Source organism: Nicotiana sylvestris, chromosome 2 (genome assembly GCF_000393655.2).
Source record: "Nicotiana sylvestris chromosome 2, ASM39365v2, whole genome shotgun sequence".
NCBI classification, from domain to species: domain Eukaryota; kingdom Viridiplantae; phylum Streptophyta; class Magnoliopsida; order Solanales; family Solanaceae; genus Nicotiana; species Nicotiana sylvestris.
In genome coordinates this window covers 135,468,935-135,540,226 of record NC_091058.1, presented here as the reverse complement: position 1 = coordinate 135,540,226, position 71,292 = coordinate 135,468,935, and the positions used below count along the sequence as shown (strand labels likewise).

At 37.7% G+C, this 71,292-nt stretch overlaps 5 protein-coding genes across 5 annotated transcripts; 2 read left to right on the top strand and 3 right to left on the bottom strand.

The window, feature by feature from the left end:
- The first annotated feature begins 13,395 nt into the window (after window positions 1–13,395).
- On the top strand, window positions 13,396–19,063 carry LOC104224335 (B3 domain-containing protein LOC_Os12g40080-like). Its single transcript, XM_009775956.2, has 5 exons — window positions 13,396–13,629; window positions 13,741–13,919; window positions 14,025–14,408; window positions 14,541–14,732; window positions 18,716–19,063. Exons 2-5 carry the CDS (start codon window positions 13,884–13,886, stop codon window positions 18,797–18,799), a joined length of 696 nt encoding a protein of 231 aa, XP_009774258.2. The 5' UTR covers window positions 13,396–13,629; window positions 13,741–13,883; the 3' UTR covers window positions 18,800–19,063.
- A 10,203-nt stretch (window positions 19,064–29,266) lies between these two features.
- LOC104220979 (protein root UVB sensitive 4) lies at window positions 29,267–35,046 on the top strand. Its single transcript, XM_009771950.2, has 10 exons — window positions 29,267–29,956; window positions 30,862–31,008; window positions 31,470–31,616; window positions 32,453–32,515; window positions 32,618–32,694; window positions 33,442–33,547; window positions 33,783–33,885; window positions 33,982–34,133; window positions 34,236–34,301; window positions 34,530–35,046. The coding sequence occupies exons 1-10, from the start codon at window positions 29,366–29,368 to the stop codon at window positions 34,725–34,727; spliced, it is 1,650 nt and encodes a 549-aa protein (XP_009770252.1). The 5' UTR covers window positions 29,267–29,365; the 3' UTR covers window positions 34,728–35,046.
- A 1,291-nt stretch (window positions 35,047–36,337) lies between these two features.
- On the bottom strand, window positions 36,338–39,504 carry LOC104220978 (uncharacterized). Its single transcript, XM_009771949.2, has 5 exons — window positions 39,322–39,504; window positions 39,174–39,226; window positions 37,037–37,213; window positions 36,871–36,948; window positions 36,338–36,778 (listed from the first exon to the last, which is right to left on the bottom strand). The coding sequence occupies exons 1-5, from the start codon at window positions 39,379–39,381 to the stop codon at window positions 36,610–36,612; spliced, it is 537 nt and encodes a 178-aa protein (XP_009770251.1). The 5' UTR covers window positions 39,382–39,504; the 3' UTR covers window positions 36,338–36,609.
- An 8,534-nt stretch (window positions 39,505–48,038) lies between these two features.
- LOC138885644 (uncharacterized) lies at window positions 48,039–48,624 on the bottom strand. Its single transcript, XM_070166615.1, has 3 exons — window positions 48,454–48,624; window positions 48,239–48,351; window positions 48,039–48,099 (listed from the first exon to the last, which is right to left on the bottom strand). Exons 1-3 carry the CDS (start codon window positions 48,622–48,624, stop codon window positions 48,039–48,041), a joined length of 345 nt encoding a protein of 114 aa, XP_070022716.1.
- Window positions 48,625–51,846: 3,222 nt separating this feature from the next.
- On the bottom strand, window positions 51,847–56,711 carry LOC104220977 (cold-regulated 413 plasma membrane protein 2-like). The gene is made up of 4 exons (XM_009771948.2): window positions 56,242–56,711; window positions 53,334–53,441; window positions 53,128–53,198; window positions 51,847–52,301 (listed from the first exon to the last, which is right to left on the bottom strand). The coding sequence occupies exons 1-4, from the start codon at window positions 56,415–56,417 to the stop codon at window positions 52,048–52,050; spliced, it is 609 nt and encodes a 202-aa protein (XP_009770250.1). The 5' UTR covers window positions 56,418–56,711; the 3' UTR covers window positions 51,847–52,047.
- Window positions 56,712–71,292: the final 14,581 nt, after the last annotated feature.

Below are 71,292 nucleotides of genomic sequence, written 5' to 3'. Positions count from 1 at the left end.
ATAGCTTCACCAGCTCGCGCAGTCCTAACAGCAGATAAGCTTGGGCCAAATGTCCGCTTGCATTCCCTTCAGCGTTTTGACAATCTTCAATCCTCTTGAGGAACTTTCCTTCTAGCTCCACTAGACCCCGCTCCAAATACCCTAGTCGCTTGTTGGCGCTGACAGCCATATCCTTTCATTCCTCGATCAACTTCTGATAGGCTTCTTGTATTTCCCGATGCTCACTTTCACACTCTCGAATCCTCTTGCGCAGTTGATTGTACTTAACCCACGCTTCAGCTTTCTCGTTGATGATTCTGTGTCCATGAATGAACCCAGGCTGACCCATACCATTGTGATTATCTTCCAACCAACCCGAATAGTGCGGCACGCAACCAACGTGATACCTGTCTGGCTCAATAGATTCTTTCCCCAAAACGAGCTTGCAATGCCACATGTGTTGAGCTTGGCATTTGTGAGGGCTATCATCGTCCTAGAAGTCAGCCCTAAAGTGACTCATTTTGTCGACCCTTGGTATGATTTGTTTTCTTCCCGCCTGCCTCATTGCTCGGAGGGGAACGTAGGGATAAGTTCCTCTTAGACCAATGAGTATGAGAAATGGTGCGTCTCGGGATCGAACAATGAATTCTTCCGTAGGGAACCATTCGACCATCCACTGTACCTGGTCTTCTTTTAGATTCTCAAATAACTCCACCCATCTTCCAGCGTCCTCTGGCTGAGCGAACATGTTAGGCATATAATTCATACGCCTTGGCTGGTGGAAGGCAATGTGATCATCCCAGTCTCTGCGTAAGATCTCTTGTTGGTATTCTCCTTTCTGGAGGTGCTCCATGAGCCAGAGCTGAAGTAATAAATTGCATCCCTCAAAATGATTAGCTTTTCACTGACAGTTGTCCAGAGCCCGGTATATCTCAGCAACAATCATGGGCACTATACTGAAAGGCTGTCCGCCAATTCCTTCCATCAGAGTTTACCATGGCCAGTCTGGTGTGGATCCTAACCTTCTTCATAGGGAACACTATCATCCCCAGGAAACAAAACATGAATACGAAGACCCTTCTGTGAATATGCCCTAGTGAGTTGAGGGCAAATTCATCTGAGTAGGTGCGGTATGACTTGCTATGGTCGTACCTCTCGTACAGATAGTCGAATGGGATGTAGGAGTCTTTCAAACAGGTTAAGTCTGGGTTCTTCTTCAGTCCCATCATCTTAAGGAAACCCCTACCCTTGCGATTCTCTGGCATAAGCAAACCCGAAGTCTCCCAAGGAATACCAGCTAAGCCTCCTATTTCTTCGAGCAAAGGAGTCATTTCAAGGTCCCCGAAGCGGAATACGGACCTGTCACTATCCCAGAACAGAGTTGCAGCCTCTATGATTTTGTTGTCAGGCTGGATTTCTAGAAGAGAAGGCAGATTCCCTAAGTATTTGCGACCGAGTGTCTGATCACTGGAGTGAAGATCTTCCCACCAATTTAGCAGCCTTGGATGAATGTTGGTTACCATGCCAAATCTGGGGACTTCGTGCCTCATTTTCTACAAAACAGAGTGTTAGACCCCTTACCCCGCCAGACTCGATTATTTAAACCAATAATTAGCATAAAAAGTATTTAGTTCTCCAAATAAATGCACGGAACATGTAGGTGTCTGTTTGGGTTTCAGGGAAACCCGATGGACTTTGGACAAGGTTATCTTAATGAGTCATTATGTGGACAACATAACTGACTCGGCTAGGTTTGACCATGATGCATGCACAGTTAAATAGAGTAAGCTTTCTATCGGGGTATTAGACAGGTACCCTTGAGCGGACAACTCAAGAGGGAAAGGCACGAAACCGTCGACTGCACTGCTGATCGACTGGTTTTATCGCAAATACGCCTTTGCCGAATTTAAAGGGTGATAATATTGGAAGAGTGCAACCACTCATTATAAGCGTTGCTATGGTATTTGTTTGGCACAAGTGGAATATGATGTTGAAGATGCAGTTTACAAGAATGAAACAAATCGACATGTATTTTCACGTTCATAGGATAAATGATTACGATAATTGCAGTAATTACAATAGCATTGAAATAAAGCAGTAAAGGAAAGTAGCTAAAGGAAAGAAAATACATGAAGAGCCAAGTCAGTTTCGTAGTGAAAGAATAAAAGACAGTAAATAAAGCAATTAATGAGATAGTAAAGTCACAAGCAACATGCAATGGTAAAAGTCTAAAGAAGATCCCCAGCAGAGTCGCCATGCTGTCGACGCCCCCTTTTTCTCTAACTGTGGGGTCAGAAATTGGGTATACGACATTGGGAAGGACAACTCTATTCCCTTTCGAGAATTGGGTTTAGAAGTTGAAGAGTCGCCACCTAATGATTATAGTGCATTAGGACACTTTAAGAAGGGTTTAGATGAAGAGACCAGAGATTAGGGTAAGGGCTAGAAATTATCTCGAGGGGAAGGTGTTAGGCACCCCTCAAGATCCACTAGTGTGGTCCCGGCCATGTTACAATTGTGACTTTACAAGTAAACAATCAAGGCTCAAATAAGGACTTGCATACAACATTGCAATTAGGTTGAAAACTTTTGAAGATAAGTAGAGAGGGCAGAAATTTATGAAAAAGATTTGAATAGTTTTACAAGAAGAGATGAAAGTAAATAAAGGGAGGGGGTCCTAAGTTTATAATTAATATGGATCATTTCAATGCAATACCCAGCAATCACTCCTCAGAAGAGGGGTCGCACGTGATATTAGCGCATCGGTCATCATATCCATATCTACCCTTCCCATCCTAATAAGGTGTTAAAGCACGAAATGGTATCGTTACTTATTGCATGTTATTACCCATCCCAATCCTATCAGTCCCGGAGGCATATGGGACTACTAATCCTAAAGGGGAGGGAGTTGGGGATTTTGCGGAGTTTTCAAAAGGATAAAAATCTAGGCGACAAGCAATAACAGATAGCAGTTAAAAGAGAAACAAACAGCAGTTAAGGCTCAAGTCGGCCTCCTCATTCAAAGCAGCAGATTATTTAGCATGACTTACAAATACTGGTTTGGTCTGTATTAAAATTAACGTAGGAAGGGTGGCTAATTTATCACATATTTTCAAATAAGAAGTCCGAATTAGGTCTGCCTGCTGGTTGTAATTATCAAAACTGATGCAATTATAAAGTGTTACCCTAAGGTTTGCCTAGGCGTTAAACAGAACCTATAGGCATGATATCTATTAGTTTCAGAAATAAAGAAGTAAACTGATTGCAGAAAAAGAATTGTCAATTACAGGTACATAAGATCTGCAGGCGTTAAACATTATTGCTACTGATTTTAGGCTTATAAGCGAGTTGACGATTCAGGTTTAGTTAACAACTCCTATAGGCATGCTTTCTAGGTGTTACTGATTTGAGAACTATTATTGCTTATGCAGGAATCCTATAGGCAGGTTGTCTGCATGCAATTGATTAGGTATTTAAATCCTATAATAGGTTTGCCTAATGACGGATGCAGAATGCAGAAAGTTCTATAGGCATGGTGTCTATATGAAGATGCAGAATTTTAGAATCGGCTTACAGGCATGGCATCTGTTATGAAATTGCAGAAAACCCTATAGACATAGTATCTATATGAGAATGCAGAAAATCCTATAAATATGGTATCTATATGAGAATGCAGAGTTTCAGTGATTTATCAAATGCAGAACTTTAGAAAAATAGTAATCCCTATGAACATGGTATCTACATGAGTGCAGAATTTCAGAAGTATAGTAATTCCCTATGAACATGGTATCTACCCCTTGCATGCATAGTCCCCTACCTTTTTCCACTAGTTGACCCCAAATGTTTATTACAAGATTATTACAGACTAGAATGAATAAGAAAAAATATATCAGAAATTAAAGATTACAACCAAGGAGAGCCTAATTCAGACCCCAGGTCTGAAATATGAAATAAACCAACTTCCAAAGATCAGATTCCAAAGCCTTTCTCTTATTTGGGATGTGTCAAAGTTCCAAGGAGCTTCAAGAACTCCAGGCAATGCTTACAGCCCAAATATATTGCAGAATTAGATTATAGTGCAGTGTGGAAGGGCTAGCCCTCAAATGTCCAAGTTCAGAGGGAACTCAAGGTCCCAAAGCAAGGCTCAAAAGAGAGGGGCAGAACTTAAGGTTCAAGGAATAGGTGTAGGTGAAATAGAGGGGAATTAGGGAATGCCAAGGCAAGCTGGTGGTCATGCCCAGCAATTAGGAGTGCTGGCACACCCCTGACCAGCCTGTCAGCTAAAAATTAGAGAGTTAGGACCTACTGAAGGTCAGGTTTAGCCCTGGACAGCAACTTGGATGCTACCAGACTATACCTCAACTCAACACACCTAAGGTAATGGGGTATGGGAAATTGAAAGAGCCTAGGATCCAAAGGATCCAGTTTTAATCCATGAACAATAACTTTGTGCATTGCCATGTCTTAAACCACAGCTCAAGCACATAAAGGGGTATGGGGAATGGGATTCATTGCAGTAACAGATAGCAAGACATAAGCATACTATCATAGAAGTTGAATTCCACAAAGCAGTAAAGTAGGCATAGACATAAAAACTTGTAAGTAAACACATTGGGGTTGATGCTAGAATCAAAACTAGGACATACTAGTTTCAGGAAAAACAAATGAAAGCAGTAGTCTTGAGAAAGCCAAAGTGCAGAAAGTTTTAGAAGGGGTTGTGAGAATTAAGTGAAGCTCTGAAGTGTATTCCGTGTCGTGAAAAGAAAAAGAGTCGAGTATTTATAGCTTGGAAAACAGGTAGAGAGTAAGGGAAGAATCATAGTAATTATGGAACTATGTATCAATTATAATCAATCAACATAAGAACTTCCTTTAATTAAGGAGTTCAAACTCAAACGGTAATGGACAGCAATTAGTTAAGGAAAGAGAATCAAGTAAACATCTTGTGTAAAGTAGGAAATTAAGGGTAAATACATAGGGGTTTAACTAAGGAAAGAAAAATTTAAAATATACGGTTAGCCCAAATAAGGCAAGAACACGGTAAATCAATTAGTACCTAGTAAATCAAGGAATCAGGGATTCGACATTACCAATGAACCAAGTCAGAAAGAGAGGAAAGATTTTAACTTAAGGAAAATCAGTAGCAATCAATTTGACCTATTAAAAGGGATTCTGAATCAATCACAAGTTGGAAAGCCCTTTTACAGAAAGGTTCATCACCTATAAAGAGCATACAGACACATTAAGTATGAAAGAAAAATTGTCATGCCATCGTAAAATCAGTGGAAAATCCAGTAACAAAGTTTAGAAGAGTTTATCAAAAGGTTAAAATCATATGAAACTTCGAAATTGATCTAAAAGAGTTGGGGGTTTAGAAATAATAACCCCAGTTTGGGCAAACTATAAAGCAAAGATGAGAGGGCCAGCAGTTGCCTCGAAACATGTTCATAGGTTTCTGAAAAGAACTGAAACTTCTAACATGCTTCTCGCAGCAACAGAACTCATGAATAGCATGTAAATACAGTAGAAAAGTTCAAAGCAACAGAGTAAAGAAACTAATTCGAAGCATGATGAGAAAAAACTGATAAGAACAGTAGAAGGAAGTATGCTTAAGAAGATCCTTTTAGAAGAGGCTTAAACAAAGTTCAGTAGAAGGAAAAAAATAGTAAGAGCACTTAAGAACACGATAGAAGAATACAGTAGGTGAAACATACCAGAACATGGTAGAAGAAAATAGTAGAACATAGTAGAAAAGCATACAAGGACATAGCGTAGAAAACACAATAGCACAACATACAAGAACGGAATATAGAAAGCACGGTATAGGTACATACATGGTAGAAGGAAAACATAAGAACACAGTAGAGGCAAATACATACAAAAGAAAAGGAGAAGAAAGTCAGATAAACACTTACGCATTTTCAGAAAACCCTAGATGGTAAAAGAGGCTTTGGAAAGTAGTTTTGAAAGAAAAGTTACGGAAATCATTTGAACACTCAAGTAGAGCATAGATACACAATAGATCTCAAAGAAAAATCGAGGAAACCTCGACGGGTTAGGGTTTCAGAAGAACCCTAGAAAAAGCTTTGAAAAGGTCATCGATCTGAGTCAGCGAGGTCAGAATTAGGCTTAAAACACCATGGTATGCTGGAGCAAGGCCGGAGATGGTCGGAATCTTCGAATCGGTGAAGGTCTGAGTGAAGACCTTCGAGGTCTGGCCTTGACCCTTCGAGCATCAGGCATGCAAGAGCCGGAGGAGGTGATTATAGGTTGTCCATGGCCTGAGAAGCCATGGACTCCGGTGAAAACACGGTGGAACAAGGTAGGAGGAGGCTAGGGTTCCGAAGGACCTTGAGAATCTTGAGAGAGTTTTGGGATTCAGAGGCGGCGTCATTGTGCAAATGGGGTTTGGGTTAGAGGGGTTAGGGGATTAAAAAAGGAAAGGGTGAATCGGGGCTGTTGATCAAAATGATCAACGGCCAGGATTAAAAAGAAAATCCGGACGGGTTTGAAAATGGGTTAAGGGGTCGGGTAAAATAAGAATTGGGTCATCCGAATTTGAGTTTGAAATTGGGTCACTTTTAGGCTAAAATTGAATTGTAATGGGGCCATAATTGAAATAAACTGAGGCTACATGTTAAATAGCCAGTTTTACCCCTTTTATTTATAAAAAATAGTAAAAATAATTTTAAAAACAAATTAAAAGCACTGAGCTAATTAATATTATATAAACATTAATCTAAAAATGCTGGAAATGATTTTATGATTGCGAAACGCTATTAATCGTAATATAGGCCATAATTGCAATTTTATGTAATTTAGCTTAAAAAGTATCTTGACAAGAGGGGTTGCTCTGATGGTAAGCAACCTCCACTTCCAACCAAGAGGTTGTGAGTTCGAGTCTCCACAAGAGCAAGGTGGGAAGTTCTTGGAGGGAAGGATGTCGGGGGTCTATTTGGAAACAGCCTCTCTGCCTCAGGGTAGGGGTAAGGTCTGTGTACACACTACCCTCCCCAGACCACACTAAGTGGGATTATACTGAGTTATTGTTGTTTTGTTGTTGTTAGCTTAAAAAATATCAAATGAATTTGTAAAAATATGCAAAAATCAAGTTAATTATATTTTGGTGTAACTATGAGGATGTAAATAAATTATTCACCAAAATGATAATTTCGGAAATAATTATTGAATTTTGTACTGTTAAAATAGACAATAAATTGGTTTTGAAAATCTTTAAAAAATTTGGAAAAAATACCAAAATACTTGGGCATGCTTATATATACATACACATAATATTTTGAAAGTATTTTGAGTATAAAAAATATATATAGGGAAAATTGGGTATCAACAAACATTGATACAAGTTTGAATAAGGTTTTGGAATATGTTGGTGCCTTTGGTTGAGGTCCCGGAGGCCTCGGGTGAGTTTCGGGTGGTCAATCGGGTTAATTCATGAAGTTGGAACCTGCAGAAAATTGCAGGTCAGTGTTGCAGAAAAGTGACCTTCGCGTTCGCGAGAGGGTCCTCGCGTTCGTGAAGAGTCAGTCGAGGACGGTGGGAATTAATCCTTCGCGTACGCGATGAGGTCTCCGCGATTGCGAAGGGCTGGGCAGAGGTGCATCACGTTCGCGGGTGCGTAATCGCGTTCGCATAGAAGGAAATGAGAGGCTGAGCTTCAGTGGAACTAACTCATCGCGTTCGCGATGGATGGAACGCATTTGCGAAGGTCCGTCGGGGTAAAGCATCACGTTCGGGAGGGTTTGGTCGCAACACATAAGAGAAAAATTGGTCAAAGTTAATTTGTGTTTCGCGAAAGCGAGGCTTTGACCGTGTTCACGAAGAAGGAATTTAGGCCTGGGCAGAAGGTTTAAAAGGTCGTCTTGTCCGCAAATGTGGGGTTTATTTCTTCTATTGTTGGTCTTTTTTGGAGCTTTTTGAAGGGGATTGAAGAGGGATTCAAGGGGAATCACTTGAAGGTAAGATTCTTGGACTTAAAACTCGATTCTAATATGAATTCCACCTAGTAAATCATGGAAAGTAAGCCAAAAATTGAAGAACTAGGGCTTGGAAATTTAGACCTTTGATTGAGGATTTAAAGGACCATTTGAGGTCGGATTTCAGAACGTTTGATATGTATGAACTCGTGGAGAGATAAGGAATCTATTGATGTATAAATTATCGAATTCCGAGATGTGGGCCCAAGGGTTGGGTTTTGGTAATTTCGGGATTTGTGTCGTATTTTGATTAATTTCGCTTGGGCTTCGTTCCCTTAGCCTATTTTGACATCCTCATTCTGATTTTGGATAGATTCGACGCACATGGAGGTCGATTCGAGGGGCAAAGGCGTTGTGAGTTAGAGATTTGACCGGTTCGAGGTGAGTAATGATTGTAAATGATATTCTGAGGGTTTGAAACTCCGGATTTGCACATCGTAGTGCTATATTGAGGTGAGGCACACACTTGATGACGAGCGTGGAGTCGTTCACTATTGGGGATAGTGACTTGGTCCGTCCCGATTGATGATTTTACCGCGTATTTGATTGAACACTATTTGATATCATCATTATTTGGGTTGAATCCATATTTGGGCTTCGTGCTAACTATTTGAACCCTCTGGGGCTTTTTTATCGATATTTCCTCACTGTTTTGACTTTATACTTGAACTTAGTCATGTTATTTTTCCACTGTTTTCATACTCAGCCACGTTTACTCATTTTTAATACTTAAATGATATGTTAAATGATGTTTGGGATGAGAAACACTATTTTACTGTTGCCCGAGTGGCTTGTGAGGATTTTTGACTGAGTAAGGTAGAGGGCCTATGCTGTGAGGAAACCGTAATATTGATTTGAGGCCGAGGGCCTGAGATATGTACGCCACGAGGTGGCTTGATTGATTGAGGCAGAGAGCCTAGTTTTGATGTCACGAGATGGCTTGTTATTGCGCTTGGGCCGTAAGGGGCCCCTGCAGGAGTCTGCACACCCCCAGTGAGCGCGGGTACCCATTGTGATCTGAGATTTGAGCCCGAGAGGCTGGTACTGTTCTGAGATTGATCCCGAGGGACTGGTATTGTTCTGAGATGTTGCCCGAGGGGCGGATTTATTGATATTGTGTCCGAGGGGCGAATCTTTATGTGTTTACTTTTCATAATTGACTGCCAATTACATGTTTAATTGTTGAAAAAGGCTTTTCATGAAGTTAAATTTGAGTTAAGGGATTTTACCTATCTTTCACTATTTTACTATTTTAAAATGGTTTTAGTGCTTCATTATAGAATGCTTTGTGCCTTACGTGATTTCTTGCTTTCACTCTTTATTTACATTTGTTACTCACTGAGTTGGAGTACTCACTTTACTCCTTGCACCTTGTATGCAGATTCAGACGTAGCTGGTCCCGCTCCTGAGTGCTGATCATTTCCAGCTTCAGGCGGATCCGAGGAGAATTTAGGTAGCTGTTGGCGTTTGTAGCCCGGAGCTCCTCCCTATCTATTTCCTTTATGTTCTTAGTTCTGTACTAAACTCTATAGTTACTTTGGGGTATTCTGTGTGTTAGATGCTCGTGACTTGTGACACCCCGATATCGAGCTGTGTTTGGGCCGTATTCCGTATATTATGCTATATTTTGCTTAGACTTTGATTTATTTACTCATGCTTAGGCTGTTTATTACTGATTAACTGTTTAAAAATGTGAATTGGATTTAATTGGCTGGCCTTGTATTTACGAGAGGCGCCATCATGATCGGGTTCGGGTTTAGGATCGTGACACTTGAATGCATTGCACTTCAGACTAATGTTTTTTTTTCTTTCAGACCCAATAAGTCTGAAGTTGATCCTAAAGTGTGTAGGCTTGTAAATTTTTGTGCAAATGGGTATAACTTCAATGGAGGCCCCAAAACTGGGTGTAGATGCAAATGCCCCGATTTATTGGAAGGATTTGCATCTATACCCGCTTTTTGGATCATGTTTTAACTTGTGCTCGCTTTGCAAAAAATATTACAAGTGTACCCACATTTTCGCGTAACTTCAGCATACGGGGCTGAAGTAGCAAATGCAATCACGCAAAACTTCAACATTTTAGTAGATGGGCCTGAAGTAGCAAAGGCAATACGCTAAATTTTTTTTTTGTCCTGGATAAGATGCTGAAGTTATTTAGTTCATTTGTAAAAACTTTAGCACTAAAATAGTTGAAGTTTTTTTTGTCCTGGATTCATTAGTTTTGTCATAAAACTTTTTCAAAAACTTCAGCAGAAGATGTTGAAATTATTTAGTTCATTTGTAAAAACTTCAGCACTAAAATAGCTGAATTTTTTTTGTCCTGGATTCATTTTTTTGTCATAAATCTTTTTCAAAAACTTCAGCAGAAGATGCTGAAGTTGTTTAGTTCATTTGTAAAACTTCAGCACTAAATAAGCTGAAGTTTTTTTGTCCTGGATAAGCTTTTTCAAAAACTTCAGCAGAAGATGATGAAATTATTTAGTTCATTTGTAAAAACTTCAGCACTAAATAAGTTGAAGTTTTTTTGTCCTGGATTCATTAATTTTGTTATAAAGCTTTTTCAAAAACTTCAGCAGAAGATGCTGAAGTTATTTATTTCATTTGTAAAAACTTCAGCACTATATAAGCTGAAATTTTTTAAAAAACTTTCTAACATACTAGATAAATAATCATCTTATTCTTTCATTGTGTATTACTACTATAAAATAATCAGATTATCAACAATATCTAAATCATAAATTTTGGAAACAATAAATGTGAAAAGAACAGAATTACGTGAAAATATTCACAAATTATTGTCTACTAACTTACGTAATTATTTATAATTTGTTTTTAAATAATCTGATAAACATACTTATGACAATCATCCCGTGAACTGAAGTTTCATAGCAACATCAACAACAGAAGAAGAAGAAGAAGAAGAAGAAGAAGAAGAAGAAGAAGAAGAAGAAGAAGAAGAAGAAGAAGAAGAAGAAGAAGAAGAAGAAGAAGAAGAAGAAGAAGAAGAAGAAGAAAACGAAGGAGGAGAAAATGGACTGAAGTTATTTAAAAAGTGGGTACAAATTAAAACTTTTTTTAAAAATAAATATAGATTAAATGGGGGCGACCAAATAGGACGCCCCGTGCAATTTTTACGATTTATTGTTAAGACTATTGGCCTTAACATAAATAGCCCATTTAACTTAAAGCTAATGATGAATGTAAGGCCCACTATTGGGCTGAAGTTGCTTTATGGCTTAAAACCCAATATGTAAAGGCGGACAATAGAGGGCCTATTTGCAAGTCCAGCCCCCTTCCCTCTCATTTACAGGGAGAAATTAAAAAATAGTCAGATTTACAAGTGGTCATTCAAAAATAGCACGCTTTCAAAAGTAATCGAAATTTAGTCACTTTTCATGTAAAAATAAATCTGAGCGGAAATACTGTTCAAAACCGAGAAAATATGCAAGTATATTATGCTGGAGTTCTAGCATAAGTATACTTGAACTCCAACATAATATGATGGAGTTCCAGCATAAGTACACTAGAATTCCAGCATAATATACTGGAGTTCCAGCAAAGCATACCGGTCCAGTATAATATGCTGGAAGTTCATACACAAGTGCTCAAATCTCCAGTATATGATGCTGGAACTTTCCGTGTGTTGGAGTTCCAGCATAATATACTGGAAGTGCATACACAGGTGCACCGAACTCCAGTATATTATGCTGGACCGGTCTCTATTGCAGCAAAATAGTGATTATTTTTCAATGACTTGGCAAACGCTGGCTATTTTTGAATGACCAGTCCGAAAACTGGTCAACCCGTGCTATTTTTACCATTTATATTATAGCCTTGGCCCTTTATCATGATTTGCAGCCGTAGCCACTTTATTTTAGCAGCCATAACCCGTAATTACTTTGTTACTTAAAATGGCCACAATTATTCTTTATAAAACAGTCAATTTTGAGTTTTTAGCCATGACCACTTATTAGTAAAACTAAATTTACAGAAATAACCACAAGGCTACTCTTACAAATATAGCCACTCAGAATAAATCTCAAGGAGCATATTCATGCTAATCAATAACACTTTCTTAATTTCAACATTGTAAAAAGCCATGGAAGCCTAAAACCTCCTAATCAAACACCAAGCATTCAATACATCAATAGCATGAAATAAATGCGTTGAATCGCTTTTAACACAGACTTTGTATAAATGTACAAATTTGGCCAATCAAGTGATCAGATCTGCAAATTTTACCTCTTCGGCAGTTCAACACAGGCTATAGTAACATTTGGTGGGAAGTTCATATGCAGCAATACTCAAGACTTTAGCATGGTACGAAATTGAGAACCATTAAGTAATAGATTCAACATCCATTCACTTCACATATAGCATTCATTTATTTTTCTCCTCGATTCCTGGTTAATCTATCAAATCAATGGTCATAAAATAATTATTTGCCTCCCACTCTACTCCATTAACTCTGTTGCTCTACTATCACATAGTACCAACTTCCAAATTAGATCAGTCATGGCAGCTAAGCCCCAATTGCAAAATGGTGAAGGCTCTTCCCATTGGAAATCTTCTACTAACATTACTCAACCCAAGTTCTTCAAGATTATATTATCCCAACATGAATGCAGCCGTCTGGTCAGTACTTTGTTCCTCCTTTAGTTTCTTTTCATTCTGCTGTTTTCAATCTTGATTCATGGACTGATTCAGATTTTCTTGTTACTGGAACTGTACCATCCCTCGTTATTAACAGTGGCTTTAAGTCGAACATTATATGTGTGTGTGTGTGTGTTGGGGAGGCGGGGTGGGGTTTCTAACTCACCTCAAAGAGTAGCTCATGAAGTGAGGATTTTCCAAGATTATGTAAGAAGAAAAAGACCCATTCCCCAATCAATGTGGAACAATCTGTAACATTCCTTGCTCACCTAATGCTAATCATTTGGAGCTTGATATACCAAGTATAAAGGATGGGTTTTAATCCGATACCATGTAAAAAATAAGGGACCTTTGGCCTAATTCTGCTAAAGATAGCTCATGAGCTGAAAATTGTGGAGACCAACAATTTATTCTCTTAACACGTGGAACTATCTAACATATGTCGAACCAAATACTGAGTGCGCAGGCATGTATTGCCAATTATACAGATCTGCCACTGTCTTGATTCAGAGATGTATGAAACTGAGTGCATATTTCCTTTCCGCGCAGAGGATTCCAGAAGACTTTGCGAGCAGATATTGCAAGAACATGCTTAACCCTGTGTATCTTGAGGTTCCCAGTGGAGAAGTATGGGAGGTTGAAGTTGTTCATTCTGAAGGCCAAATTTGTCTAGGCATTGGATGGCAAGATTTCAGTGACTTCTATTCAATAAGCTGCGGCCACTTTTTGATGTTCGGATACAATGCTCGTTCCCATTTTAATGTCACTGTATTTGATTTGAGTGCGTCAGAAATTGAATATCCAACAAAAGAGATTGAGTCGGATGATTCCATAGATATTTCGGATGTGGTTGAGCACTCTGTTGAAAATCTGAGCCATGGTCCCTTAGGCCAGGAGAGAAAAAGAAAAAGACAAGAAAGGGAATCAGAGGATGATATTCCAGTTAACGTTCAAACTAAAGTAATCGAGGAAGAAGAGTCTCAAGGAAATGTAGTTTCACTAGGTAAGAATGCATCTTATAATCTGGTTTATTAGCTATGAACAGAATGATATCAGTCATTGTGTTACATTATAATTTGGTAGTAATACTTTTCTTTTGGATATCTGTTTCAAGAAAGAAGCGAAGGCTGTAGGGAGCAGGAGCAACAATCCAACATTATTACCAGTAAGAGCGACACAGAGAGGGACGAAGAGAGAGCTGAAAACTACCAAAGAGCAAAAGCTTTTAAATCTAAGAACCCATTCATTATATCTTTTATGCATCCATCTTATGTCACGAGACCACACAATCTGGTGAGCTTTCAAACTTTGTGGAATGCTCGATATGTGATCTGTTTTTATTCATTCCATACATATGCACAACTTTAAACTCAATTTATAATTGATTTTTTTTGGCAGTCCATACCGTTGAAATTTGCTCGGAAGTATTTCATGCAGAACCGTGGCAAGTTAGTGCTTCGTGTTCCAGGAAGTGGATTTTGGACTGTCAAATGCACTTTACGAACGGGAAATGCTAAAATTACTTGTGGATGGAAGGCATTCGTGCTGGACAATAAGTTAAAATCTGGTGATGTTTGTGTCCTCGAAGTGATTAAAGACACTAAGCTCTTATTGATAGATGTCACCATATTTCCAGGGGTTTCTGATAGTACAAACGAGTCTATCAACCCTGAGCCTTCAGTTCCATGTTCTCCAGCCTATCAAAGAGCAAAAGCTTTTACATCTGAAAATCCATTCTTCATATATCCTATGCAGCCATCATATGTTTCTGGCCCTTCATTGGTAAGATACTTACTCAATGAAGATCTAGTGAGTTTTCATCCTTTTATGTCCAAAAAATGCTAATCTGTGACAAAGACACTATTAAATGATGAATCTTTTGGTCTAAATGATGAAGTATCATTCATTTTACAGACCATATCACGGGTGATTGCTAGTAAATTTTTCCCCACTAGATATAGCGATGTGGTGCTTCAAGTTCCAAACAAGAGATCATGGGCTTTGAATTGCACTGTTGGAACAAAAAATGGTAGGTTGAATTCAGGTTGGAAGAAGTTTGTGCAGGACAATAGCATAAAAATAGGTGATGTTTGTGTCTTCGAACAGGTTAGTAGAACCAAACTTTTATTCAATGTCTACATATTTCCTGCAGTCGAAGGTGTGTGAGATGGTCCCACTTGTTTAAGATTCTGACTTCAGTGTATACTTGATCAATTTGCCTTTTGTTTTTCTGCTTTTTGCAAAGGGGAGTATTCCTCCCAACATAAATTAAAGCAATATCTTTCACCCGAAGCATGTAAAACCTTAAGTTTCTTATTTTGTAATACGTATTAACTTCTTGTATATTTCTTTTTCCTCATGACTTCTTGTTTAGAGTTGAGTATATTATGACCAATGTTATAAGGAGTTAGGCAACATGTATCCCCTCCTTTATGTATTTTGTTTTGGATATTAATGTCCGAAGTAGGGCTCAAAACCCTAACCCACGGGCACCTAGACGTTGATTCCAGAAATTAAAGAACCTTTCTAATGGTTGACTTTGATGATTTCAACATTTTGGATTCTAAATAAACATATGTATGGTCGACTTGATCCTGAACTGCATTGATGAAGACAAGCAAACTCATTTTGGATGTAATACGAAAGATACCTAGTTGTACATAAAGTTTCTTGTTTGTGAAATCTATTCACGGTCACAACTCATGAGGAGAATGAAGGAGCCGAGTAGGAACATAAATTTATTGGAATGCCAGTGATGTTCCTTGAGCAGTGCAAATATAGCGCTCACGACTTTTCGTTGTCCCCAACAGACTCAATAGCTTAAATCTCAGAGAACTAAAGATCAAACTCTTTGAAGGAAATAGCAACAGTTCCATAGTTAACTTGTCTCTGCAAGAAAGTGTCCTGATCTGAGATTTTGGACTACTTCCTTTGTAACCCGAGGCTTTTATAAATGGATGTTCCCATCTACAGCATAACACATGGAAACATCTAACACAATTGGTCCTTTACATGAGATAGTTCTCAAATAAATTATTGGTTTCTTTTGTTCATACACTTTTCCACCCATTCTCCTGGGAGCTTCTGTATGCAGATATACTGAGCAAAGACCTAAATTAGCTCAAAGTCGAATATGATTACAGAATCTAGTTTGATTATCTTGGATAAAACTATCACGAGGATTGCTTTTGTTGGATTATTATAAGCAGTATCGAAGTGTATTCTAAACAATTAGGACATACGCGGCTTCATGAGTTACCCATGAAGCGTGAACAAAGCTCGTCAATCACGTGACCCTCTAGAAAACGCTAAGTTGAGTTTTGGTTGGAAGGAGTTTGTGCTAGCTAGGTGATGTTTATGTTGTTGAACGGGTTAGTATATCCAGACTATTGTTCAATTTCATCATATTTTCTGCTGCTGAAAGTATCTCATCTCTCTTGCTTTAGGTTCCCTTCTCTCCCCATTCTGTATCTTTTTTCTCCCTTCTTTATTCCGCTTTCTCTTCTCTTCTTCAACAATGGATGTTGCAACTTTTTTCTTATTTGATGTGTTAATAATTACTGTAGTACAATGTATAATTAAAATATGTGTTTATTAAACAAAATAGAAGTTTCTTTGCTATTGGAGATAATTTTGTCATCAATCCATGCATTACTACTGCTTCACTCTTTTTCTACATTCTTTCCTAATATTATACATAGATTCAAATAGCACCATAGATATAACTTATATATGTATTATTAATGATACAAAAGAAAATTAGTAACCTAATGTTGTTATAATTATGCTGGATTTTATTGGAGATCAGAACGACCCCTTAAATTATTTGCTACGCTTCTATCCTTGTTATGAATCAGTATCACTTTTCCAAATATCAACGATTAAAATACCTAACTATGATGCAAAAAATTTCTATCAATTTCAACTACTATTTCAAGACGTTGTTTTTTCAAAATTGCGTCCAACAACCTCTAATTTTGGTGTTAAATATCGGAGGAAAAATGGGAGGACACGTTACAAATTAACATGAGATATTGTGTAAATCATGCTGCAAGAAAGTTGATAAAAAATCCCCCCCCCCCCCCCCCAAAACCCATCAATGTTATGGTAAAGATCTTTGAACATATCCAACAAACAATACTTTATCAGTTTGTTAGTGTATTGGTAGAAAGAGTAAAGGCATACTCATTTAAAATCTGATAGATGAATTCTTGGCCACTCCTTTACGTGCAGCAGCAGATATCATACTGAACCAAGTACGATTTCATTCCAAGGTCTTAAGATTCTCCACGGACCTTATCTGAGAGGAATTGATACCTTTGGAAATGAGACAACGAGTACAACAACGATACTATGGGGTTAAATTCATTCATGATCCTCAAACTTATTTTTTGTAACTCTAAAGTTATAAAACAAATTTAAATAACTTTCATCATTTGAAAATGACATGCCATCTCCATATTACAAGCATATATCCCTTTTGTTCTTAATTGATATTTTTTATCCTTTTACCTTTTAAAACACGTTAATTGTGAAATGAGCGGTAAAAAAAGTAAGAAGGGACTAAGTGTCGGGTGGCTTTTGAGTGGAACCAAGGAAAGAAAGAAGGGTATACTTATTTTGTAAAATAATATACACCACTAGCGGGAATTGAAAAGAAAAAAAAAGAAAAATTTGAAGAAAAAAAAAAGGAAGGAAAAATATAGGTGAATAAGTTGTTGTCTTGTTCTTACTAGTGGGGTATAAATTGAAGTAGTGCTTAAAGAAAGAGGGAACATTGTTGGGGGTGATTATAGTTATGAAATTAAAGTGGATTGAGGAATTTGCGCTTAAGTTATCATGTGATGTGTTAAAGTGCTTAGGAGGTTGAGTCACTATTCCTAAATATATCCTACCCATTCTTTAGCCCACATTACAACCACGAAAAAGTCCTAATTGATTTTAGATCGAGTGATTCTACATTAGTAGAGATTTACATTATGGGCAAGCCTATGGTACCAAGTGCATGCATGTGACTTCTTTGGGAGAGCGAGCGATTTCCTTTGATATATGTGAGTCCTTAAAATAAACTTGAGCATTTGATTTGAATGTGTGGATTCTACTTATTCTTTTGCTTTTGTGTTGAGGGCACATGGTTTCATGAGGGACCTTTAACGTTATTAGACTTCTCTATGATGTTGGATATTCAAGCCATGAGTGTATTGTGACATTGAGTCGGTTTTTGAGGATAGGATTATTATGAGCATGTTGTCTTTGGTGTAAATAATTTTGAAGAATAGTATATGTAAAGGGAAGTGTATGTGATTGCATATGCTAGAATTTAATTGTTGCTTCAACCATTGTCATTGGTGTACTGTGCTTCAAATGTATAAATATAAAGCGCCCAAGAATAGTGTGAATTATTGGTTTACTCGAGGACGAGCAAGAGTTTAAGTGTGGGGTAGTGATGTTTGACTATAATTATATATTTTTAGTGGACTATTTGTCTTGCATATTGGTGTTTTAATGTTAAATTGCACTATATATGTGCTTAATTGAGTTTATTTTATGTGTAGGTACTTTGGAAATGAAATTGGGAGCAAAATAAATATTTTGAAGTGTATTTTCTACACTGCAATAATTAGCTCATAAATATCTAATGATTGGAAAATTATGGCATAATAATGAGATGAAACAAAACAAAAAAAGAAACAAAGGTGAAAACAAAAAAAAAAAATAATAAACTGTGGATTGATTACTTGGAGGAGCAAAACGTGAAGCAGCACATTGAGTCAATTGTTAGAAAGCAAATTAAAAGTTAGGCAAAAAAACGTTACTGGTTTCTGCGTCAGGTCCAGCGCGACGCTGGCCTGGACGCTCGGTGCGGGGTTTTCCTACTTCATTCGGGACAAGATTATTTTTCGGTTCTATACGGTCCCAACTTGTATAAAAGGAGTTCAAACCTATTTTGGAGGGAGAAGGACATTTTTTAGAGGAAAACACAAGCACAAAACCGCCGTGAAGGCCGGAATTCATCAAGTTCCATCTTTTCTTCTACCAAACTTAGTATTTTTTAAATTATGCTTATATTAGCTTTTTATTTTTACCAGGACATTGAAGAGATGATTGCTGATGTTCTTGGTGTTGAAGTTTTTCGGCAAACTATAGCTGGGAATGTTCTTGTTGGCAGCTAGTGTTCTTTCTCCAATTTTCTTCAATGGAGAGAAAGAACCAGGGAAGGGGAAATGTGGTTATTGCTTGTTGACAGTTTGGGGGCAACAAGACAGAAATTTGTTATTCTTCTTCCTGATTCTCTACTTCTATTACATTGGAAGATGCGGAAAAAAGGAAAAAAAACAAACAATAAGAATTCAGTTCAAACTTATAATGTGAAAAACTCCACCAGAATCACTAGACTATACTCTGCTCTTGGTGGTGAAAGTCAAAAAAGACCAGCCTAAGAGTAAACCAAACAAACAAATGCACGAAGAAAAAAAAGAAAAAAAAGGAAGAAGTTAACAACAAGATTTGGTTGCTAAGAAGGCAATATCATAGCGTCAAATTTCAATATCCCAGGTTTGTTACAAAAGAAACATATACGTAACAAATAGGCAATCATGTGAATTTCCCAACTTTTTCTATAGAGCTCACTTCTCTACCCAAAAAAGGCCCAAAATGGAGGAACTAAACATGTACAGCTGTGAGATGATATACACACAAAAGAAAGTTCATAAGGTGACAGAAGATTGATGTTCGAGGCTGGCCAATTAGAGAGCAAAAAAATATGTATCATATCTAATCCTGTGTTAACCAATCTTGGGTTGCTTTGGTAGAGGCTGTTGAGATGCCGAAGATTCTGGTGTTGATTGAATATCATGAAAAGGTCAATTGGTCGTCAACAGACGTCGGTCCAAGTTACCGTCGGATACTCCACCAAATTTTATTTTAGCTGCAGCGACGCCAAGGAGCTTCGAAGGTTAAGTCCTTGAGTGAATGCTTGAACGGTCCAATCATTAGCAACTGGGGATAGATCTATTCGTTCCATCTGAAAACTCGATACGAATTCCCTGAGTATTTCGTTATCTCTTTGTTTTTCTTTGAAAATGTCCGATTTCCTAGTCTCGACCTTGATGGCCCCTTCATGAGCCTTCACAAAAGCATATGCAAGCATAGCAAACGAATCGATAAAATTTGGGAGTAAGTTGTGATACCATATCATTGCTCCTTTTGACAGAGTTTCCCCAAACTTCTTTAACAAAACCGACTCGATTTCGTCATCTTCCAAGTCGTTTCCCTTAATGACGCATGTGTAGGAGGTCACATGCTCGTTGAGATCTGTCGTTCCGTTGAATTTTGGAATGTTGGGCATACGAAATCTCTTCGATATCGGCTTCGGTGCAGCGCTCCGAGGGAAAGACTTTTGGATAAACTTCTTAGAATCCTCCCTTGATTTGATCGACTCTGGAGTTATTAGTCTCCACCTTTTTATCGTTAGCCTTAATTTTCTTCTCCCCTGATTCCACCCGCTTCGTCAATTCCTCAAGCCTTTTTATTATTTCGGGGTTGGCCCCGGGATCAACTTCGTCCGACCTCCCGGGTTTTGCTCATATCTTTGGGTACTCTCCCGGGACCGTTCGGGCTCGACCCTATGTACCAGGTTTTCGACGCAGTTTCAGTGGATAAAATTTCTGAAGGCGAGGACCTTCCACTTCCCAGGATCGCAGCTGACCGTAAACTTCTTACTGAGATAATAGATGGCTTGCTCCTTCCTTCCTATGATATCATGTTGCCCCAGTACGCAACCAAATGAATTCTCCAGTACCGTTAGATGGAGAATCAACGGTCTTCCTGGTTCAGGTGGGACCAACACAGGTGGGTTTGATAGATACCCCTTGATTTGGTCGAAGGCTTCTTGACATTCTGCCGTCCATTCTACCGCATCATCTTTCTTCAGTAGCCGAAAAATGGGTTCACAAGTCGCCGTGAGTTGAGCGATGAACCTGCTGATATAATTCAACCTTCCCAACAGACTCATTACTTCTGTTTTGTTCTTCGGCGGTGGCAATTCCTAGATGGATTTGGTATCCAGTGAAACTTTCGGTTCCCAAAGACCCACACACAAAGACTTGGGACACGCTTTCTAGAGACCTCCCGATCAGTATCTGAGAGATGCCGAGCAGGCAAATGAAAGCCGAGAATAACACACTGATCCCCGACTGAAAGAGGATTATGAGCCGACGGAATTGATAGCCAAAGGAATCCCCAGTAGAGAGAATCTTATCGGTAACACTCCAATCCCCAGCTGAGAAAGAGAAAATAAAATGAGAGAGTCTTATGGTGAAAACCTTCACAGGCACCGTAAGGCGACGAAAGCTGAGAGAAACAAAATGAGAGAGTCTTATGGTGAAAACCTTCATAGGCACCAGAAGGCGACGGGAGTTGAGAGAAATGAGAGAGTCTTATTAGTGAAAACCCTTCGAAGGGCACTATGAGGCGACAAGATAAGATTGGCGGAAAGGATCCGTCGAGGCATCAAGCAATGCAAAAGTGTTGATTTGGAAAAAAAAGTTCGGCGCCTGCATATCCCCCAGCGAAATGAGGCCACCAGAAAGATTGATTGATACAAATAGACTGGGTTGATTAATCCGGAATGCACGACATGATCGTTGGGATCGGTTATATCATTCAGATAAGTCCTTTTCCTTTTCTTCTCCCCAGCATTCGTTCGGAAAGACTTCTTCTTTTTCCATCTTTTGAAATCATCACTTTTCATTTCTTTTGTTTTAAGAATTTTTCCTCCAGCAGTTTGTTTTGAGAAAGATTTTTCAGAGCTTACTACCAGTTGTCAAAACGGTGCAAAGCAAAATGCGAATAGGACAGGCCAAAGATAAGGCGACAAAGCGAAAAGAAGTTTGTCGCAAGACCAAATGATGAATGGGTCTAGATTCCAAGAGGACCAAATTTCCAGGGGAAGTTGGAGAAAAACAGAAAAAACAACATTTGAAAAGTTATGGATCAAATTCCAAGAGGATCCCCAGCAGATTTGCGAGATGCAGGAACAACTCCGACAGATTATCGACCAAGTTACGCGATGATCGGACAACACTGAGCGGGGAAGGAAGAGAAAAGAAAAACCATCCCCGGCAGGAATATCATCCCCAGCAAGTTTTGTAATAAAACGCAAAGCAGGGAAAGGAAAAAGGGAAAAACCATCCCCAACAGGAGTGACACGACCACTCACCACGTTTTAAACTAACAAATTTTTCTTTGATTTGAAGCAGGGAAAGGAAATGTTATTGACAGCGGGAAGACATGGCCACAAAGAAGATTATCAAACTAGGGCAGAAAATTTTCTCTCATTGCGAAAATTTTCTTGAAATCAGATACCCACTTGGGGAAGATGGAAGATAACACAAGTTTTGAAGGAAGTGGAATCCCCAACAGTTTACGGGAGAAGGCAATACAAGTTTTAAAGAAAGCAATCTTGGAAGAAGCAAGATAACCCAAGTTTTAAGGGTAGTGGTCTTTGAATCAGTATCATCCCCACCATTGTTAAAAGGAGGAAAGTAACTAGTCTTAAAGAAGGAAGATAATTCCTCAGCAGTGTTATCCCCGGCAGGTTTCAGAGAAGTGAATACACCAGTTTGAGGGAAGTAATTGCTGATGAAGTCAGGAGCCCGCCTGTAGAATGGAGGTTGTTAAATTTTAAGTTGGAGTCAGGAGCCCGCCTATAGAATGGAGGTTGTTAAATTTTAAGTTGGAGTCAGGAGCCCGCCTGGAGAATGGAGGTTGTTAAATTTTAAGTGGAGTCAGGAGCCCGCCTGTAGAACGGAGGTTGTTTATGTTTTAAGTTGAAGAAGTCAGGAGCCCGCCTGTAGAACGGAGGTTGTTATATTTTAAGTTGGAGAAGCCAGGAGCCCGCCTGTAGAATGGAGGTTGTTAAATTTTAAGTTGATGAAGTCAGGAGCCCGCCTATAGAACGGAGGTTGTTATAATTTTAAGTCGAAGAAGTCAGGAGCCCGCCTGTAGAACGGAGGTTGTTATATTTTAAGTTGGAGAAGTCAGGAGCCCGCCTGTAGAACGGAGGTTGTTATAATTTTAAGTCGAAGAAGTCAGGAGTCCGCCTATAGAACGGAGGTTGTTATAATTTTAAGTCGAAGAAGTCAGGAGCCCGCCTGTAGAATGGAGGTTGTTAAATTTTAAGTTGATGAAGTCAGGAGCCCGCCTGTAGAACGGAGGTTGTTATAATTTTAAGTCGAAGAAGTCAGGAGCCCGCCTGTAGAATGGAGGTTGTTAAATTTTAAGTTGATGAAGTCAGGAGCCCGCCTGTAGAACGGAGGTTGTTTATTTTAAAAGTTGAAGAAGTCAAGAGCCCGCCTCTAGAACGGAGGTTGTTATTTTTAAGTCGAAGAAGTCAGGAGACCTCCTGTAGAATGGAGGTTGTTAAATTTTAAGTTGAAGAAGTCAGGAGCCCGCCTGTAGAATGGAGGTTGTTAAATTTTAAGTTGATGAAGTTAGGAGCCCGCTTGTAGAATGGAGGTTGTTAAATTTTAAGTTGATGAAGTTAGGAGCCCGCGTGTAGAACGGAGGTTGTTATAATTTTAAGTCGAAGAAGTCAGGGGCCCGCCTGTAGAATGGAGGTTGTTAAATTTTAAGTTGATGAAGTCAGGAGCCCGCCTGTAGAATGGAGGTTGTTAAATTTTAAGTTGATGAAGTCGGGAGCCCGCCCGTAGAATGGAGGCGTTACTTTTTTAAAGTTGTTGCAGTCGGGAGCCCGCCCGTAGAACAGAGGTGTTACTTTTAGGTTGCTGCATTCGGGAGCCCACCCGTAGAACGGAGGCGTTACTTTTTAAGTTGTTAAAGTCAGGAGCACTCCCGGAGAGCGGAGGGTTACTACAAAAATCCCCAGCATAAATTCAAGTTCAGAAATCGAGAGGAAGACAACAATGATCAACAAAAGCTAGTCACAATAAAAAGAAAAGAAAAAAAAAATGAATCCAAAGTGCAGAAGTGGAGAAAAGATGTGGTCTGTTCAAGACATAATTGAAGTCACGAGCTCTGCATGTCCCGTCCTGATATGAAAAAGCTGAAGAAGATTGAACCAACACCTGTAGTTAACAAACATCAAGATTCAGATCAGAGTCCGCATGAAGCATCAACCAAGACTCAAGATCAAGCTTCAGAAGACTAATAGATAGAAATCTTGTAACTAGTAGCTCATAGGCTTAGTTAGTCTTTTTCATGTTTTTGATTTTGATGGAATAACAGGACCGCAGACCGGAACCTCAACGGAACGGAACATCGATCGGCTCTTCACCTCAGTATACTCCATCACCTTACTCACTTCTGAACTACACGTGACCTGATTCCTTTATAGCCAAAGATATGTAGGCAGCTCAGATACCCGGGCTCGGTCACAATCTCTCCCTTTCCTTTAGTTTTAGTCTCTCCGAATAAGAGTCGGGTCAAAACATGTCTAGTCGTTCTTTGTCAGAAAACTCTTCGTGTTTCCAGTCAAAGAGGGGCAGCTGTAGACGTGTAGTTTTTGACCTTCCCCAAGATTTTTTCATATTTTAGCGTGTAAATATCTAATTTAGGCCTAATATAGCTATTTCAACTCATTTTAACTCTTTTATTTTATTTTCTTACAAGAAAAATAAAAATTACAAACAAGTATTTTAGTTTATGTACTTTTCATAAAAAATAATTTTAAAAAAATAGTACCTTATTTTTATCTTTATATAATTTCGAAAACACAAAAATAGTTTATATTTAGTTTAATTAATTAGGATTAACTTTGGTATTGTGCAATATTTCTATCTTATTTTAAAATGCATTATGTAATATTTCAGATTATGAAAAAATACAAAAAAAATATATATTGCATCTGCATTTTGGATTTTATTTTACATTTTTAGATTAATTAAGTAAGTGTTGTTGAAAAAATAGAAAAAGATCATAAAAAATAGTCATGTTACATTTTACTCTTTAATTTTCAAATTTTGGCAATTTTCTTTTAATTTGATTTTTAATTAGTTGTAATAATTATTAGGGTTAATTAATTTAATTGTCTAAGATAATTTGGGGATAGAAATTAATTTAGGTTTTATTTTAAAAAAATGAAAAAAGAGTCTTACCTAACTAATTAGGAAGCTTCTATATTGGTAGGGTAAAACTAACACTAATGAAAATTAAATAATAACACTAACTAGTGGATAATTAAAGAAGTTAAAAGTATAATTTGTAATGGAAGATGCACTAATTTGATGCCTATTTAGAGATTAGAGAGCTGGAGAAAGAGGGGAGGGGGAAGTTCAAAAGATAGAGAGGAAAAAAGAGATGGCTTCTTCTTAACGCAGACAGGGGGTATACACTCAATATACAGTCAGTATACAGTCTATATACACTAGAGATACTCTCGATATACACTGGATATACACGGACAGCCAACGAAAAAAGGGTCTTCTTCCTCCTAAAAATTCTACATCTAGAGCTTAAAATTCAGATTCGCCACTTGGGATAATTAATGGTGTCCCAAGTCTTTGTGTCCAGGTTTGGGGGATCAACTCTTGAATTGACCGGAGTCCAAGTTTGTTCTCCGTGAGGTTTTTGTAAGCAAAACCTCGAAACTCGCCATCTCTTTTTTCCTCTCTATCTTTTATACTTCCCCCCTCCCCCTCTTTCTCCAGCTCTCTAATCTCTAAATAGGCATCAAATTAGTGCATCTTCCATTACAAATTATACTTTTAACTTCTTTAATTATCCACTAGTTAGTGTTATTATTTAATTTTCATTAGTGTTAGTTTTACCCTACCAATATAGAAGCTTCCTAATTAGTTAGGTAAGACTCTTTTTTCATTTTTTTTAAATAAAACCTAAATTAATTTCTATACCCAAATTATCTTAGACAATTAAATTAATTAACCCTAATAATTATTACAACTAATTAAAAACCAAATTAAAAGAAAATTGCCAAAATTTGAAAATTAAAGAGTAAAATGTAACATGACTATTTTTTATGATCTTTTTCTATTTTTTCAACAACAACTTACTTAATTAATCTAAAAATGTAAAATAAAATCCAAAATGCAGATGCAATATATATATATTTTTTGTATTTTTTCATAATCTGAAATACTACATAATGCATTTTAAAATAAGATAGAAATATTGCACAATACTAAAGCTAATCCTAATTAATTAAACTAAATATAAACTATTTTTGTGTTTTCGAAATTATATAAAGATAAAAATAAGGTACTATTTTTTTAAAATTGTTTTTTTATGAAAAGTACATAAACTAAAATACTTGTTTGTAATTTTTATTTTTCTTGTAAGAAAATAAAATAAAGAGTTAAAATGAGTTGAAATAGCTATATTAGGCTTAAATTAAATATTTACATGCTAAAATATGAAAAAATCTTGGGGAGGGTCAAAAACTACACGTCTACACCCTACCAGGAGGATGGCATTGATTATGTAGTTGCACTATCACTCCGCTTGCTGAGCCTACAATATTTCGAAAATTAGCCGCATGCTTATTCCATCACCTTATCCCTCGGGTGTTTCTCGAACCATTGCTCGTGGGCCTCCGCGAATGCTATTTTCGGGGTCGCTAGGCGGGCGTCAATAACAACCTATGAATTGGTGTCGATTGGATCGATAGCTGGGACTCCATTGGGATTGGGATCAACAGGGGGTACCTCATTACTAGGCACTAGGTTGTTGTTTTCGCCATGATGGCCAGACTCGGCCTCAACGTTCAAGTGAGCAGACTGAGAGTTTGACATTTTGTTATTATGTTATTATATAAATAAAGATATCTTGTAATAATTATAATTTAATTAAGAATTTGAATTCTAATTACTAATTAATAATTAGAAATTAGAAATTAGAAATTAGATACTAATATTTATTATTAATAGAATTTGAAAATTTTGAAATTCTTAATATATATTTAAGTATCTATATCTAAATCTATATCTAAATCTAACTGAGTAGGTATAACAAGTGCAAAGAATGTAGAATTGTAGAACTAAATAAATAGACTTATTCATCTCCTACATGAGAAAGATATGTATCATAATAAACTTTATTATTTTTCTTCATTTCTTTGTCTTTTGTTCTTGTCTTCTAATTTTCTAAAAATAGATAAAGAGTTTCTTACAAATTATCGATAGATTTGTTCGAATTCGACCCAACATGAATTTTTAGCTAAAATGATTTTTAAGCTAACCTGAAATTAAAACTTTAAAAGAACAATCGTAAAATATAGTGTGTTAAGGAAATTCGTATCAAACCACCACTATTATCCTTATCCCACGGTGGGCGCCAAACTGTTTACCCCTTAAAAATGGATAACAATTGAATTTATAAGTGGTTTTAAAGATATGTGGATTGATTCAACACAAATGATCAGGAATGTTAGATAAATACATTAAAGGTACTATGGATAACCAAACCAGTTATGACGTTGAGTCCGAACTTAGATTTGAAGCTTAACAATAATTCTGCCCTCGATCGGACCCTCGATTCAGAGCCAAATGCGTGTGAAGAACTATAATTAAAATAAGAACTTTTCAATTACTGGAAAGTAGAGAAACAAGTTTGTATTACCTTGATATGTGTGTTACAGTCTCTTTATTGAATAATAAACTTCCCCTTTATATAGTAGGAGAGTTTTACTCCTAGTACAATTCTAAAAAAAAAGAAGGATTTGTACATCAATTACTGATACGCTACCGACATCGAGCGGGATCCGCGCTATAATATCCGGTTGGGTCTGGATATCACGACCCTCTGTTAGTCGCGTGCCACCGTTTGTAGTGCTTTATGATGTCTTGGAGCTCATACCGGACTCGGGAGGTGTTGTCTTATTGGGTGTGGTGGCGAGCATCCCGTTCGATCCTTAGTACGAGAAGTTCCCAGCTTTGGTTCTGATTCCATGTAGTTATGTCCTTGCTTCGTTTGACCCATCGGAAAATTGGGATACTCATTAGCCCCGGTTTTAACTGTATACAAGACACAATTTCAACTTTCAAAATTTATTTTTCATGTCGTCTTTAAAAACTTATTTTTTAAACTTCAACCAAATCTATGTCCAAATGCTAGCTAAATAATTTCACAAATCCTCAACTTTTGACATTTTGGAAAATCAATTGGAACGAGGTTGAAAATCGCTTCTACGAGTGTAATTATGCAATGAATTATAAGAGCTATCAAAGCATGCTTCTCGTCAACATCGATAGCCAAGAATCGTTCACTAATCTGGAAGCGCTTTTTCCTTTTCGTTTCTTTATAATTTTTATGCTTTTTTAGTTGTTTATGTTAAAAATATAGATTATAAAATGGTGGAGTTTTGTGATAAAAAAATTTCCCATGTGGCATGGATACAGTGGCAAAATGATGATGTGGCGATAATATGTTATTTTCTAGTGCCAAACATTTTATTTTCCAATGATTTGTATTTTTTAGACAATTAACACATAATGTAGTGACTTATATTATTAATAGAAATTAGTTTTGTGACTTTAGTGTTACAGACAATTAGTTTAGTGACTTTACTTTTACAAAAAATAAATTTATAATTTAGTATTACAAAAGTAAATTTAATGATATTTGATAAAATTAATCCCCATATTCTGATAGAGAAAATATTCAGACTCGGTGCACATGATAAATCTTCTTATTAAAATAATTTACAAATAAAATTTCAAATTTTGGAATCAATATGAACTTAAGTTTTAATTCTTAAGTATTTTAAAAAAGAATACATATGCAAAAAGTATATGAAAAATACAATAAGAAAATATGGTTCATAATTTAAAATATTCTTAAAAAGTTTATTTTTTAAAAAAAAAAAGAAAAAAAAGAAAAATACTTACTTCCAAGATGATACTCCCAACACCTTTAGGGGTCGTTTGGTATAAGGTATAAGAAGGTATAGGGGTGGTATACAAATTTAATACCACCTTAATATTCTGTTTGGTTAGCAAACCAGGTATAAGTTTTTCCGGTGTTAATTTTAACACCGGGATAACTTATACCTTATAGAGGATGGGGTAATTAGCACCAGTATAACTTATACCTTCTTCTTAGAAATTATGCAATTGTCATTCTTAATACAACATACCAAACAGTGAATAAACAACAATCCCAGCACAACTAATAACTAATCTCAACATAACTTATCCCAACATAACTTATACCGGCATAAGTTGTATTCCAACCAAACGACCCCTTAGGAGATGGAGGGAATCGTAGTAGATGAAAGTCTAAGAGCCCGTTTGGACATAAGAATTTTTTTACCTTTTTCTTTAAAAAAAATCACTTTTTTCGAAATTCATATTTGGTTATAAAATTTTCAATTTTCACTCGAAGATGAATTTTGGAATTTTTCGATAATTTGAAAAATTCCAAAAGTTGTTTTTCAAAATTTTCACTCACATTACTCATAAAATTTTAAAAACAATCCAAAATTATATTCATTTCCAAACACAAACTCTAATTTCAAATAATATTTTCACTTGAAAAAAAATTCACATTTTGTTTCAAAATTTTACAATTCTTATGTCCAAACGCCCACTAATTGTAGTCAAAGACAAGTACTGCCTGAAGACAATATTGTCCCTCTAGTTTTTGGGAAAAACAGGAACCGAAATCATCTAAATTGTTTAGTGAACCCTGGCCGTTATATCTCATATAAACACAAACCATTGAAATTTCAAGAGCCATTCTCTTGAGAATTCAACTAAAATTTCATGCAATCCAACTTATATCCATCGAGTAGAGCTCGTTCTTGTTTCTCATGGAATCCCCACATCCCCACACCTAAAATAGCCATACCCAATAACCTCAAATCCTCCATAAACTTTCAAGAACAAAGGCTAAGTAAAAATATCCGTTCTTTTTCATGGATTCCAGACAAACCCCACATCCCCAACTCCAAAACAGACATACCCAATAACCCCAAAACCTCCATAACCCCACCAGGTGTTACAAAATATCTGGAAAATTCATTAACTTTTGGAGAAGAAAAGTTGATTAATAAGCAAAAAACACCCACTGTCCCGTATTGTCTTCGTGTTTTGGTTCGAAAGTCAGACAATTTTTATAGGTATATCTGGGATGGGAATGACTTAAAACTGGTCCCTGTTGATGGGAATGCTTTTACTCTATCTGATTTCTGCTGTAATTTTGAAGATACAGTTCAAAAGTTAGTCAGAATTTGTATTTTGGCTGTAAGGAATTTTTTTCTTCCAAGGAAAGTTAGTAGTAATTACCTTGAATACGTGAAGTGGAAGTTTGTTCATCGTGTTTCCAGTTCTGCTCTCCAAATTTTTGCCACCCAGGTTCATATTTTTTTTAAGTTTCAGCTATTAAAGTTGTAAATTATTGTTATACAGTGGAAAGTCCAAATTCTTTTTTTTGATTGTTCATATTTCAGCTATTAGACTTGTAAATTATTGTTATACAGTGAAAAAAGTTCATATGTATGGTTTTGGGTGTTCATATTTCAGCTATTAAACTTGTAAGTCATTGGTACACGTTTGTTTCCGTGATTGAACTTGTAATTGTTGGTATAACGCAAAAGGTTCGAATTTTGATAGTGAATATTCAGATTTCCTATTAAAGTTGTAAACTACTAGATACGTAAAGAAGTTAGATTCGATATTGAATTTTCATATTTAAGCTATTTAGCTACTAAACTTTTGGTATATGAGTTCAAATTTGGTATTCGATCTTTCATATTTCAGATATTGAACTTGTAAATTGTTGTATGCGGTGAAAAGTTTCAATTTTTGTATTGTATCTTTGTATTTTGCTATCAGACTTGTAATATTATTTGTGTAGGTAATAAAGTTTGAATTTTGATGTTGAATCTTCATATTTCGACTATTAAACTTGTAAATTACTCGTATATGGTAAAAAGTTAAGATTTTGATATTGCATATTCTTATCTCAGCTATAAACTTGTAAAACTTGTTTATTGGTATATGGTAAAAAGTTCAAATCTTCCATCGGAGCTTAGTGATAAGGTCAAGTGACTCTGCTGGAATTAGTCATTATGATCTTTATGAGGGAAGTAGTATTTTAATAGTTCACTGGTAGAATTGTACACTAGTTCACTTGATATATGTGTACCTGCACAATCAATAGCTTTAAGTGAATTAACATCTAAGGTGCGGATCACTCAAATAACTGCCTTGACAATGGCTTGTCTAATCGGTTGTATTTTGTGAACAACGATATACAGGCTATGTTGCGGGCAATTGGAATAGGGAACTCCAGTTCACTTCCATCAGCTGCTGCACTAAATTGGGTCCTGAAGGATGGTCTTGGACGGTTGAGCAGGTGCATCTACACTGCTAGCCTAGCATCTTCGTTTGATACCAATCTTAAGGTATAGCTTTTCTAACAGGGAATACTTTGTGCAACTCATCTTATAAAGCTTATTTTACTGTTCTTGATAATTAGAATTCATTTCTATCTTTTGGGAAATGATGCTTATATTTAAGCAAGATTTAGTACCGATATGCCACAATCCACAATACCACCGTGTTCTTACACGAAGTCCGATCTCGACCCGATCGGCTAGGTCATCTCATTTGAGACATCAGCCATATCCACAATTTGTGTTATCATTTCTAGTACAGTTACCACCATATGTGTGGCATGGTGTATGATCACGGCCTGATCGGCTAGGCCATCTCACTTGAGACATCAACCTTTCAATCAATCATCTCACTTCATATTTCTTTCCCATCTTTCAATACATGGGCACGAGTGGCCTCATTTACTCAAGAGGCTATCTAAGTTTCATCTGGCATGTTTCTTACTTTGTTTTTTTGGTGTTGGCTGCAGAGAGTAAGGTTCTATACATCTGTTCTCTTCAGTTTGAGCATTGGAGTTGAATTGTTGACTCCTGTATTCCCACAATACTTTTTGATGCTTGCATCAATTGCCAACATCGCCAAGCAAATAAGCCTTGCGTGTTACCTAGCAACTGGTGTAAGTCTCAGCTTCAAAACATATGTTCATATTTATATGCATGTGAAGTATAGCACTTTTATCTGATCAGTTATCTCAAATTCTCCAGGTTTAGCTCCTTGTTATGATACTTGGTAGATGTGAGCTAGTTATTTGACCATAAGCAATACCATTTCACTTCTCTTGCCAGCCAGCAGTTTACCATGTTTAAGTTCTCCTTGTGGGTTCTGGTTATCAAAGAAAAAGTTCCCTTGTGGTTCTAGCAATTCAACTGCAACTTGACATATGAATTGATTTCTTCAAATTTTTGTTATATAAATTGGTAAGATTAAGATGTAAAGTGCATTTGACATATTTCAAAATAATAGGCTAATAAATCTATGCACTTAAGAGGCTTTGAATTTCTACAGTAAAATCCCACGTCAACTCTGGCATTTTAAGGCTGATGCTACTTAAGTTGAATTGGTCTCTGAAATTGAACTTGAGGTAAATGTAACTAGTTGAAGTTGAGTACTGTAGCCAATCGCTTCCGCAAATGACCAATTCACATTCATTGTTCATGGAGATCTGAGAGAAGCAATTTGTCTTCTGTTAAGCATTTTTAGCATATTTATAACATCTAGAAGAGAATTTATGCAATGAATTTCTCAACATGACATTTTCCGCTATTAACTGCTTGTTTTTGCCAGTTAATGGGGGAACGAATATGTTGAATAAGTTTAGTTTTCTTAAATAGCCAAATCACATGTTAATTTTTGTGATCTGAATAAGCACAATTAAGTTCTTGATTTATCAGTACCATTGAGGTTTGAGCTGGATTTTTCCTGATCAAGAATTTATTGTCTACATGTTAACAGACTGCCGTTCATAGAAGCTTTGCAATTGCCGATAATCTTGGTGAGGTTTCTGCAAAAGAACAGGTTATGTATATAATTCATCGCGCCATTGCTGGATCTGTAGTGTTATGATTAATATTCCTATTAATTTCGCTATTCCAATCTGACTGTTGGTTTATGTTTCAGATTCAAACAGTGTGCTTCGATAATCTTGGTCTTGCACTTGCTGCAGCCCTGAATATACTATTTGCTAATAATCCAAGGTTCTTTTTTCCAACTTGAAATTCTGAACTATCGCCAGCTTCTTTTTCTGTATATTTCAAATTATTTAGAGATTCTTTCCATTTGCCTTCATGGACCATTCCGTTTAGCCTATCTTGTTGTGGTTGAAGTGGAACAGTCTATACGCATTGCTCTTATCATTTCTTTTTTACACTGTGATATGAGAAGTGAGTGTGTGGTTATATCCTAAGTTGCTCAGACACGGGTGCGGATCTAGAGGTCGGATCCTTCGAGATGTAAATTCTAAGATTCAGGGATACGGATCCTAGTACGGATATGGGTGTGGGGATCTGGCTAAAAGTAATTCAAAAATACAAAATATAAAAATATCTCTAAATTATGAAAAATTCTGTGGAATACTTACGTATAAGTAAAGGATCGATTTCATAGATAAGACATGCTATTTTCTTTAAATTCACTCTATTTTTTGTTCTGATTTCGGGAATCAGATTGTATATAGTCTCGAATTTTTTCGTTCGTCGGGGTCAAAGTACCCAAAATTATTTGACCATATCCGGTATGGATCCCATACCCACATCCATACTAGTGTCGTGTCGACACGGGTGCGACACCTAAACTGCCATGTCGGGGCAACTTAGATTATATCTTCTACTATTTCCTTCCTATATATAAGGTCCTATAATCAAAGAATCAGTTATTATATGTTTGTGTCTTTTTCTGTACTAATCCTTGTGATGTAGATTCCTGACTTCTCGATGATGTAAAAGTTTGCAAGCAGGTCTACCATTTGTGGTGTACCCAATCTTCTCAGTGGTTGATCTTTTTGGTATATATCAAGGACTAAAGCATGTGCATCTGCAGACATTAACTAAGGTTGACCTTCATTCTCTATGCAGAAAGGATCAATTATCAAATTGAATTATACTGTCTTTCTTATAGGAAGTAGATTTGAGTGAGAATCAACAATTAAAAGTGACAAGACTTGTTATGTTCGCTCTAAGGAGAAGATGTATGTGATATGTCGTGGCCTGCTTAACAGTCTTTCTTGTGTGAATATTAATCATCCTACACATGTTGATTCTGATCACTCCTTTTACATTAATTCCAGGATAGGCTTGAGATTATTATAAGCACATGGATTCAACAAGGATTTGTCCCATCACCTGCAGAGGTGAGTAAACAGGAGGGTATTGGCTTATCTTGGAGCAGAGGTAATTGCTAACTTGCATGTTTCCGTAATAAGGCATTATTGCTTCACTTGGTGCTACTTCATTATTAGATAAAGCTTATTAATCAGCTTTAATCAGGCAGAGAGCCATGGTCTATCAGAATCGGTTACGTAAATCCTACACCTTGCACAGCAGAGCTATCTAAGAATATGATGGAATCTTTGATTAATGAAGACTTTTATTTCTTGAGCCCAGAGAGATTGACTAGTGAATCGAAAAGGAATCAGGAGGTATGTATAGCCAAAGGCAAAAAAGAAAAGTAATCAGGGGCAGCAAGCTGTTGCTCTTCTGAATGTGTTTCTTAAGCAGTTCTTCTTGCTTTGCTATTACAGTATGGTGTCCTACTTTCGCTGCGGGAAGGGGTCGGCACTACAGATGTGATCAGGGGCATTTTGCATGTAAGACATTATTATATCCATTTCATACTCTCATAGTAATTAATATTTCAGGTAGTAATGTGGAAGGATGATTTTCCTTTTGCAAATGAACTAGGGAGTGCTGGCAAACCATTACTTTTACTTCGAAACATGTCTAGCAATAATTGTTTCTTATTTTTAAGATTTTTATAATGGTCATTCACCAATTTTGGTACTTCAATAATAATAAGTAATTATGGTGATTGACAGGCAAGTTATGTACGCAAGGATATAGAAGCTTGCGGTAGTTCCACTGCAGTTCTTGAGCAATGGTTTAACCTGGTTGAAGATGGTAAGAGATTAACAGAAGAAAATATGAGCCAGTTGTATGAGCAAATGTTGTCTTTGGGGTGGGCATGTAAGAATATTCTTTTCAGCACGCAGGAGCAACCTTGCTATGGATGGTAAGCAATGTTGTCTTCTTGGGGCTATGGTTTATTTGCAAAAGAGCAAAGCTATCTATGATTCCCTTGTGCTTGTATATAATCAAATTTTTTGGCATCCCTCAAGTGAAAAGAGTTGCCTTGTACAAGACCTGCCCGCACTGGTTTTCATTTTCCTCTCTGCAGGTAGGGAGAGATGAGTTTTTCTTTTTTTTTTTTGTTGGAGGGAGGAAGCAAGTGTTGTACAAATTTTGAGTGGCTTTCTCCATGTTGTATATTAAGTGGTTAAGGTTAAACTTGTTATCCATAAATTTTTGTTTCCTCATTCATCCATTTTCTCTGAATGTGTGCTGAAGGGTTTAGCAATTGTTTGATAAGATGAAGATATTTTAGCCGTCTACACTATTACATCTATCCTTCTTTTTGGCAAATACAAATTTTGGTGTTTTGTTAATAATAAAAGAGACTCATTCCGACGAATAGACTTTTAACCCTGTATCAATCTTGTTTAATAGTAGTAGCTCTGGGTGAGAGAGCAGATAGTCTAGTATCTACTGTACTTTTTTCCCGAGAAGAGATCATTATTATGCTTGGCTGGTAATCTTTAACGGAAACAAGAGTCAGGGACAACAAGAACATTTTGAAAAGGGTGTGCCTTCTAATGGATTTATGAATTTGGACCCGCTCCATGAACCAAGATAACCAAGTATTAGAGGTCACAAAGGAATAGAAAGAAGAAACGATTAGGGGTGATTCTGAATCAAAAACCACTCTGAACAAAACTAGATTAACCAAACGTGTGCTACTAGGGACAGTCCCAGTAATCCCAGGAAAACTGTCTATATATCCCAACTATCTTGCTTGGCTGGCATTCTCTATACTCGCAACTTGCAATTACTCATCATCCTTGCAAGGGAATCATTCAAAAGCATGGTTTTGTGACAACCACATAGCAGAACCTTCTTTATCTGAGCCCCAGAATGTGAATTTATCACATCACCATAATGATTAGACTGAGAGTTTCAGCCCAGTAAGTAATTACGGAACCCCCCCCCCCCCACACACACACACACACACTTTTGCAAGATCTTAAATTGTGTACCGTCTCACCTAGAACCATGATACAATTTTTTATTTTATGAAATAATGTCTTACACGCTCTGTACAAGCGAGGCCAAGCATATTGAATTCTTTCATGGCGTAGCATAGCATAAGACTAGAAACAAGACCTATACTTGCTTTGATACTGTACATTGAACTAGAGGTGATGACATAATTGAACACAAATATAATTTAAAACACTTTTCTCAGCTGTCTGGGCCTCTGGCTACTCGACTTTATCACACACTTGAGAACCACGCTTCAGAGGAATGTCATTTTAACTATATCATTCTAGTACCACTGTACAGCTGAGAATAATTGAAAGTTAGATTTAATTATAAAACCTTAGAAAGCTTATATAACAGCTTTGTATACCAAGTATAAGGATGCAATTACCATTGGTGGTTGATATCACTTGTAGTACAACCACGCATACAACAAGATCACTGGATCACTTCATCCAACTGTAGTTTCTAACCTGACAACGCTTCTTAGACAAAACAGCATTTTTTCTTGTTTAAGCAATTCATAATCTTGCTTAACTACTTAATGATTCAAAACTTGATTGGCATGGAAGTGTTGCAGTTTGACAGTTGAACAGTCCCATCCATAATTTGGGAAAAACAAAGTTGCAATATACCATCAAAAATTGTTACATCGTTTGATTTCTTTCTTTATGGTTTACCCCATCAGATGTCTGGAAGGCGTTTTCCGTTTAACACCTTTAGCAGAGCATATTTCTCATTACAGCAAGCGATACAACATTCGCGTAAGCCTGAGCTTACAATTTTCAGAATCATCGGCCATCATTTGCTACGTAGCAAGCCAGATGTGGATAGAAGCCGTAATGCTTGACTGGAATTGTTCAAAACAGCTGATGACCTTGATACCTGCATCTTGCGTTTCTTTAAGAATTCCAGTGAGTTTTCTAAGCACGGAGGAGGTGGTAGATCCTTCAAAATAACTGGTCCAGATCTGAACAAGCCACAAGAATACAGTGAGTAACTAAAAGTGGGGTATCAAAATTATATCTATTAAAGCAGAAGAGAGAAGTGCATGATCCTCACCCAGAGCTCTTGGATCTTTTCTTTTTAGAGGTGGGCTTCTTCTCATGTTCTTCCTCTGAGTCTGACGAGAAAACTTTCCTGCACAACGAGTGAATACCCTTTTTCAAGAACTGAGAAGTATGTGAAGAATATAGAAGCTAAGGATACTCAAAGAAATGCAACTTACTTCTCACGAGCTACAAGGATTTTCACAATCTCATCAGGTAGCATTCCTCCATTGTCCTTTGACTCCTGGGCATTCTCAGGTTCTTTTATGTCTTCAATGCTTTCATCATTTCGAGTATGTCGTGGAGTTAACTTTTGAGCCCATTGTCTACGACGTTCCTTACCTTCTCGAACAACTCTACAACAGAGCAGTCATTTCATAACAAAAGATGCAAAGACCATAAGTTGATCATGTTTTGCAATTAAAGGCTATAATTCCAAGGCAAGAATATCAAATTGAACACGTGGAATTTCCCACAAACATCCACCATATGAAGAAAAATTACAAGCAAATTACTAGTTTTCAGGGCTTAAATAATGGGTCATCCCTAATGTTATAATATCCGTCTCAAAGGACCATAAGCGCAAGTATGATGCCATTGACACTATAGATATGCAAGGAATGGCAAATAGAAGAACTTTCATATTTCCTTGAAACTAATACAGACTTTAAATCTTATTATTTTTTTGAGAACCTAGAAATCCCCAAGGCGAGCGGCTCATGGTTTGAAACTCGATCGATAATAGGCCCGCCCTTCTATCCATGTCCACTTAAACAACAATTACTATGCTTTTGTCCACGGCAGAGTTCGAACCGCAGACGTGCATGCTTTTATCTACGACGGAGTTTGAACCTCGAACGTGCACCTAACTCACATGTCATGCGTTGTGCCCTTACTACTGGACCGAAGTCCGGGGGCCATAATACTACCTTACAATCTCCAAAACCATCAAAGCAAAAACAGTAGGGAAATACAACACATTTCTAGACCCAAAAAAACAACTGAATATCTAGCCTTGAGCAACGCAGGGATATAATACTTGTTTACTTCTCAATTTACCAAAAACTTAAACTTTCTCCTTTTCTTCTTGCTACAACACTTTTCAACAGAAATGCAAGTTTCTCTAATTCAAGCCTTAAGAGGTACTCCCTTTGTTCCAGTTTATGTGAACCTATTTCCTTTTTGGTCCGTTCCAAAAAGAATGACCCCTTTCTAAATTTGGTACTCCCTCCGTTTCATAATAGATGAGATACTATCTTTTTTAGTCTGTTCCTAAACAAATGACACATTTCTAAATTTGGAAATAATTCAACTTTAAACTCTTTCATTTTACCCGTTTAGCCTTGGGGGTCGTTTGGTAGGAGGTATTAGAAAAAATAATGCAAGCATTAGCTCTATGCATTACTAATACATTGTTTGGTACATTTTTTTACCTGTGTATAATTAATACAAGTATCAGTTATACATCATACTTGGTATTATCCTATGTATAAGTAATACATAGAAAACCATGACATTAGTAATACCAAGACTATTAATGCATGCATTAGTATGGTTATAGACATAATTGTCCTTAAAGTCCCTTAAAGCTAAAGAATATGGAGGACATTTTTGTAAACAACTATGTTTTTAAAAAATAATGCAATGCATTATAATTTTAATACACTATACCAAACAGTAGATAAGAAATAATATCTGCATTACTAACCCATGCATTACTAATCTCTGCATTACTAATACACTTTATTCCGCACTATTCTTATACACCTTACCAAACGACCCCTAAATGAGAAACTTTTATAGCCAAACAAATATCATGGCCCCACAATTTTTTTACCCCTTAAGCTTTTAAGACCACAAGTTTCAAAAGTCTTTTTTTTTTCTTTAACTCTTGTGCCGAGTCAAACTAACTCATCTAATATGAAACAGAGGGAGTAACAATTTAACTTAAACTTACAATTCTACCCTTAATAGAAGCTTTTATAACCACACAAATACTTTGGGCCCCTTTTTGACTTGTTTAGGATCACAAATTCTAAAAGTCTTTCGTTTTTTCTTAAACTTTGCGACCAGTCAAACATGTTCACATAAATTGGAACGGAGGGAGTAGGAAACAGCTTCCTCAACAACTTGGAAAGGATTCAACTTTCTCCTCACCATATTGGTCGATAATATAGCTAAATTCAGCTCCAGTGACTAATGGCCAATAAATTCAGCAGTCAAGAAGATTTTCTATCTGAAAATTGAAGTTATAACGGTTCGCCAACAATTCCACTAACCTTGGTAGGGAAAAATCAAATTAAGAAGAGAGCATACCTAGCCTTATTTTCTCGTTCAACTTTTCTAATCTCCTCATCTTTTTCAATTCCCTGCAATCAAAACCAATTAGCTCAACTACCACTACATCTGATATCGCCCAAAAAAAAACAGTAATTTGATCAGAAAAAAACACAATAAAACGAACCTGTAAGGTAGTGAGTTCTTCGGGAGCATCGGAATCGCTCTCTTCTCCTCGTCCCGACATATCGACTGAACAAGGTATCGCACTCTGCAAAGGTTTTAGGGTTTTAGCTCAGGAAGACGGAGCAAAAGTAAAGGTATTTTCGGAGCGAGTTAGTATACTTGTGAAATTGTTTTTATCTTCCCCCAAAGTTAGCCCAAATAACTAAAACATCCCACTACTCTATGACCCCATTACGAGAAAATTACAAAAATGATTGTTTGTGTTTTTAGATAGGTCTAAAATAGTCCTTGAAATTATATCTTGAGCAATTTTGATCGTTTAATTTTGTACAAATAAATACTTTTGGTTTTCGTTAAATACTTGACAAACTCATTGTTAGATGTTGGGAACACAAAAAAATTTATGCAAAATACCCATTGAGCTTAAAACAATTACCTTTCTCTACCCATTTGCAAACTAGTTACAATATATACCTACCGAATTAAAACTAATTACCCAACCTACTCACCCATCCCAACTTTTTTTTTACCCATTTGGCTTAGTTTAGCTTGATTTGGCTTGGCTTGGCTTGATTTGGCTTGATTTGGCTTGGCTTAGCTTGGTTTAGTAGCTTAGTTTGACTTTATTTGGTTGACTTTGATTGGGTATTAAAAAATGTGTAGGGAAAACTTATGTGTCGGGTAATAAGTTTCTGCCGCTTGAGTATTTCCGAAAGACCCCCCCCCCCCCCAAAAAAAAATATACAAATTTCACTTTAAAATGATGTAAATGACAGATTAAGATACACTAATTGTGAAGAACTTATCTAAGCAATTATTGTATGGGTCAGAATCCCGCTAAAGAAATTCGGCATAACTAGGTGACCAAGTGAGAGAAATGTGTCTCATCATGGGTGATTAGGCCGAGGACGACCCGAGCTTGACAATATGGAGCCGCCGAGTAAGCTCCTAAGGCCGAGGACGAGCAGCAGGAAAAGAAATAACGGCTAGTATAGCTTTGGAATATTCTGTTGAATATTCCCTCTGCTGTACCTTTTTTTAGGGTTTTTGGAAATATCACATATAAATAGTAGAAGAGAGAAGGAAAAAGGCATGTGATTTTGATTCTGATAATCACTCTAATGAAAAGTTGACTCTAGAGAGAGAATCCAAAAGATTACCTTTCCATAAGGATTCGATTTGTTGTTCATTCCTCCTTTTTTATCGCATCACATCCGAGAAAACCTCATATATTCCAATATCCATTTGTCTTACATCGTTGTCAGATAAGAGAATTATCACCTCATTCAATATTTGGGTGAATCATTCTCTCTATTTACACTTACTGTTATTTAATATAGTCATTTCTCATCATTGTTCTTCCATTCATTCTAGAAAGCATCATTTAATACCATTTGTATTAAATTAGCTCAAACGATTATTATATACTATTTATACAAGTACGTGTTAGATCTAGAACTTTTATATTTAACTAGGATTTACCCATCACCTTTTTATTTAATTGGTTTAACAAAAGGTTTCATATTTTTTGGTCAAACATTTGGCGACGTTTATGGGGATATTTTAGTCATAGTTATTCTTGATCTAAAAAAACAACGACAAGAGCAAAACGCAAAAATTTCTTTTTCCTACTTGCACAGTCTAATATGGCAGGTAATAGAGAGGAAAGTTTGAAAGCAGTGGCAGGCCTTACTGCTAACCTCTTAAACACCATCAATGAGGTTAATGGAGAAAATGAGGAGAACATAACACCAAACGCTTCCCTTAGACGAAGTGGTTCACCTATTCCTCATGGCAGCGTTACCACCTCCCATGGAAAAGGAGCCTCTACGTCCACAACGGAAGAAGCACCGCCAGCAGTGAAAAAACTACTAGAAGCATTGCTAACGAGCACGCTAACCAGCATACTCGACAAACATGCCCAAAGGGCGAGCAGGGAAGATGCATGAGTCGATATCACAACAACCATTGAGAAGCACATCCTTCCTCCTTCAATGGGTATCACTCACACTATTAATGATGCAGGTAACGACACCCTTACAACTATTCTAAGAAAAATGGAGGATATGGAGAACGAGAACAAATCACTCCGCGACCAAATGAGGGAGCACCAGGAAAGGGTAGATATGATACAAGGCGCCCCAAAGCTTCTACTAAAACGGGATGCCGGTCGATTTGTAGAACAACCATACATCGACGAGGCCGCACCCCATGTTATACCTAAAACATTCAAGATGCTACCATACTTGAAGATATATGACGGCACAACAGACCCTGAGTATCACGTCACCCACTATGTCACTGCAGTAAAGGGAAACGACCTCACCAAAGAGCAAGTATCATCCATATTGCTGAAAAAATTTGGTGAAACCCTAATCGGGGGAGCGCTGACATAGTAGTCACAATTGCCAACGCGGTCCATAGAAACATTTAAGGAAATGGCCGACAAGTTCGTCACCGCACATGCCTGGGCTAAGAAAGCAGAGGCGAGAGTAAACAATATATTTGCCACTAAACAATCACTAGTGAAGGGCTCAGGGACTTCTTCGCCCGGTTCAATCGTGTTAGAATGACTCTCCCAAATGTGTCAGTAGGAATGGCGGTAGCAGCATTCCAAAATTGGCTGAACAGGTGCGGTTCGAGGGCAACCAAAAAATTATTAAGCTGACTCATGAAGTACCCCTACCACTTGGGACGAAATACACAATGCCTATTGCGCCGAGGTGAGACCAGATGAGGACGACCTCAATGGACCGACCCAATAGTTGACATCAGTCCAAATAAATGGGAGAAAAGATCGTAAAAATGATAATAGCAAGGATCATGTAGGTCCACGCCTCAACCGTGAAAGACACTAGCCATACGTCAGAGTTGTTGTTATACCCCCTCCCCTCTCACCATGGCGACGGTCCATGCAGGCCACAGACATGGACTCTCCGAAACGAGAGAGGTATGCCTCCATCACTATCTGCTCACAATTTTTGTATTTCTCCTTCAAAGATAGTCTACGCCCTATAGAAGCTCGGCCCCAAAGGTGAAATGGCCACAAAAGATAAAGTCCGACCCAAACACCATAAAGTCGAATGTCCTCTGTGAATTCCACCAAGAATGAGGTCACAAGACCAAGAACTGCATCGCCTTGAGGCAAGAGGTAGTGAACATGCTCCACCAAGGGCATTTAAGAGAATTAATGAGTGACCGAGAAAGAGCGAACTTTGCTCAAGAACGAGAACACTATCAAGGACCGTCGAAGCTACCCTCCCCTACCTGCACCATCCAAATGATCATCGATAGAGGCGACGAGGCATCAATCAACAATGTAAAGTTCACAACCACCCATAAGCTGAAATGATCAATCACCCATGAACGGTATGACGACCTCGAAGAAAGTATCATCTTCGACGAGTCGGATACCCAGGGTTTGACCTTTCCTCACTATGATGCACTTGTTATTACTTTGTGTATTTCAAATACCAATGTAAAACAGATTATTGTAGATAACGGAAGTGGAACCTGCATTATCCACCTTCGAGTCCTCACACATATGCGGCTTGAAGATAAGTGCCACGCTGCATCACAGTAACGAGTTTTAACAATGCAGTTGAGCGGACTTCCGGAGAAATCACAGTACCTGTTCTGGCTAGTGGTATCACCCTGGAAACAACGTTCCACATTATGGATCAAGATACAACGTACAACACCATCATAGGACGATCTTGGATACACGCTATGAGGATCGTCCCATCCAGCATATATCAGGTCTCAAGTTTCCCACCCCATAGGGAATATTCATCATCCGCGGCGAGCAGTGCACAGTCGAAGAATGCTACCGTATCGCCCAAGACTGCACCTACACTCAACAGTTAAAGGGCAAAGGTGCAGAAGCATAGCAATTAACGTGGTCGAGGTTGAACATCGACGAAGGGAAAGATGTCATCAAAGAACTCGAATTCGTGGAAGCTACGGGATCAACCGTGGAAGACCTCAACCTCGTTCAGCTCGACAAGAGTGACCACAGTAAATAGGCGTATATCGGACACAAACTACAAGAACCAGGTATATTCCATCAACTTCTAACTAATACTGCGGACTTGTCTGCCTTCTCTCATGCAGATATGCCTGGCATCCCGAAGAAAATAGCAACCCACAAATTGAACGTTAACCCACTGTACCCCCCCCCCCACGGTATGGCAGGTTAGAAGAAAATTCAACGTTGCAATAAATGATGTCATCCACGAAGATGTGGAAAAATTACTTGAAAACGGCTCTATCAGGGAGTCAAAATACCCAGTGGGTCGCTAACGTGGTCATGGTAAAAAAGAAAAATGGGAGATAACGAATGTGCGTAGACTTTACAGATCTGAACAAGGCGTGCCCGAAAGACTCATTCTCACTACCTCACATTGATCAGCTCATCGACGCAACAGCAAGGCACGAGCTGCTAAGTTTCCTGGAAGCCTATTCAGGTTACAACCAGATCCTCACGGAGGAGGAAGACCGGGATGAAACCACTTTCATCACCCACCAAGGGACGTACTGCTATAGAGTTATGCCGTTTGGATTGAAAAATGCAGGGGCGACATACCAGAGGCTAGTAACCAAAATGTTCGAAGAGTAGCTCGGCAAAACCATGGAAATATATATTGACGACATGTTGGTCAAGTCGGAAAGAAAGGAAGACCATATTGAACATTTGAGGGAAGCCTTCGGCATACTCAGGCGGTACGACATGAAATTAAACCCCGAGAAATACGCCTTCAGCATAACCTCAGGAAAATTCCTCGGTTTTTTGGTGTTGCAAAGAGGCATCGAAGTTAACCCTAACCAAATCAAGGCTATAAAGGGAATACCAGAAAACTTTACCAACAAGAAGCAGGTGTAGAAGCTGATCGGCCGTATAGCCTCCCTGTCGAGGTTCATCTCACGATCCTCTGATAGATGCCACAAATTCTTCAGTGTGCTCAAAAAGGACAATGGGCTCCAATGAAATTCCGAGTGCGTCGACGCCCTGAGAGAACTAAAGGCGTACTTATCTTCGCCCCCGCTGCTTGCTAAGGCAGAACACAGAGAACGCCTCCTAATATACCTGGTCGTGTCCGACATTGTAGTAAGCGCAGTCCTGGTCCTAGAAAATAAAGGCATGCAATCTCTAATCTATTACATTAGCAAGCCCTTCGACACTGAAACGAGGTACCCCGACCTCGAAAAGCTAGCCTTGACTTTAGTTGTAGCTTCACGAAAGCTCTGACCTTAATTCCAGTGCCACCCCATCTCGATGATCACGACCTTTCCTCTAAGGAGCATCCTACATAAGCTTGAGCTATCGGGTAGGTTAGCCAAATGGGCCATTGAATTAAGCGAGCATGATATAACCTATCGGCCGCAAACAACGATAAAATCACAAGTACTTGCCGAATTTAGTGCTAAAATAATGCCCGATGTCAAAAGGGAAGCCACTAATACTTACCCCAAGGCACACGACCCATGGATTCTATACACCGATAGTGCCTCCAATGCGTTAGGATCTAGACTGGTACTCGTACTCGAGGTCCCGACAGGCGAGATAATTCGCTAGTCCATACGGTGTCCCAATATAACTAACAATGAGGCTGAGTATGAGGTCGGGATTGTAGGGTTAAAACTGGCACTCAAGTACGGAGCACGATGGGTTGTCCTTCGATACGACTCACAACTCATCATCAATAAAGTCACAAGGACTTTCCAAATCAAGGAACAAAGGCTATAAAATTACCAGGCTAATATTTGCAAGTTACTGCCCGAGTTCAATGAATACTGATTCGACCAAATACCTCGAGCACAGAACATCGAGGCGGATGACCTCACCAAATTGGCAGCAGCTACTAAAAGCATAATCGGAAGAGAGAATGTGGTCACTCTCTTCTACTCGACCATCGACCAAATTGAGGTGCGCGTTATTAACCTAACTTTTGATTGGAACAACCGTATTGTCACCTACCTGCAGGACGGTGTGCTCCCAAACGACAAAAAAAGCCAACAAGCTTCGAATGCAAGCAGCCAGGTATAACATCATCAACAATGATCTGTACAAAAGGATGTATGGCGGCCCTTTGGCAAAATGTTTAGGACCAAACTAGACATGGCGCATCCTAGAAGAGGTCCACGAGGGTCACTACAAGGCTCACATCGGCAATAAAGCCCTAATCATATGTCTCATACGAGCAAGGTACTATTGGCCCACAATGAAAAAGGAAGCAACTAATTTTGTTAAAAAATGCGAACAATACCAAAAATGTGCCCCCATGATCCACCAAGTGGGTGAGCACCTCCACTCAGTCACTTCGCCTTGGCCCTTCATCAAATGAGGAATGGATATCGTCGGCCCCCTTCCCGCAGGACGAGGTAATGTACGATTTCTTTTGGTTTTAACTGACTATTTTTTAAAATGGGTGGAAGCAGGTGCGTTCGCTCAAATACACGAACAAGAAGTGATCGCCTTTATATGAAGGAATGTCGTATGCTGCTTCGGTATCCCCAAAGAAATTAGTTGTGACAACGGACTCCAATTCACAAGGAAGAAGGTCGCCGAGTTCTTCGAGAAATGGCACATCAAAAGAATACTCTCCACGCCATATCACACCGTAGGCAATAGACAAGTTGAATCCTCCAACAAAACGATATTGAATATCATGAAAAAAAATCAAAAATGCCAAGGGATTGTGGCTAGAGTTGCTTCCAAAAGTGTTGTGGGCGCACCGCACCACGCCAAAGACAAGCACATGGGAAATGCCATACTCACTAGTCTATGGGACTGATGAAGTAATACCGGTCGAGGTCGGAGAACCAAGTCTAAGATATTCAAATGAGATCAGGCCAAGCAACGATGAAATCAGAAGGCAAGACCTCGACGAGATTAAAGAGCGAAGAGACATGGCATACATAAGAATGGTAGCCTAAAAACAACATGCAGAGCGGTACTTACAATACACAATTTTAGTATACAATACAAATCTATCTTCTTTGGTAGTTCAATAATTTCAACCCAAAATTTAAAAAAAGGACCCAATGGAAAAGTTTAAAAAGGACCAAATTATAACAATATACTATTATATTATATTGTATTGTTAGTATATGCTGGAATGAATTGTATACCAAAATGGTATATTTGTGTACTATTTGGGTATACAATACAATTTCGTCTTCTTCTCTAGTTCAACTATATTTCAACCCAAATTTCTAAAATCTACTACAAAATCTCCACCAAATCGACTAAAACTTTAGCTACAACATCCAATCAACTTTTGTTTTGGTAAAATTTTATCTATTTAACCAAAAAGTTCAATACGATACAGGAACTGCTGACCAGTTCCTTTACTCTTCTTGACAATTAATTGCTCAACTATAACCTATACAAGGTTTTGATTTCAACTATACCTATACACATCCTAATGCCTACACTATCTGCATTATAGATAAATATACATTACAATTGACAGAACAAAGAAGCTAAACTTGTTTAATGAAACCAATTCAATGCGTCCAAATACTTCTGCCAACTGAGATATGTATTGCCTCTAATGTGTATATGGCTTGCAATTTCTCTACACATTCAATCTGGGGATGAGCTGCCACGCTGAAATCTGATCTTGTTCCTATCTCGCCATATGGGGCATACCATCATCCCAAAGACAACTGTGACAATTATCCCAAATCCTTTCTTTTTCCTAGCAAAGGTTGTCACCCATTTCACCTCTTCCCGCCATGTACTTATTTGTCTTGGACAACCAAGCCAATTCAGTAGTCTTTGCTAGATATTCTTCATGTAGTCACAACCAAAGAATAAGTGTTCATCATCCAGGACACATAATACACAAGCTTGAGGAACTTGAATACTAATTTTCTGTAGCCTCTCAACAGTAGGTAGTCTCCCCTGTACAACTAGCCATAAGTTGAATTTGTGTCTAGGATGTATATGTGGTTGTAAAATTAGGCTCTTGCAGTGCACCTTTTGGACCTGAGGGATTTGTATCTGATATAGCTTCTTGATGTTGAATCTTCCATTAATACTTTGCAATTTAATCAGTCTTGAAGTTAGGTCACCTTGCATGGTAGGTACAAGGATAAGCTTACTAAGATCAAGAATTTTCCTCACTACCTAGGCTGCATTCTTAAGTATAGACATAATATCGATAGTCTGGCTTTTGACGTAGTAAGCATGGAGCCACCTGATCCAAAGGCAATCCTTCTTCTTGGTGATAGCCCATAAGTGTTTTGCTACTGCTTCTTTATTCCAGTTATATAGGTTAATAGCATTCAGTCCTGCAACTGCTTGTGGAAAGCATATCTTCTCCCAAGACACCAATGCTTTCCTAGAGATGTCTGTTTTTCCTGTCCATAGGAATGTCCTGCATGTGGCTTCAATCATTTTCAACACCTTCTTGACAATAGAAATATTTGTGCCCAGTATGGTTGTATACCAAAGATCACTAATTTTATGAGATGCAATCTTCCTGAGTATGATAATAGCTTTGATGTACGACAACTTATCCTTGCAGTGATCTTTTCTACCAGTGGCCAACATTGGTTAATTGAAAGTTTCCTTGATGATAGTGGCACACCAAGATATTTTAATGGCAATGTGTCCTCATTATATCCCAACTCCTGCAAAATTTCCTCTTTCAGATTTGGGGAAATGTCAGCAAGGTAAATGGAGCTTTTGTCTGCATTTGTCTGTAATCCTTAGTCCTTTGAGAATTTCATAAAAGCCTGCTGAATCAACCTAATAGAAGGGAGGTCTTCCCTACAAAACATCAACAGATCATCAGCAAAACACACATGCATCACTCTCAACCTTTTTGCATCTAGGGTGGAAGTGAAACTCCTTGTTCAAAGCCAACTGATAAAATTAACTCTGTAGATATTCCATGGCAAGCACAAACAGGTAAGGTGGCATAGGGTCACCTTGCCTTTTTCCTCTTTGGCCTTTAAAGGGTTCAGTGAGGCCCCCATTCAGTGTTAAGGAATAAGTGACAGTTGTTATACATTCCATTATCTACTCAATAATCTTATGTAGGAATCTCAATTCAATCATAAGTCTTTTCAGAAAATATCAATCCAATGTGTCATAGGGCTTCCTAAAGTCAACCTTAAGTACACATCTTTCTGAAATTCCCTTCCTGTTATAGCCTTTGAATAGTTCATGAGTGAACAATATATTATCGGTGATACTTCTACCTTCAATGAAAGCTGATTGAGATCCTCCAACCAGACGACCTATCACTTTCTTTAGTCTCCCAGTGAGCACTTTAGTAATAATCTTGTACATGGTTGTGCAACATGCTATAGGCCTATAGTCCTTAACTTGAGTGGGATTGGGGACTTTTGGGATCAAAGTGATAGTAGTACAATTGATGAACTTGTTCATATTTCCTGTTTGGAAGAAAGCTAGTACATCAGCAAGCACATCACATTTTACCTCCTCCTAGTGTTGTGTGATGAATTCAATTGGAAATCCATCAACACATGGTGCTTTTTCAATTGGCATTCTTTTAGCAACATCAAATATTTCCTCTGTTGTGACTTCCTTGATCAGCTCCAGTTGTTGTAGTCTTGTCAGCCAGGACCCTTTCTTAATCACCTCATCAGAATTTGGGCAGGGGAAAATGTGTGATGACTCTCCCATCAGCTTCTTGAAGAAAGAGAGAAATTGGTCTTCTACCTGCTTTGGTTCTGTGATCTTGATTCCTGCATCATTGTGTATAGAATTAATTGTATTAGCACTAGTGTGTATCTTCCACTAAACATGGAAGTATTTTATATTAGCACCTCCATATTGTATCCATGTGGCTCGTGACTTCTGCCTTAGAACTTGTTCCTCCATATTGCTCTACTTTTCCACTTCTATTAAAGCTTCTTTCTCCTATTTTATATAGATCTGGAATAATGGTTCTAGGGAGATATTGTATTGTGCTAGTTCCAATTTCTGCTTGGGTTGATTAAGCTTTTGTTGATAGGAGGCCATGTAAGTATTTAACTCCCTCAGTGCCTCATTTAGCCTCCTAAGTTTCTGTCATGTTTTGGACATCTATGCATCTCTACAATCCGGTGCCCATACTTCTTTCACAATTCCTGCAAAATCTGGGTAGTGTAATACTGTTTGATATAGCTTGAAGGGTCTAGGATTCAAGTTCTGTTGTTGTATTACAAAGTTGCATTTGAGCAAGATAGGTGAATGGTCTGAAACTCCAGGATTCAGATACTCTCCTTCTATATGGCCATAGTTCATCAGCCAATTATAATTTCCAAATGCCCAGTCAATCTTGTTGTATACCCTTGCATTGTCATCTTTTTTGTTACACCATGTGTAATACCATCTTGTGCTCTTTAAGGGAGTAAATTGCAGTCGATCCAATAGTTCTTTGACGCCCTGAGTCTCTAACTATGTTATAGGAGCCCTAATCTTATCCTCTGTATGAAGCACATTGTTAAAATCACTACATACCAACCATTCAGTTGTCATGTGAGCTCCTATAGAAGCAAGCTTATCCCATAGTTGTTGTCTCTGCATCAAGTCCATACTTGCATATCACAATGAGAAGCAACCTTTTTTGACAATTTGGGTCCTCCACTTCACAATGGATAAACTGAGCATTAACCTCTAATATTTGAAGCTTTATATGAGGCTTTCACAGTAGCCAAATACGACTATTATAGGCATGATCATAGTTGTATTTGACTTGCCAGTCCTTTTGCTATCTTTCGTGTGATCTTCTTAGCTTTATTTGCTTTTACTTTTGTCTCAACTATTCCCATAACTTCTACTCTATACTTCTTCAGAAAGAGAGTAATCTGCTTGTGATTAAAGGGTATGTTAAGCCCTCTTATGTTCCAAGTACTTAAAATCATGGAGGTTTGAGGTGGTCTGTACCACTCTCCTCTATATCAGGTGATGTATATCCTTAAGTCAGTACCTTAAATCTATTGGTAATTCCCAACTGGCTAGTGGAGCAGCTAGCTGTAGCTTATTGTGTCTTGATCATTCATTCCATCATCAATAATTCTTTTACCTTGGCTTTTTGACCCTTCTTTCCTTATCGGTGATACTAACGCTGGGAATTCCTCCTCGTCCAAGCAAACCCATGCAAGATCAGATCAAAACAATTAAAAACTCAAACAAACCAAGTTATGAGTTTCAATCTTCAAGAGCCTTCTGGTAGATTTAAATTTTTTTACAATACATATCTGAAAACTAACATCAAAGGTACAATCTACACATCAAATAACAATAACTAACGAATTTCAACAGTAAAACACTACTCCTATAAAAAATCAGATCTGACACTTTGAACTCATTCATATGGAGTTTCAATTATTATTATTTTCAGATTTGAAATTACATCCATTATTTTTATGTGATAATGACTAATAATCAGTTGAAAAGAAGATTATCACGGTGTAGTGCTCTTGGCAACGTCGATGGAGGTTTATGATGGTATTTACATGATTGTGGATTTTTCAAATGGGAAGAAAAGATTATTAGATGGTCAAACAAAACCGGGGATGGGTAGGCTGGTAATTGATTTTAGTTAGAAAGGTATATATTATAATAAGTTTAACAATGGGTAAAGAAGGGTAAATACTTTGATTTTAATATGTAGCTTGTATAGTTTCCTCATTAAGGGGTCGTTTGGTAGGGTGTATAAGAATAGTGCGGAATAAGGTGTATTAGTAATGCATGGATTAGTAATGCATGTGTTAGTAATGCAAGCATTAGTTATGCAGATATTATTTCTTATCTACTGTTTGGTGTGGTGTATTAAAATTATAATGCATTACATAATTTTTAAAGAAAATAGTTGTTTAATATGCCCTCCATATTCTCTAGCTTTAAGGGACTTTAAGGATAATTTTGTCTTTAACCATACTAATGCATGCATTAATAGCCTTGGTATTACTAATGGCATCGTTTTCTATAATTACTTATACATAGGATAATACCAAGTATGATATATAACTAATACAAGTATTAGTTATACATAGGATAATACCAAGTATGATATATAACTAATACAAGTATTAGTTATACATAGGTTGAAAAAATGCACCAAACAATATATTAGTAATGCATAGAGCTAATGCTTGCATTATTTTTTCTAATACTTCCTACCAAACGGCCCCTAAGAAATATAACTCCACATTACTCATGTAACATTTGATTGTCCGTATAAAAAATTGATTCTGCGAAAATCTATGTACAATTTTATACGTGAAATAGGTATACATCTATGTGCAAGTCTTGATCTAAAAATTTCTCATAATAAGAAACGAAACACATTTACCAAGCCATGTTTAGATCAACGCATTTCCTTTATTGCTTTGTTCTATTAACTTTCCATGTAATATTTACATACATCGATGTTCTTGGTATTTCCCTAACACTTATTTTGCATTCGCCTAAGGAGCATGTTTAACTGGCATTGTCACCAAGTTCATATTCTGAAGCATGAAATCCGTGTGGGGTGGTGGGGGGTGGGGGGGGGCAGAGGACTCCACAAAATCCAGTCATAACTACTTGAAATGTCAAATTACAATCACTTAACCAGAAATGTTCAAACCACGTCCACAACAAAACCAAATCCATATTAAAATTCTTATTCATCATCTAATAGTAAAGGAAGAGGTCTGCTCACAGCATTGAACATTGAAATTCGTCAACCAAAACACAGTTCAGCTTTGCAACGATAGCTTATCAAACGACGTGGAGTACCAGAGACCAGATTGGATAAACCAACAGAAGGACAATACCAACTGTGTTAGATATACCATTGCTTTGTGTGAAGGAATTTCTGAATCCACCAGATGCTCTGATGTGCTCTTGGAGCAGATAGCAACCAATCAAAAGACACACCACAGTGCCAACCCAACTGTCTCTGAAAGTGTCAGCAAAGAGGTTGGGTGCAACCACTAGAAGTAGGATTAATGAACCAGGCATCTCCAACCAGTCTGTGATCCCCGGCAATATTATACAGAAGGGTTAGCATGTAGCGGCGTCCATAAAAAGTGGGATTAGTAACTTGGAGGATTAGGCAACTAACTTGCTACAACAAGTTAAAATATGCTGATACAATGTTTACAGTGTCGGAGTGTGAGAAGTACTCATTTATAAATAACACAAAAGCGTAGGAAGAATCATGTTTAAAGGTATTACCATTATATGCAGATCATGTTATACGCTTCAGAACACATTTTGAAGAATCTACCAAAAGAAAGCAAAATCTCAAAGACAAACCTAGTGATTATTCCCAGATGGCCATGCCGCAACTTCTTCAAAACTTTCTATATTATTTCTAAAATATCCAGTGAAGCACTCAGCACATTTTCCATTGACAAAACATTCACATAGTTACAGAAAGGAAAGTGCTGGTAGTATGAATCAATTAGTTAAAAATTATTGCTATTGGTAGCTGGCTAGTATCTCATCTCTGTGTGAAGCTCAGGGTTATCAACTGTATGAATCCTCACTCATCATGTTTCTCCATTTAAATGGAGTTTCGCATAAATAAAATTAAAGTTGAATATCCATGCAGTTTGGAAGATTTAGAGACATATCTCTTCTGTGATCCATGACATGTCAAATTGGTACTTAATAAATTTGGGGTGCATATTACTTGCTAGAAAGCGTTTTCATCTGTTTTTTAAATATTAAGAAGAAGTCAGCGGAGAAGGTAACACAAACTTGGATTACAAAGCCAAAAACTTAATTGCAGAAAAAAATAAAAACAATAACCAGTACGTTATGATCATATAAATCAAAAGCTAATGTTCATACCTGGAAAATGTCGTGGAAAGAAAAGCCTGAGTACTACTGCAACGAAAGCAATCCATTTCCCAACCTCTCCTCTGGAGATTAAAAACGACAATTGATTAATGAAGAAAAGAATCTCTTTGAATCAGGTAGCGATCAAGTGAAAAGAGAATTGCTTGGATGACAAAGAAGCAAGGAAAATCAAATAGTAGCAAACTAGAGAAGTTTACCTGAATAAGTGGAATAACACTGAAGGGAAACTGAAGAAAATATAGGGGATTAGAAGTCCAGTCAGCATATTTGTTCTCCAGTTTGTCCGGTCCAGTATCAGCAAATAACTGCAGATAATATTTGTTTCACTGGTTATAACCAAATCCACCAGGAAAAAGGTGTAAACTCTAGGTTCTATTCTACAAGAAACCATTGGATAATACAAACCTGCGGTTGACTATGAAATAAATTTAAGCATTTTGAGTTACTTGCAACCAGCAAACTGACCACATTCCACGAAAATAAATCATATTTTACCAGTTTCCCTTACCACATCAGAATATACTTATTCAAATTTATGTTGCGCGGACTCTCCAAAATGCTGCCGCACTCATGTCGGATCCTCCAAAAATACACTACTTTTGAAAGATCCGACCCGCACCCAACAACATTTTTGGAGAGTCCGAGCAACATAGATTCACATAGTTGAATTACTTCATCTAAAAGCTTAAAACAATTATATATTGCAGACATTTACTAAAATATTATAGTAAGTTTTCTTTTACTTCAAGAATACAAGTGAAGCATCTAAACAACAAAGCACGAACACTATACATCATGCACACAAAAAAGTAACTTCCTGCACAAGGTAGAAAGCTGCACAAGGTAGAAAGCAGAGAAAGAGTAACGGCCGAGCAATGAAATGGTTGAGCGGAAATAAGCTCAACCACAGAAAGAACAAGTAGACAATCTAAAGAGCAGTGCTAGGAAATCATAGAAATCTCAAACAGCTCATGTTACCAAGATAGGAGTTGAGCAGAATTTAATTTCGTGCACCAAAGTAGTTACAAGGTTTTGAAATGAACCCTTCTTTAAGCCTCAAGTGCATATTTCATGCCTAGAAAAAGCTATACCTCGATTCCAGACAATATGAGCATCATGTCATGTTCTTTGGAGTGATTACTTAATATCAAGTATGGGAGTGGGCTAGTTCTTTTACAAGGACACACGGGATTACTTAACTTTGTTTTTGGATATGATCAAGGCAAGCATATGCCGTAAAATTAAGCTTTGCAAAGTGACACAATGTTTTCATAGGTTCTCCTGATGTCTTCTTTTGGCATACTTAATTTTTTTAATATTTTTTTTGGATATCGTAGTGTCCGGGTCAGCTTGAGCGCACCTCGTCTAATTCCACAGGATACCTGCTACCTCCCACCAGCAACAGGCATCAGGTAACTCTATCCACCAAGTTGGGCATACGTAAAATGATAGAGATGATATCACAATATCTATTATTGCCTATAAAACTAAATTGACAAATCAAAGATAACGAACAAGAAAAAAGAATGTCTTCCAAGATTCCATTACGGTATTAGCATAAGACAAATAGACATCTCATATCCATGTAAAGGTGGATTCAAGATTTAGAGTCAACAGTTTGAAGTTCCACTGCACCCACTAAGATGTAGGGAGAAACCCCTAGACTTCTTTTTGCATTGCAGCGAAGGAGATCAATGACAGAGATTCTCTGACGCAGTGCAGCTATGTTTAGGATGAAACGTTTGTCAAGAAATGCAGTTCAACACTTGGGATGTCTCTTCCCTTTTAAATAGATACCACGAAAATTTCTCCTGGACCTCCTCATGTTTTCAAAGTGAATTACTTCTTTGAGATCTAAATAAATAGACACAACATGAAAAAAAATAGATAGAAAAATTACTCTTAGGAAATTATAGGGCAATGAGTTGGTATTGACTTCTTCATAATATGTTAAAAGCAAAGTAAATTAGAACAGGGTTAATAATGTAAAAGCAAAGTATTGAATTTGAGGGACTATAGATACAACATTAAGCTTTATAGTAACAAATATAGCAGCTAAACAGGATGATCCCCAAAATCACGAAAAAGAAAAACAAAGATGGTATTCCATATCATGCTGAACTGAAGTTCTAGCTGCAACAAGCTCAAATGAAGTCATTGAGTTGAAATTTGGACACTAATATGCACAGCAATTTTCGTCCAACCAGAGCAAAGAGCAAATATTTAAGCATATTGGATCAATCCTATAATGCATGTATTACTTGGTGGAATGAAAAAAATATTATCCTCTCCTACTTAATAACTTTTCCCAGCAAATGTGTCAATGACAATAAGGCACTCCTACATGTCTCATTATCTAGGATTTAATATTCCTCAGGGGATTAACATGCCTGTTGGTTCTCAAATGCAGTGTCAGCCTAGAAAAGTTCATACATTAATTTTGAGAGAGCTACTTCCACATCCCTGGTAATCACAGTGGAATATGCCTAATCCTTTTCCAGATCAAAAGTCTCTACTTTCCAACTATGTTATCAGTTTTGCTAACTGAAGCATTTTTCAACCAAGTCATGTCATGGCCGATGGATAACCGAATCATTTTGGTATACCATATTATTGTAGACTTAAATGTCATTTATTCTTTACTCGATGTACAAATTTTAATCTAGCAGCACACACAATATGCATTTCTCTTTCCTTTTCCATAGGTATATTTGATATGTAATTTACAGTGGGCCGACACATTCAACATGCTCCTTAGTCGAATACTAAAGCAATTGGCCCCAAAATATGTTGACAGAAGACCATCCTCTTACAAAATTTTAAATCAAACAAATTAAACATTATCCAACGAACAACCAAATTCGTAAAAGGACCTTTTATTAATTCTTCAGAAAGTGAAACTAACCCAAAAACACATGATAAAAGAAAATATTATGAATTTTCACATTTAGAAAGTGAAAACCTCAAAATTAAAGGAGACAGTTTTAAGAAATTCCATGTCCAAAGTCCACTGACAAAAAGAATGTTATGGCGCAAAGCATTTCGCACATTGTGTTAGACATAAAGAAGTAAGACAAGGGAAGGAAAAGGAAGTATTGAGATTACATGGCAGCAAAGGAGGAGACCCATTTGAGGAAAGAAGTACCAAATCCAAGACCACCAAGTTTAGTGGCATGATCAAATAGCTTCTTAGCAGCTAACTTGAGCTCATTGATATCTTCATTAATCAATTTGTTAGTGTCTTCATCAGTTTTCATTGCCAAATAATCCATCCTCCCCATTTTTCCTTTATTATCGTACTAGATCTGAAAAGTTTGAAGTATTATTGATCTCCGATTTTACACAAGGATAAAGAGGAATACTGAACGCGTACAGTCTGTCTCAAGTGGTTTTTGTCCAAGTCCAGATCAGATTGCTCTTGTAATTAATTGGACACGTTGTTTTTGAGCTGTGTCTACAATACTTGCGGACACGTATTTCAGTTTGGCCTTACAAGTGCACTTCTAATCCGCTACTACTTCGAGTGCTTTGACCAAAGTTTACGATCCACGCTTCTTGCTTGTTTTTATTTATTTATTGAATTTAAGTTATCTGATCACCCAAAAGAAAAAGTAAACCACATCACTGTCTCGGTGTAAGGAAATATAAAGGTGAGAAGAATTAGGGTGTGTTTGGTACGAAGGAAATGTTTTCCTTATTAAGAGAAGGTAAAATATTTTTCAAAATTCCTTCTCAACCTTTCTCACCCTCACCAACCCATCTCATGCCCTCTGTCCAAAAAAAGCTTCTTATTTTTTTCAAATTTCAGTTTTTCCGTTATCACCTGCCCTACTATCCCTCCACCCCCTCTCTCGCAAAAAAAATACTTTTTCTTAATTTTTTTTTTTTTGCAATTTCAAATTTCTGTTTTTTCGTTTTGCTGCATCACCCACCCCACCCACCACAAAAAAGATTTTTTTTACTTTTTTTTTGTAATTTAAATTTCTGTATTTTTTTCTGTTCTTACGTCACACCCCCCCCCCCCCCCCCCGAAAAAATATTTTTTAAATATATTTTTCAGTTTTAATTTTTTTATTAATCGGTTTAAATGTTCAAAATTTTACAAGTTTCAAAATTATAAATTCGGAGGTTTATATGTTTGGAAGTTTACGGGTTTAGAAAGTATAAAGTTTACGGATTCGAAATTCCGCGGTTTCGAAAGTTTAGCGGTTCAAAAGTTTATGAAATTTGTGGATTCGGAAGGTTGTTGGTTTGAAAGTTTATGGCTTCATGTTTATTATATCTAAATTATTTATGAATACTCTTGAGAAGTCATTTCCTTAATTTGCGTACCAAATACCGAAAAATGAATAAGATTACTAGTTGTTTTCCAAGAAAATATTTTTTGTTATACCAAACACACCCTTAGTCCAAATAGTCGAATACCTAATCGTGTAAATTAAAAATAATTATAATAAATATATAATATATGTATAATACAGTATATAATTTATGTATATCAATCGAAAAAATTAATTATGAATCGAAGAGTTCTTAAGGAGTGCTCATGTCATAGATGGGTAGGGATATGAAATAAATAGAGTAAAACCGATATAGAATAGAAGTCGGCAAGACTACATAATCACAATGCATGTAGCTTACTATTGACATGTGGAATTTCATTTCAATAACGGAAAAGGGTCATAGTTGTTTATCTACTATCAAATATTAGTTATACCTATCCTCCGTTATACTATTCGAAGGTATTTGTCCTTGCCATTATCCTTTTTAATATTTTTGCCCCTCCTTTTAACGGACAAACTCAGGCTCCATTCTAAATTGACACGTGGCAAAAATCTATTAATACACAATTAAATAGCTAACCCATATTCAAAATTGCCTACCCATTTACCCGATCTAAAAAATATATATTTTTCATTCCCACTTTCTTTGATGACTCAAAGTGTTATTACTTGTTTCAAAATAAAATTTTGCGTTCCGATGCCTTAAAAACCTCTTTTAGCATCACCTCGATTTGTGTGCGTAGTTCGGGCGCGTAGCCAGAAAGCCTATACGTGAAAATCTATGAAAAATGATAAATTTTGACTATAAAATGAGTTAATTTGACTTCGGTCAACGTTTTGGGTAAACGGACCCAAACCCGTAATTTGACGGTCCCGGAGGGTCCGTAGAAAAATATGGGACTTGGGCGTATGCCCGGAATTGAATTCCGAGGTCCCAAGCCCGAGAAATGAATTTTTGAAGAAAAGAATGTTCTAAAATTATTTATAAGGTTTGGAAATGAATTTTGATTAAAACTAGATGGTATCGGGCCCGTATTTTGGTTCCGGCGCCCGGTACAGGTCTTATATATGATTTAAGATAATTCTGTGAAGTTTGGTAAGAAACGGAATCCATTTGACGTGATTCGGACCTTAAATGAAAATTTTGATGTTTAAAGAAGTTTTGGGAAAAATTCATTGATTTTGAGGTTTAATTCATAGTTGTTGATATTATTTTAGTGATTTGAATGCACGAGCGAGTCCGTATGATATTGTTAGGGCGGTGTACATGTTTGGTTTGGAGCCCCGAGGGCTCGGGTGAGTTTTGGATAGGCCGCGGGGAGAAATTTTGGACTTAAGGAATTGCAGGCCTGCAGCCTTCGCATTTACCACCTCCCTTCGCAATCAGTTCGCATTTCCGACCTCCCTTCGCAATTCCCAGTTCGCATTTCCCAACCTCCATTCGCAATTCCTAGTTCGCATTTCTCAACTTCCCTTTGCAATTCCCAAGCCAGCAGAGGTCGGGGTTCGCAATTGCGAACCCTTGTTCGCAATTCCCACATCTCAGACCTGCAACTTTTATACTTAAACGAATTTTAACCCATTTTTCATATCCTCTCAAAACATAAACACACTAGGGCGATTTTTCAAAGGCTTCTTCTTCTCCAAATCAATTGTAAGTCGTTTTTAACTAGTTTTCTTGAATCATTAACCTCTTTTAACATGATTTTAACTTAAAATCAATGATTTTCATGGGAGAGATTGGATATTTTGGGTAGACCTAGGTTTTTCAAAAATTAGGGATTTGGACCTCGATTTGAGGTTCGATTTCAAAACAAATCATATATTTGGGTTCGTGAGGGAATGGGTAATCGGGTTTTGGTTCGAATCTCGGGATTTGACCATGTGGGCCCGGAGGTGATTTTTGACTTTTTGGGTAAAACTTTAGAAAACTCATTTTCATGTATTGGGGTTGATTCATTTAGCGTTTATTGATGTAATTAAGTAGTTGTGACTAGCGAATTGGTGGTGGAATCAAGGGATAAAGTTATAGTTGAATCGTGAATTGTGTTCGTAGCATCCAGGTAAGTGTTTGGTCTAACCTTAGCTTGAGAGATTAGGAGTTGTGTCTTATTTGTTACATGTTAATTGTGGAGTATGACGTATAGGCATGGTGACGAGTATCTATACGTTGGTGTCAAGCATGCTCGTGCATCTTGTATTATAATTGTTATGACTCCGTTGTGGTGTATTGCGCTTCATATGTTATTATCACTATTGTTCCCTTGCCGGGATATTTGTTTAATATTATTGTTCCCTTGCCGGGATGTTTGTTTTGATAGTATTGTTTTCTTGCCGAGATGTTGTTGAAATATCATTGTTCCCTTGCCGGGAAGTTGTTATATTGCTCTTGTTCCCTTGCCGGAATTCCTTGTGATTATTGTTGGCTTGTAACTAGGAGTGGGCGGTATGCCTACTACAAGATAATGAAATAGGAGTGGGTGGTATGCCTACCACAAGATATAATGAAGTGGGAGCGAGTGGTACGCCTACCACAAGATATAATGAAGTGGGAGCGGGTGGTACGCCTACCACAAGATATAATAAAATGGGAGCGGGTGGTACGCCTACCACGAGATAAATAAAATGGGAGTGGATGGCATACCTGCCACGAGATACATGAAATGGGAGCGGGTGGCACGCCTGCCACGAGATACAGGAAATGGGATCGGGTTGCACGCCTGCAACAAGAAGTGAAAAGAAAGTGAAATCTGCCTTTATTTTCCTTATTCTTGTTAGTGGTTGGATTTTGATTCCTTTATGGTTCTCTTGATATTCTGTTTTACCTGTTATTCCCCGAAGCATGTTTCCCCCTCCTATCTTTACTTGTTTATTCCTGCTTTACTTTCTATTGTATATTATATAACTGCACAGGTTTATTTGGTGGTCTGGTCCTAGCCTCGTCACTACTTCGCCGAGGTTAGGCTAGACACTTACCAGCACATGGGGTCGGTTGTGCTGATACTACATGTAAGCACGTGATTTTTGACCCTCCCCGGGAATTTTTACGCTCTTAGCTTAAAATATCTAATTTAGGACTAATATAGCTATTTTAACTATTTTTACTTTATTTCGTTGCAAAAAAGAAAATTTCAAAAAATATATATATAAATTTTAGTTTATGTATTTCTCATAAACTTGAAAAATACAAAAATTGCACTTTATTTTTATACCTTATATAATTTCGAAAAAATACAAAAATAATAATTCTATTAAAGTTTTATAGGCATTTTAACTTTGAAAAAATACAAAAATATTACCTCATATTTTATCTTAATATTTAAAAATGAAAATTACAAAAAATAGTTTTATTAATATTTTGTAGCTATTTTAAACCTTGAAAAATATTTAAAAAAGATATAGTTTTGTTTAAATACTAGTCTTATTTTTGGTAGTTATTTTGCTTACATAGGACTAGTTAAGCAACGTGTTTCTATTTCTCGGGTCCGGGCAAAAGAATAATATTCGGGTTCAAACTACCCGGTTTTAGGCCTAATTTTCGGACCTAGCCCATAATAAACCGTGTCCAGGACACGTGGGGAACCCCACCACGCGTGGGGGACATATGCCTCGAACCCCACCACGCGTGAGGCTCATTTTCATGGGCATTGAAACACGGACGAAATTTAAAAAAGAGGGGGGACCAACGAAAGGACTTGGAATTTGAAAAAGAGGGGACTTTGGAAATCTTAAACAAAGAAAAGAACGGGCAGGAGGACTTTTGGACTTTTGAAATTTTTGAAAGGGGGGACCACTGTTCACCTTTCTTCTTCATAAAGAAGAAAGAAAGAGAACCTAAAGAAGAAAGAAGAAAAAACGGACTGGGAAAAAAAACGAACAGGAGGATTTTTAAATTTTGGAAGGAAAGGACTACTGTTCACGCTTCTTCTTCAAGAAGAAGAAGAAGCAAATACCTAGCAGGACCCTACCCAAAAACCACCCCGTCGTCAACCTCCGAACAGCCCACCACCAACACTCCATCAACGGACCAACCTCCTCCTCCCAAACACCACCCCGACGCCATAACCACCACCCCTCACGTCCAAAAACCCACGACGACCTCCCCAGCGTCCAAAACTACAGCCCAGTCCGTCGACCACCAAGCCTCTCAAACGAACACCCTCGTTCCACCCAAAACCATTCCGTCAACGACCCACCACGTCTAGCCCCCGTCAAGCAGCGACTGCTGCTACATTTCCATCGCGTCGTCGCTGCCCCCTAGCCGGAACTCGAGCAGCTGTTGCTGCGTTGTCGAAGCTCTCCACCATGTCCGGCGACCATAACCCAAAACCAACCACTCTCTCACGTCCGAGCTCCAGCCATTAACCACTGCCCAAACAACCCACCCTACTGTCGCAACCAACGCCCTCGTCATTTTCCAGTCGACAACCATCACCCCGTCACCATTAAACACTGCCCGTCGACCCCCACAATCGTCGACTAAACAGTCCGTCAGCTTCACGCCACTAGTTGAGCCGGAGTTCATGGAGGTGAGCTGCTCGACCTTGTGTTGAGGTCGAGTTCCAGTCCAAGGTCCAAAGGTTGAGTCGAGGTCCGGTACGTCGAGGCGCTGTCCGAGGTTCCGTCGTTGTTCTTCGTTCAGAAAGGTCCGGCTTAAGTTCCGTCGGAATCGTGTTTGTCGCTCTGAGTTTGTCGAGGTGCAAAGGTTAGTAAACCTCGATGTATTAGATAAATAAACTTACGTTGAATGTTCGAGATGCAATATAAAAATTTGGTTTGGAAATTTTCTGCCTATGTTTCATTGTCTGCATTTTGGTTCATTTTTATGTTATGTTATTCTTGTTTATTTGATGTCGTTTAATTAAGTTGGACTAGTCGTTCTATGACACAAGTTTGACGTTAATCTGTTCGTCCTTTCCTTCGGTTAGGTCATTCGAAAAATAGTATTAGTGCATGCTGTTACTACTACCGAAACACTCATTCACTAAACTCCTTTTATTAAACTTTTAACAAGTCATGGGATTTTAGTTGTAAAGAGGCCGTAAGTCTTAGTATTGTTAAAGACATAAAAATGACATCCTTTTAAAAAAAAAATAATAATAAAAAAATATAATAGTAATAATAAAGAATAAAATGAGACGAGCCTCGCCGAATAAAAGGGACAAATTGCGGGGCCCTCACAAAATATATGTATTAAATACTTAGATTCCGGGATGGGTCGTTTAGCAAATTTCACGGCCCTACCCCAAAATAATAATGCGCTAGTTGTTTTAGGCGCGCCTTTAATAATGTTATCTCCCTAAGCTCGGGTGCACATTTATGTGACCCAAATCCAAATCTCAACGGAGTCGAAATATGTCTCTAGTCACGGGCGCATTGATTGTGGCGTGGCCCGAGATGCATTTCCATGACGTTGCAAATTCTTTAAAAAATAAGAATGAGATGAGCCTCGCCGAATAAAAATACAAATTGCGGGGCCCTCAGTAAATACTTGTTTAAAATTACTTAGAATTCAGGAGGGTCGTTTAGCGAATTTCGCGGCCTCCGCAAAAATAATAACGCGATAGTCTCTTTAGGCGCGCGTTTAATAATTTATTTTTCTTAAACTCGGGTGTGCATTTCATGCGACCCAAATCCAAATCTCAAAACATCAAATAAAATGCGTTCCGGATTGTGGGTGCATTTCATGTGACGCAGTCCAAAGACGTGTTTTAAGCGATGTTCACATTCTTGTAAAAAACAATAATAATAAAGCGGTTAAAAGTTAAAATTTGCACATAAGTTCATACTTGTATAAAATCAGATAATCAAGCCGAATATAACAATTAAGCGACCGTGCTAGAACCACGGAACTCGGGAATGCCTAACACCTTCTCCCAGGTTAACAGAATTCCTTATCCGGATTTCTGGTACGCAGACTATAATATAGAGTCATTATTTTCCTCAATTCGGGATTAAAATTGGTGACTTGGGACACCCTAAATCTCCCAAGTGGCGACTCTGAAATTAATAAATAAATCCCGTTTCGATTGTCCTTTAATTGGAAAAACTCCCCTGCGCCCCTCGGGCGCGGAAAAAGGAGGTGTGACAGCTCTGGCGACTCTGCTGGGGATCAGGCCCAGAACCACTGGTTCAGGGTTAAGAATTCGAGCTTGAAATAATTGTTATTATTTGGCTTTATTTATTATCTGGTTTTTTTACGTGTTTGAGCCTAATGTGCTAAATGCTGCTTTTACTGCTTTAATATTATTTGGACTGTATATACAAACTGTGCCGAAACCCCTCTCTTCTCTCTCTTGAGGAGTGCACGCTGGTCGTGGCTTCTTTCTGTTAGTGTCATATACCAAAATAGAACGAGGATTCGGTGGAGTTGCAAAATCGGATGGCCTTTTGGTTACCGGTACACAGCTCCCATCCTTGGCTCGAGTTGTCCGCTCGGGTAAGCCAGGTCTAGAACAAATACCCAGGTTATCAACTTAGAATAACTCAGCTTCATGCCGGATCCCTAGTAGGGAACGTTTATTTGCATCATGTGCATTTGACTTAGGGGACTCAACACAGGGGTTGGGTCCGTCTAGGACAAGCAACCTGAAAATAATAGACCATCTTTTGGCATCCTAAGTGCTACATGTTGTATTTATTCAAGGGTGAATGGGTCGTTTGGCGGACCAATAATAGTTGCGGACAAATAACACACCTTGTTAGGTTGATCACATTTAAATAAGAAGGCCGCACGTTTTTCCAGCATGATGTTATTTTAATCAAAGCATGGGGAACATTTGTGGAATCCAAGAATTCTTGGAATTCCCTATGTCCCCCACGCTTGCTTTTTGGGAAAGCACATGGGGAACATTTGTGGAATCCAAGAAGCCTTGGAAATCCACTATGTCTCCCACGCTTCATTTTGGGAAAAGCACATGGGGAACATTTGCGGAACCCAAGAAATCTTGAAATTCCCTATGTCCCCCATGCCACATTTTTGAAAATATAATAAATATAAAAAAATAAAATATATATGTATATATGTATATATAAAAAAAAACGTTGAAAAATTCAAAAAAAAAAAAAAATTTGTATGTTTTTTCATCATCATCCACAAGTTAGAAATAGTGGAAAAGAGGAAAAATAACAGTTTATAAATGTGAAAAAAACAAATGTCCAAGTAGTGTCGGAACTCTGCCGAATTTTTGAGAAAATAAGGAAAATATATGTCTTATTAGTTAGTTTTATTAACAACAAAGGAAAAGTAGAAAAAATCATCATTGTTTGGTTTTGTTTTTCAAAAAAAAAATAGTTTGTCTTGCCATAAAAAAAAAAAAAAAAAAGTAAAAAAGGGTCTTGTTTTTTTAAAAAAATATGTTTATTTACTTGTTTATGAAAATGCTGAAATTACAATAATCCAAAAATACTTTCCATTATTGATTTCTTTAGAAATTCTTTCTAATTGTTTTAAAAAAAAACATGTATATATAATAAAAAAAAAATCCGAAAATATTTTGATTCTTTTTCAAAATTGAAAAGAAAATTCAAAATCCCAAAAAAGAAAATTTTTGAGAAGCATTCCTTTTATTAAAAGCAAAATTCCGAAGAATATTTTTCTTCTTCTTCTTTAGAATTAAGAAAAAAAAAGAGCAAATGAAAATTCAAAAAATATCTTAGAAGTCTTTCTTTTAAAAGAAAATCAATCAAAAAAATACTTCCTTGCTTCTTTTATTTGCCTTCCTTCGCAAATTCAAAAAAAAAAGTTAGTTCATCTACTTATTCTTATTTGCCTACTTATTCTCAAAGACCGAACTACGCGGGTTTGATTCTCACCGGATGTGAGATACGTAGGCAACCCTCATCGGGTCCAACCCCACCTTCTCAAAAAGAAGGAATGTTTTATATTTTTCGTTAATTTGTTTGTTTGTTATGAATGAAAAATAATAGTCTATTTGATCGTGGTGAAAAAGAATAATAATAAAAAAAAAATAGAAATGGAAAAGGGTCTTCTCAAAAATAGCTTATTTGCCCGAACTACGCGGGTTTGATTCTCACCGGATGTGAGATACGTAGGCAACCCTCATCGGGTCCAACCCCACCTTTTGCTAAAATAGCTAAAAATCAAAAATTTTAATCTTGTCATAAATAAGTCGGGTGATGTCCAACCCACCTTTTGCTAAAATAGCCAAAAAACAAATAAATAAAAAATATATGTCAAATTTTAATTTTGTCATAAAGAAAGTCAGGTGACGCTGTTTTATCAAGACATAGCCGAATGTTCCCGAAAGGGACGCCGGAAGGCTGACTTTGCATAAACAGCCACTTTTGGGTCATTTTTAAGACTTGGTCCAATTGACCCACACAGCCTTAAAAGATCTTCGTCCCCGAGGCGCTGAAGGGCCGTGTTTTGCAACACCAAGTTTTATTATAATTTGAAAAAGAGTCGACGGTCAGGTGAATACCGTCTTTTGTCATAATAAGCCGAGCCAGATTCGGCCGCGTCTTAAACCGTTCTTGCCGAAATAGCCTTAGAGTATCTTCGGTTGTCGAAAGGTTATTTTCGTAAAAGAATGGACAAATTTGTAAAGTGTCATAAAATAATCCTCCCCGGCCTCAAAATTTATATGAAATTTGGAAGGGGCCACATTTGCAAAAAATAACCGTCCGGTTGCATTTGGCAAACGGGGAAAGGAACTATCCGTTCGTTTTTGAGTTTGTAATTGTTGATTAGAGTATGCGAATTATTTTGATTTTCGGGTCCGTTTGTTGTCTCTTGTCAAAAGTCTGTTTTTGCAATCAAGTTTGTTTTAATTTGAAAATTGGAAATTCCAAAAAAAAATGTGTGCGTTTATTATTGTTTATCTTTTATTGGTCCGAACTACGCAAGGTCTGATTCATGCGGGGACATGATACGTAGGCAATCTCCATAAGATTCGACCACCACTAAAAAAAATAATAATAATAATAAAAAAAATATAATAATAAATAAATAAAAGAGAGTGTGGAAGATTTTCAGGGGGGCACAATTGTCTAACTGCTTAGGTACATTGTATCTCTGATACATGATTGTCTGTCCAATGCCCTAACACTAACGTGATGGCTTCCCTTTGATGTGTCCATATATAGAAAGTGGTTGGTTGTGGTAACTCCTCCCTGCAAAGCAAAATCAAAGGACAATGGCTCAGAACCGCAGAACCGAGTGGGTCGGTACTGATGACCGACAACAATTGATCGAACGGAACAGCGGGTTGGTAGAAGAAGTGAGAATGCTGAGACAGCATGTGGCAGACATGTATCAGGCATGGATAACGGGAAAAGCACCACCCCCTCCACCGCCAAGTCTCTTGAGCTCGGTCATTTCCCAAGCACCCAACACCATAATGGAAGATCCCCCATACTCTCCATCCCAACCCACTTATGGCAGCTTTCCCAGCTACCCGAGTAGCTCCATCACTCCTCAATGCTTCTCCGCTCCCCAACACCACTTCTTTCCCCGCCATACTTCACTTTCTAGGCACCCGGCTCCACAAAATGCCTACCCACCTACACAAGCCTACCAAAAGCCACCTGGATCAGGTTTCCGGCCCTGTCAACATGCAAGAATGAAGAGGTTGCTGAAACGAGGAAAGGCTCTCACCCCCATCGGGGTATCTTATGCCAGTCTGTTTGAAAGGCTAAGGCATGCTGGTTCGATTGAGCCACTCCCCGCATGTACTATAAATCCGCTTGCAAGGAGCTTTGATCCGGCAGCACGATGCGCCTACCACTCCAATGTCATAGGGCACAACATTGAGAGCTGTCATAGCTGGAGAAGGGAAGTAGAGAAAATGATCCGAGAAGGGCGGGTTGCGATTAATAACAGTGACATGGAGCACTCGAACCTCCTCGAGAATTTGCCGACGGAGGTTGATGAGGTTGAAGCTGGTAATGGTCTCGGCAGTATTGATGCAAAGCTCAGTGGCTAAAATGCCAATTTTGATAAAGTGGGAGGACGTTTTGTTCCTGGGTCAGCAAGAGAGAAGCTTGTGGTGGCTCATTTTATTGTCATTTCTGTTGTTCGGATTATTAGGGTTATTGAGTCGGATGTTGTCTTGTCCAGTTTGTTTTTAGGATTTTGTTCTGGATTGTTTTGTTTGTTTTGTTATTTAAACCATTTCACCGGTAGTCTAATACAAAGTCCGGTCTTTTATTATTTCCAGTCATCTTTTGTTTAGTCCTTTTTACCATTTTTGTTCAATGCCGATTCTAGGGACGTGACCTGCGTACACAGTTCGGGCCTAGTCTTTAAAGTTAATCATAAAACCCCAGAAAGGCGATCAATCCATTTAAAGAAAATAAGGACGGTTTGAGATTATTTAGAGCTCGAGTCATGTAGAACTGGGGCAAGTTAAACAAAAAGAAAACCGTTTAAAAGCAAGATTCGCCAAATTGGCATGAGGTTCGTTCACAATAATGAGAAAGAGAGTGTCACCCGACGGTGCTTTAGAAGTGACAAATGAACAAACAGACGTTTAACATAATTGTCAAGTCCAGCACCATCAGAAGGGACTACAGGTTTAAATTGTGTTGTTTGCACTTGGCATGTTTTAAAGACTGGAATGACGAAGGCATTTTGTTCTGCTACCTAAACACTTTATCCTTTGTTACCCCTTTTGAGCCTTATTTATTTTTTCTTTCATACCCCTCGTTCGGAATCAGTAGCAACGACTAGAAGATGCGAACATGGAAGATAAAAAAAAGAGAATAGCAAAACAACAAAAAACAAGCAAGAAAAAAAGCAAAAGAAAAAAGAAAAGAAAGATAAGAAATGAGTGAAAAGAAAGTCACAATGAAAACAGAGGAATTGAGAACTACGTTTGACCTGATTCCTCAAAGAGGATACGTAGGCGCTTCACGGCTCGGTCATAGTTTTGAAAAATGAAAAAAAAATCAATTAAAATATCCCCAAGCAAGAAACTGGGGCAGATGTTGCGTTTGATGTAAATAAATCTAATTCCGAAGGTTGTAATTAATAACCCAAAATTAATGCATTTTTGAGCCTTTTATACCCTTTCTTTCTAGCCCTATCCAAAACCCACATTACGGTCCAAAGAAAGACCTTCTGACCAGTCTTCAAAAGATGCCAAGTCAGACAAATGAAGAGTCTTACCGGCGAACATAACATTCTGTTCCACAGCAGAAAGGACTCTAATCTCCAGCAGAAAGAGTCATACCGGCGACACTCCAAATCCCCAGCTGGAAAGTGATACAAATGAGAGAGTCTTATTGGTGAAAACCTTCACAGGCACCATAAGGCGATGAAAGCTGAGAGAAGAACCAAAAATGAGAGAGACTTGATAGTGAAAACCCTTCGGGCACTACAAGTCGAATAAGATTGAGAATCAGATGGGGAATCGCCAATTGAAGATCTTGAAAGATGATTGACGGTAGAGGATAGGCCCCATATGCATGTCATGGCCATTAGAGTCGGTATCTGCGTTTGATAGGTTTTTATTTATAGTTTCTTTTGTAAAAGAGTCATCGTTTCCTTTGTCTTTTATTTTGTTTCTGTTATCTTTCTCCTTTCATAAAAAATTTCCCCAATAGAGTCTGTCCGGTCAGAACAAGTATGAAATGACTTCAAAATATGCCATCATCTTTCCAAGATGAGATCTGACTAGTATATCCAAATGGTATAGTCAGCAAGGAACAAGCGCGAGGCCAGTGTCAAAAAGATATCCCCAGCAAAGGGAATTGACAGAAGGATTGACGAGCGTCAAGAGAGATATCCTTGCCAAAACCAAGGTTATAAACCTCAAAGGCCATGGCCCATGAACAGAGCAAGGAGAGCAGTGAGCACGATTGGGCGAAATCCATACTAGACTAAAAGGTCGGGAAAATGCCAGTTTCCGAGCTATGCCACAAAAGAAGAGGGATATCCCCAGCAGGAAGGGATTATCCCCAGCACACGATATCATCCCCAACAAGTTGTGGAGCACAGAGAAAGGAAGGAGAAAGGGAAAGCCATCTCAGTTGGGAGTATCACAACCAACCACCATGTTTTAAACTAACAATTTTGTTTGATTTGAAACAGGTAAAGGAAATGGCATTGATGCCAGAACTGCATGCCACAAGGGATATTATCAAACTGGGGCAGAAAATTTTCCTTCCATTTAGGAAATTTTCTGGAAGTCAGGTACCCCCAGCTGATAACATTTTGCCCAACAGTGTTATCCCTAGCAGGTAAGTAAATAATTCCTCAAAAGTGTTATCCCTAGCAGTTGCGAGGGGTCCAACACAAGGTTGGAAAGGCGGTATCCTCAGCGGTTCCTTTCAGGGAAAGGCAAAACGACTCTCAAGGGAGGTAGTCTTCGAAGGAAGAAGCTATGCGAAAAAAAAAAGAATAAAACCAAAAAAAAAGAATAAAAAGATAATAATGAAGAAAAAAAACAAAAAAAGGGGGGGTAAAAAGTCATCCCCATCTAAATAATCCCCAACAGTTTCGAGGGAGGACAACGCAGGTAAGTAAATAATTCAAAAAAAAAAAAAAGAAAGCGAAGGTTTCAATAATAGGAGACGCACTTCCTAGTTTGAAATCATTAGAGTTCTACCCATAGGAGATGCATTTCCTCCTAAGTTTGAGTTTTACCCATAGGAGATGCATTTCCTCCTAAGTTCATTTTAGTTTCACCCATAGGAGATGCATTTCCTCTTGTTTTAGTCTTACCCATAGGAGATGCATTTCCTCCTAAGTTAGTTTTACCCATAGGAGACGCATTTCCTCCTAAGTTTATGTTTTACCCATAGGAGACGCATTTCCTCCTAATTTAAGTTTTGCCCCCTAGGAGACGCATTTCCTCCTAAGTTTTAGTTTCAATTTCACCCGTAGGAGATGCATTTCCTCCTAAGTGGTTGTTTAAAGATTAAAAAAAAAAAAAAAAAAAAAAAAAAAATCTCAGTCTGATGAATCTTTCTCCTGAGATACCAAAAACAAAAAATGACCTAGTCTGATGAACCTTCTCCTAGGATCAAAATCTTAGTCTGACGAATTTTTCTCCTAAGATAGAGACCTAGTCTGATGAACCTTCTCCTAGGATCAAAATCTTAGTCTGATGAATCTTTCTCCTAAGATACCAAAAAAAAAATGACCTAGTCCGATGAACCTTCTCCTAGGATCAAAATCTTAGTCCGACGATTTTTTCTCCTAAGATAGAGACCTAGTCTGACGAACCTTCTCCTAGGATCAAAATCTTAGTCTGATGAATCTTTCTCCTAAGATACCCAAAAACAAAAAAACAAAAAAATGACCTAGTCTGATGAACTTTCTCCTAGGATCAAAATCTTAGTCTGATGAATCTTTCTCCTAAGATAACCAAAAAATGACCTAGTCCGATGAACTTTCTCCTAGGATCAAAATCTTAGTCTGATGAATCTTTCTCCTAAGATACCAAAAACAAAAAATGACCTAGTCCGATGAACTTTCTCCTAGGATCAAAATCTTAGTCTGACGAATTTTTCTCCTAAGATAGAGACCTAGTCTGATGAACCTTCTCCTAGGATCAAAATCTTAGTCTGATGAATCTTTCTCCTAAGATACCAAAAAGAAAAGACCTAGTCTGATGAACCTTCTCCTAGGATCAAAATCTTAGTCTGACGAATTTTTCTCCTAAGATAGAGACCTAGTCTGACGAACCTTCTCCTAGGATCCAAATCTTAGTCCGATGAATCTTTCTCCTAAGATACCAAAAACAAAAAATGACCTAGTCCGATGAACCTTCTCCTAGGATCAAAATCTTAGTCCGATGAATTTTTCTCCTAAGATAGAGACCTAGTCTGACGAACCTTCTCCTAGGATCCAAATCTTAGTCTGATGAATCTTTCTCCTAAGATACCAAAAATAGAGACCTAGTCT

What these genes read in the sequence shown, in the direction of transcription:
- LOC104220979 (XM_009771950.2), top strand. Translation starts at nt 29,366, where the DNA reads ATGCAATCCAACTTATATCCATCGAGTAGAGCTCGTTCTTGTTTCTCA. An exon ending in ATCTGCAGACATTAACTAAG is followed by an intron (nt 33,548 to 33,782) that starts GTTGACCTTCAT and finishes CATTAATTCCAG; the next exon opens with GATAGGCTTGAGATTATTAT. An exon ending in AATCGAAAAGGAATCAGGAG is followed by an intron (nt 34,134 to 34,235) that starts GTATGTATAGCC and finishes TTGCTATTACAG; the next exon opens with TATGGTGTCCTACTTTCGCT.
- LOC138885644 (XM_070166615.1), bottom strand. Translation starts at nt 48,624, where the DNA reads ATGTACAAGATTATTACTAAAGTGCTCACTGGGAGACTAAAGAAAGTG. An exon ending in AGGGAATTTCAGAAAGATGT is followed by an intron (nt 48,352 to 48,453) that starts GTACTTAAGGTT and finishes ATTATTGAGTAG; the next exon opens with ATAATGGAATGTATAACAAC. An exon ending in GACCCTATGCCACCTTACCT is followed by an intron (nt 48,100 to 48,238) that starts GTTTGTGCTTGC and finishes GATGTTTTGTAG; the next exon opens with GGAAGACCTCCCTTCTATTA.
- LOC104220978 (XM_009771949.2), bottom strand. Translation starts at nt 39,381, where the DNA reads ATGTCGGGACGAGGAGAAGAGAGCGATTCCGATGCTCCCGAAGAACTC. An exon ending in AAGAACTCACTACCTTACAG is followed by an intron (nt 39,227 to 39,321) that starts GTTCGTTTTATT and finishes TTTTGATTGCAG; the next exon opens with GGAATTGAAAAAGATGAGGA. An exon ending in ATCCTTGTAGCTCGTGAGAA is followed by an intron (nt 36,949 to 37,036) that starts GTAAGTTGCATT and finishes CTCGTTGTGCAG; the next exon opens with GAAAGTTTTCTCGTCAGACT.
- LOC104220977 (XM_009771948.2), bottom strand. Translation starts at nt 56,417, where the DNA reads ATGGGGAGGATGGATTATTTGGCAATGAAAACTGATGAAGACACTAAC. An exon ending in GTGTTATTCCACTTATTCAG is followed by an intron (nt 53,199 to 53,333) that starts GTAAACTTCTCT and finishes TTTAATCTCCAG; the next exon opens with AGGAGAGGTTGGGAAATGGA. An exon ending in CTTTCCACGACATTTTCCAG is followed by an intron (nt 52,302 to 53,127) that starts GTATGAACATTA and finishes CGGGGATCACAG; the next exon opens with ACTGGTTGGAGATGCCTGGT.
- LOC104224335 (XM_009775956.2), top strand. Translation starts at nt 13,884, where the DNA reads ATGCATCCATCTTATGTCACGAGACCACACAATCTG. An exon ending in TCACGAGACCACACAATCTG is followed by an intron (nt 13,920 to 14,024) that starts GTGAGCTTTCAA and finishes TTTTTTTGGCAG; the next exon opens with TCCATACCGTTGAAATTTGC. An exon ending in ATGTTTGTGTCTTCGAACAG is followed by an intron (nt 14,733 to 18,715) that starts GTTAGTAGAACC and finishes TATTTTTACCAG; the next exon opens with GACATTGAAGAGATGATTGC.